This window comes from Pinus tabuliformis, chromosome 2_1 (genome assembly GCF_031772625.1).
Source record: "Pinus tabuliformis cultivar Carrire ecotype Pingquan chromosome 2_1, CPIR1, whole genome shotgun sequence".
In the NCBI taxonomy this organism is placed as follows: Eukaryota; Viridiplantae; Streptophyta; class Pinopsida; order Pinales; family Pinaceae; genus Pinus; species Pinus tabuliformis.
The window spans coordinates 409,497,575-409,569,663 of record NC_142299.1 but is presented as its reverse complement, the minus strand read 5'-3'; the positions used below and the strand labels follow the sequence as shown (position 1 = coordinate 409,569,663).

The following is a 72,089-nucleotide window of genomic DNA, read 5'->3' as shown; positions in this document are numbered from 1 at the left end:
CAAATTCCAATGTGAAGAATTTTTATTGTTTCTGAAAATCGTGATTTATTCTTAAATTTATATTCATGATTTTTTATTATTTTTATTTTTAAAATTTAACAATCGAATATATATTTCTAAAGAGATTCTGTATATTTGTTTTTAGATATATTAGAAATATGCTTATTTTGATATTGCTTAAAACAATTATATATGTCAAGAAGCTAATCTATGATGTATTTAAATTTGTAGTTATAATTTTTATTGTTTTTTAATTTTTAAATTTAATAACTAATTTTATTTTTAAGAGATTTCAGTTTTTCCATTTAATTATTTGCAAATTATTTAAAATGGTTATATATAATTTTATGTATAATTGACATGTGTATTAAATATTTTATTTTTTAATTGATAAGTTGTGTAAAAAATATTTTAAATTGTGATTTAATAGATAAATTAATATACTATTACATTTGAGAATAAAATTTAAATCTCAAGTAATATAAAATACTAAAATAATCACCATGTAAATTCTTACAATGGTCTTTTACAATTGTTAATATAAATCGGTGATATATACAAGAATTTATAATACATATTAGAAATTATAATACATATTAGAATTTTGGCCACAACTAGATGTAAACACTATGTTGTTGAGGGTAAACCCTATGCTGTTGAGGGGGCAATGCAAAATACTAAAATAATCTATGGTAAACCCTGTGCTATTGAGGAGGCAATGCAAAATACTAAAATAATCTATGGTAAACCCTGTGCTATTGACGGGGCAATGCAAAATACTAAAATAATCTGTAGTGTTAGTGCAATTCAAAATGTGTTTCTTTACAATTTCAGAGATAATGTTATCTGAGGAAACATTCGAGATATGTTGCAGATTTTACACCAAAACCTATGAATAATTGGGAGCTGATGTTTGACTCATTTTCATGATGTTTGAAATTTGTTAGGTTGTGATGCAAATTTATATTTAGAAAGATAGCCATCATATTCTTCATGAATTAGTATTATTTTGTTGAGGGTAAACCCTGTGTGGTTGAGGGGGCAATGCAAAATACTAAAATAATCTATAGTTTTAGTGCAATTCAAAATGTTTCTTTACAATTTCAGAGATAATGTTCTCCAAGGAAACATTGGAGATATGTTGCAGATTTTACACCAAAACTTATGAATAATTGGGACCTGGTGTCTGACTCATTTTCATGATGTTTGAAATTTGTTAGGTTGTGATGCAAATTTAGATTTGGAAAGATAGCCATCATATTCTCCATGAATTAATATTATTTTATTTATCTTATATGATGTCATCTACTACCTGTATTTTTTCAAAATCTATCAAATATTTTCTATTGGAACTTGAAAAACCATCTTTGAAGATTAAGAGACAATCTATGTTGGAAAAGTTATAGAATTTGTCAATTCATTATATGTGACAATGCTTTCCTATCGAAGTTGACTCATTTTCATGATGTTTGAAATTTGTTAGGTTGTGATGCAAATTAATATTATTTCATTTATCTTATTGGTGTCATCTACTATCTGTATTTTTTCAAAATCTATCAAATATTTTCTATTGGAACTTGAAAAACCATCTTTGAAGATTAAGAGGCAATCTATGTTGGAAAAGTTATAGAATCTATCAATTTGGCATAATGTAAGTGTTTTCACTTTATATTCTACTTTTAAAAGGCCTTTTATTTTCTAATTTCTATCTTCAATGATTCATTATATGTTACAATGCTTCTCAAATTTATGCCTTACGGTCTTTCCATTGCAACATCTGGTACAATTGCTAGGTATCATCCCTTTAAAATAATTAATTAAATATTTAATGCAAATTTATAAAATACTAACTAATTAATAATTAATTATTCTCCTATAAATTTAAAGTAAACATCTAACCATATACTCTAAAACATTATATAACAAATATAAAAATAAAATTATTTTAAAAAAGTTTCACGAATATAAAATTACTCAAAAAATTCTCACAACTATCTCAAACAAATATTTACATTCTAAAAAATTATACTAACATTCTAAAAAGATTATATTATCGGAAATAAAAACAAAAATATAAAATTATTTTAAAGGTATAATACAATCTTAAAACAATCTCACAAATATAAAACTATCAAAAAAATATTTAGATATAAAATATAGCATATTAAATATAGTAAAAAGGCACAATCGTAATTAAGTTGAATATATACATAAACAGGTAGTCTAACGCGGAGGGGTTACAATTCTAGTCATATTTAGAAAAAATCCGGCCAGGATTTTTGTAAATCCAAGTTATAGTTGTTAAACTTCAAAATTTTAGGTGTCCTAAACGTTTTTGATGGTGCTGAAACCATTTCCACCATCAAAAACACGATTCAAACACTGCCTCTACAAAAAATTTTGAATTTTTTTACCCAGATTCCAGCCACTTTTGACGGCCAGAGCGATTCCTCGACCTCCTTAAACGACTCCTATACATAAATGCTTCAAATTTATCATCCCGTCGAAAACAATTAATAGTATACGAATAGTTGTCCTTTGGGGAGACGGTGGATATTCTTCCGTCAACAGAAGCATATTCAAGTCAAGTAAATGGGATGCAATTCCCGAAATTAATGAGCTCTTGTCAGGGGTAGTGCGGGATGCGGTTAACCCCTTTGGAGATTTGTTGCCCACGATCATGCAATCTAAATTAAAAAAGTTAAAAACTAGATCAATATCTATTAAATATAGGATAAAAAAGGGTGTAATCCTAATTAATGGTCATGACCATACAATATAATGTTGTATAGGAGTAATTTATGATCCCTTTCCAAACAATTAATAGTATCTTAGTAGTTGTTCGTGGAGAGGGCGCAGTGGGGTGTGCGTGTGCGTATCCAATTCAACTGCAACTGCCTACTTATATCATTCCTCAACCCGTGAAGAGTGAAAAACGGGGAGAGGAAGATGCGAAATTAATGGAGGGCGGGATGCAGTTCCTCATCAATGTATATATATATGTGTGTCTCTACAGCCTAACCACAGATAAATCGGCAACTTTGAGAATACAAATCAGAGATATTATTTGTACTGTGAGAATGGAAATGATGAGGCAGCAGATTAAAATCTGTCCAGAGATTGAAATCAAAATTCTGGTTGCCCAACAAAACATATGCAGGCCCCTCAGTTTGATAAACAAGTACTACAACCACCAGGTTGGAAAGGAAGAAAAGCAGTGCTCGTCCGTAAATATTCAGAGAATCAACGCACCGGCGAGCGCAGTGTGGTCGGTTATTCGAAGGTTCGATAAACCTGAAACGTACAAGCCCTTCGTCAGCAGCTGCTCCGTCAAGGGAGATGTCAAGGTGGGATGCGTCAGGGAAGTCAAAGTCGTATCGGGGCTTCCAGCGAAGAACAGCATTGAGCGCCTCGAGATTCTGGACGAGGAGAAGCACATTCTCAGTTTCAGGGTGTTGGGAGGAGGGAAGTGTTTGGACTAATGTTGTGGAATGTTATGTGACAGATATTCCAGAGGGGAATTCTAGAGAAGATACATGCACCTTCATAGATACCATCGTCAGATGCAACCTGCAGTCCTTGTCAAAGTTATTCCCACGGCCCACGTCTCAACAGATTAATAAATAATTGTTTTTATATTATGATCCTAAAGAACAAACTGTATTATTTTTTTTTTTTTTACGGGAAATCTGCACTCTCTGAGATATAATTGTTATGGCAGAAACCATGCCTAATTGCATTCATTCCTAAAGTGGCAGAGGGTAGTTGAAGACATTATTAAGTTGAAAAATGTAAAATTGAAATTGAATAACAATTGTGTTTTTAATTCAAAAACAATTTAAAATTGAATAACAATTTTATTTTTGAATTCAAGCTTTTGTGATTCATAAACAACATTTTATTTATGTTTTATAAAAACGAGTCTGAAACGAATATAACAATATTTTTTTCGCAATGGTCAAAAATCTTTAAAGCATAATCTTCCTTCAATCAATTGAAAATTAAAGACAAAGTAAAGATATAGATGCCTCCATAGATCTTGCAAAATCTTTCGTATTTATGCTACTTTGATTTTCAATAATTCTGCACATGCTCCAATATCTCTACAACATCCTTCGTATCCTACTTTATTAGGATTTAAGGCACGTCAACACACACAACAGGTTAAATTCTGGAATTGGATGTCGAGACATCGAGAACTGAACAAGAAAGTAGATGCTATCCTGATAGAATTGAAACCAACGTTACAAGAAATAGCTTTGTACGCAAGGTTAATCACTTGTTCAAGACCCCATATGTGACGACCTACGGTCATGGTGCAAACGAGCGCGCGCCCGCCTTTGCGAACACGAACTAAGGCATAAAAACAACCATCGTTTATAGGCGAGCCAGGGCGCACATGAGTGATGGGCGAGCCGACTTGTTGTAGGGGTGTTGCACATCGGGTGAAGGCATCGGCTTAACATTAAACGATGGCATTTGAAGGGTCGGCCGGTTGGAAGGTCGCCCGTGGTTGGAGCGTATAAACTTGTGGAGTATGCGCTCATTATCATCATTGCACTTCGCACTCTTCCATCACATAAGAGGTGGAGCGAAGGCGCAGTTTAGAGCCGCAGCAAAGTGTTGGATGCGCCCGCCGAGTCGGGCAAGGGAAGGCACTCGTGCAGCGCGGTTAGGAGCGCGGGTGGAGGGCGTAGCAAGGCGCCCGCCCGCCAGACTTGGTACACGGCCTTCGGTTGTAAGGGGCGCGAGTGTGCACGGGCATGCCCGCCCATTTGGCAAAAGGGTTGTGTGTGGTTGTATTGCGTTTGGGTGTGGGTCGTGCACGGGCACGCCCACCCATTCGGCAAACACTCTTGTATTGTATTTTGGGTGGAACGCTATGGTGTGACCGCCGTGCACTCTTGCACGGGCGGGTGCCCAGCCTTGTTTATGAATGCCGGTGGAGCGTCGCTCCCGGTCATTGTAATATTTCCTCTTATATAATAAAAGAAGATTTCCTCTTGCATATTGTTGGGTTATTATTGTTGTTCATGTATTATTAATGGATTCCGCACATTAATAATGTTAATTCATGGTTATTATGAATTGTTGAAGGCGTAGTTCGTAAAGTTAATCTAACTATGGAAAGATTTGGTAACTTAGGCAGTGCTGCACCCGGCCAATTTAAGGAAAAAAGAATGGAGGGCGTGACAGTTGGTATCAGAGCAGGTTCACAGGGAGTGAAGCCGTTGCTTGATGATGAACGCAGAGAACATACATGTATGCAGGGGAAAGTTATGGAGAAATCATGGATGAACAGTCTGGGTTTCGTGGACTTGATGGTTCATGGAAAGACCATTCAAGCTCTGGTGGACACGGGGGCCACTCATAACATTATGACGACACAGTTGGCAAAAGAGGTTGGACTGACGATCTTCCCATCAAATGTGGAAGTCAAGGCTGTGAACTCTAGAGCTAAAGTGGCGGGTTTGGTACATGAAGTACCTATGCAGATAAAAGACTGGAAGGGTCAGTTGGACTTCACAGTGATGGAGATGAATGACTTTGATATGATACTCGGACATGATTTCTTGAAGGGCAACAAGACTATTCTTGTCCCCTTCTGTGATGAGGTGGTGCTGGTTGGATAGTCACAAACTTGTACTTTGCCCACCCATAGGCAAAGGGGGGGAGTCAAGGTGCAGCATGTTTCGGCACTGAGTTTGGAGAAGGCTATGAAGGAATCAGATATGGAGACATATGCGGTGATGTTCAAGGGAGTCGAAGGTGATAGAGTGGGGACGCCTGTTCCAGCCGAGATTTCCGAGGTGTTGACAAAATATGTAGATTTGATGCCTGATGAGCTACCAAAGAAACTTCTACCAAGGCGTGCAGTGGACCATAGCATTGAGCTTGAGCCAGGAAAGCAACCCCCGGCTAAAGTACCTTATCGATTGTCGGGACCTGAGTTGGAGGAGTTGAAACGACAGTTAAAGGAGTTAACTGATGCAGGTTTCATTAGACCTACAAGGTCCCCTTATGGAGCTCCGGTATTGTTCTAGCGGAAGAAGGATTCGAATGAGCTACGGATGTGCTGTGGTTACCGTGCACTGAACAAGCAGACGGTAAGGAACAGGTGTCCTTTGCCATTGGCTGATGATTGCTTTGACAAGCTTGCGAAAGCCCGAGTGTTTTCCAAGATGGACTTGAGGCATGGGTATTATCAGGTGCGGATAGTTGAAGGAGACGAGAAGAAGACCACGATAGTAACAAGGTATGGTAGCTTTGAGTTCCTTGTTATGCCATTCGGGTTGTGTAATGCTCCTACTACTTTTTTCACTTTGATGAATGATGTCCTACGACCATACTTGGATTCGTTTGTAGTAGTGTACTTGGACGATATAGTGGTGTTCAGTGAGAACATGGAGGATCATAAGAAACACTTGGCGATGGTGTTCGAGGCACTGAGGGAAAATCAGTTGTTCTTGAAGAAGTCTATGTGTGTGTTCGCTCAGACCGAGATTCCGTTCCTTGGGCATATTATTGGTTAAGGGTACATACGGATGGAGCCAAGCAGAGTGAAGGCGATTGAGGACTATGTTGAACCGAAGAATGTCCATGAAATGAGGGTGTTCTTGGGCATGACCAACTACCAACGAAATTTTGTAGAGGGGTACTCCAAGGTGACATCGGCATTGACAGACTTATTGAAGAAAGACAAGAGGTGGAGTTCGACGAAAAAATGTCAAGAGGCATTTGATGACTTGAAGAAGAGGATGGTTATAGCACCGATACTGAAGTTGCTGGACTTCGAGAGACCGTTTCAGGTAGACACTGATGCTTCGGATTTTGCCATAAGAGGGGTTCTTATGCAGGATGGGCATCCGGTGGAATATGAGAGTCAAAAGTTGTAGGATAGAGAACGGAGGTATCCGGTTCATGAGAAGGAGATGACTGCCATCATTCACTGTCTTCATGTATGGAGGCATTACCTGATTGGGAAGCTGTTTGTTGTCAAGACTGACAATGTTGCAGCAAGTTATTTTGCATCACAACTGAAGCTTTCTACGAAGCAAGCTCGTTGGCAGGACTTCTTGGAAGAGTTCGACATGACTATCGAGTATAGACCGGGAAGACACAATGCGGTAGCAGATGCCCTTAGCAGGAAGGGACAACTTGCGGCATTGGAGGGAGAAGACCGGGCAGCTAGGAGTAGGAGTCGAGTTCAGATGTCAGAAGAGATGCAGAATAAGATCAAGGAAAGTGTTGAAACCGATACTTTGGCGCAGAATATAGTGAAGCAGATAAAGGAGGGGAAGACACGAAAGTTCTTTCTACGAGACAGGTTCTTGTTCTTTGGAAACCGACTCTATGTTCCAAAGTCATCTGGACTCAGGAGGCACCTTTTGAAGGAGTGCCACAACTCGCCATGGGCTGGCCACCTAGGGATGCATCGTTCTTTGGCATTGTTGGAGAGAGGATTCTTTTGGGAGAAGATGCGGGAGGATGTAGAGGAGTATGTACATACGTGCATCATTTGTCAGCAGGACAAATCAGATACTCAGAGGCAAGGAGGACTGTTGTAGCCTTTACCGATTCCAGAGAGACCATGGATGAGTGTCGCGATGGACTTCATCACTCAGTTGCCACAGGTTCATGTGTATAATGGGATAATGGTCGTGGTTGATCGTTTTTCCAAGTATGCTGTCTTTGTTCCTACAAAGATACCTTGTGGAGCCGAGCGGACTGCAGAGTTGTTCTTTAAGAACATAGTGAAGTATTGGGGGATGCCATTGAGCATTCTGTCGGATAGAGATCTGCATTTTACAGACAGATTTTGGACCACGTTGTTTAAGTTAGTCGAGATAGAGTTGTTGATGAGTTCGAGTTACCATCCGCAGACAGATGGGCAAACCAAGAGGATCAACGCATTTCTGGAGGACTACTTGCGACATTATGTGATGGCTGATTAGAAGAATTGGCCTGAACTCTTGGATATTTCTCAGTTTAGCTATAATATTCAAAAGAGTTCTACGGCGGGGTATAGTCCATTTGAGTTGGTGAATGGACAAATTCCGGTTGCACCGCATACCGTAGTGACGGGAGGCTTCTTGAGGAGTCCTCATGCAAAGAAGTTCATGAAGGCTTGGGAGGAGACCTTGGAGTTAGCACGGTTGCGCTTGCACGATGCTGCAAGGAGGATGAAAAAGTATGCTGATCGTGGGAGATGGGAGGCACACTTCAGTGTGGGAGATATGGTGTTTCTCAGGATTACCGGGGAGCAGTTTCAGCCAGCCAAGGGGACTGCAAGAAAACTGACACGGAAGTATGAGGGACCATTCCGGGTGAAGAAGAGAGTGGGGGAAGTTGCTTATGAGCTGGAGCTTCCGCACCATATGCACATGAAGCATCCAGTTTTTCATGTGAGTCAGTTGAAGAGATGTAGACTTGATTCAGACCATCCAGAGAGAGCTGAACCGTCGAGAGGGCTAGTCGGGATTGTGGACAAGCCAGGATTGGAGTTGGAGAAGATTTTGAGCTATCGAACTACAGGGATTGATTGCCACGTGAAACGAGAGTATCTTGTCAGATGGAAGAATGCACCGGAGGAGGAAAGCTGGGAATCAGAGGACTCACTTTGGAGATGGAAGAAGAATATTGTGAAGTATGAACGAAAGATACTGAGGCAGTTGGGATTGTCGAGGGCGACAATGATTTCCAGTGGGGGAGGATGTGACGACCTGCGGTCATGGTGCGACCGAGTGCGCGTGCCCGCCTCCGCGAAAACGAACTAAGGCATAAAAACAACCATCGTTTATAGGCGATCCAAGGCGCACATGAGCGATGGGTAAGCCGACTCGTTGTAGGGGTGTCTCACATCGGGTGAAGGCGTCGGCTTAACATTAAACGATGGTGTTTGAAGGCTCGGCCAGCTGGAAGGTCGCCCGCTGTTGGAGCGTATAAACTTGTGGAGTATGCGCTCATTATCATCATCGCACTTCACACTCTTCCATTGCATAAGAGATGGAGCGAAGGCGTAGTTTAGAGCCACAGCAAAGTGTTGGATGCACCCGCCGAGTCGGGCAAGGCAAGTCACTCGTGCAACGTGGTTAGGAGCGCTGGTGGAGGCCGTAGCAAGGCGCCCACCCGCCAGACTTGGTACACGGCCTTCGGTTGTAAGGGGCGCGGGTGTGCACGGGCGCGCCCGCCCTTTTGGCATAAGGGTTGTGTGTGGTTGTATTGCGTTTGGGTGTGGGTCGTGCACGGGCGTGCCCACCCATTCGGCAAACACTCTTGTATTGTATTTTGGGTGGAACACTATGGTGTGACCGCCGTGCACTCTTGCACAGGCGGGTGCCCAGCCTTGTTTATGAACGCCGGTGGAGCGTCGCTCCCGGTCATTGTAATATTTCCTCTAATATAATAAAGGAAGATTTCCTCTTGCATATTGTTGGGTTATTATTGCTGTTCATGTATTATTAATGGATTCCACACATTAATAATGTTAATTCATGGTTATTATGAATTGTTGAAGGCGTAGTTCGTAAAGTTAATCTAACTATGGAAAGAGTTGGTAACTTAGGCGGTGTTGCACCCGGCCAATTTAAGGAAAAAAGAATGGGGGGCGTGACAGTTGGTATCAGAGCAGGTTCACAGGGAGTGAAGCCGTTGCTTGATGATGAATGCAGAGAACAGACATGTATGCAGGGGAAAGTTATGGAGAAATCATGGATGAACAGTTTGGGTTTCGTGGACTTGATGGTTCATGGCAAGACCATTCAAGCTCTGGTGGACATGAAGGCCACTCATAACATTATGACGACACAGTTGGCAAAAGAGGTTGGACTGATGATCTTCCCATCAAATGTGGAAGTCAAGGCTGTGAACTCTAGAGCTAAAGTGGCAGGTTTGTTACATGAAGTACTTGTGCAGATAAAAGACTGGAAGGGTCAGTTGGACTTCACAGTGATGGAGATGAATGACTTTGATATGATACTCGGACATGATTTCTTGAAGGGCAGCAAGACTATTGTTGTCCCCTTCTATGATGAGGTGGTGCTGGTTGGACAGTCACAAACTTGGACTTTGCCCACTCATAGGCAAAGGGGGGGAGTCAAGGTGTAGCATGTTTCGGCACTGAGTTTGGAGAAGGCTATGAAGGAATCAGATATGGAGACATATGCGGTGATGTTCAAGGGAGTCGAAGGTGATGGAGTGGGGACGCCTGTTCCAACCGAGATTTCCGAGGTGTTGACCAAATATGTAGATTTGATGCCTGATGAGCTACCAAAGAAACTTCTACCAAGGCGTGCAGTGGACCATAGCATTGAGCTTGAGCCAGGAAAGCAACCCCCGGCTAAAGCACCTTATCGATTGTCAGGACGTGAGTTGGAGGAGTTGAAACGCCAGTTAAAGGAGTTAACTGATGCAGGTTTCATTAGACCTACAAGGTCCCCTTATGGAGCTTCGGTATTGTTCCAGCGGAAGAAGGATTCGAATGAGCTATGGATGTGCTGTGATTACCGTTCACTGAACAAGCAGACGGTAAGGAACAGGTATCCTTTGCCATTGGCTGATGATTGCTTTGACAAGCTTGCGAAAGCCCAAGTGTTTTCCAAGATGGACTTGAGGCATGGGTATTATCAGGTGCGGATAGTTGAAGGAGACGAGAAGAAGACCGTGATAGTAACAAGGTATGGTAGCTTTGAGTTCCTTGTTATGCCATTCGGGTTGTGTAATGCTCCTACTACGTTTTTCACTTTGATGAATGATGTCCTATGACCATACTTGGATTCGTTTGTAGTAGTGTACTTGGACGATATAGTGGTGTTCAGTGAGAACATGGAGGATCATAAGAAACACTTGGCGATGGTGTTCGAGGCACTGAGGGCAAATCAGTTTTTCTTGAAGAAGTCTATGTGTGTGTTCGCTCAGACCGAGATTCCGTTCCTTGGGCATATTATTGGTTAAGGGTACATATGGATGGAGCCAAGCAGAGTGAAGGCGATTGAGGACTATGTTGAACCGAAGAATGTCCATGAAATGAGGGTGTTCTTGGGCATGACCAACTACCAACGAAAGTTTGTAGAGGGGTACTCCAAGGTGACATCGGCACTGACAGACTTATTGAAGAAAGACAAGAGGTGGAGTTCGACGAAAAAATGTCAAGAGGCATTTGATGACTTGAAGAAGAGGATGGTTATAGCACCGATACTGAAGTTGCTGGACTTCGAGAGACCGTTTGAGGTACACACTGATGCTTCGGATTTTGCCATAGGAGGGGTTCTTATGCAGGATGGGCATCCGGTGGCGTATGAGAGTCGGAAGTTGCAGGATAGAGAACGGAGGTATCCGGTTCATGAGAAGGAGATGACTGCCATCATTCACTGTCTTCATGTATGGAGGCATTACCTGATTGGGAAGCTGTTTGTTGTCAAGACTGACAACGTTGCAGCAAGTTATTTTGCATCACAACTGAAGCTTTTTGCGAAGCAAGCTCGTTGGCAGGACTTCTTGGCAGAGTTCGACATGACTATCGAGTATAGACCGGGAAGACAGAATGCGGTAGCAGATGCCCTTAGCAGGAAGGGACAACTTGCGACATTTGAGGGAGAAGACCAGGCAGCTAGGAGTAGGAGTCGAGTTCAGATGTCAGAAGAGATGCAGAATAAGATCAAGGAAAGTGTTGAAACCGATACTTTGGCGCAGAATATAGTGAAGCAGATAAAGGAGGGGAAGACACGAAAGTTCTTTCTACGAGACGGGTTCTTGTTCTTTGGAAACCGACTCTATGTTCCAGAGTCATCTGGACTCAGGAGGCACCTTTTGAAGGAGTGCCACAACTCGCCATGGGCTGGCCACCTAGGGATGCATCGTTCTTTGGCGTTGTTGGAGAGAGGATTCTTTTGGGAGAAGATGCGGGAGGATGTACATGAGTATGTACATACGCACATCATTTGTCAGCAGCACAAATCAGATACTCAGAGGAAAGGAGGACTGTTGCAGCCTTTACCGCTTCCAGAGAGACCATGGATGAGTGTCGCGATGGACTTCATCACTCAGTTGCCACAGGTTCAGGTGTATAATGGGATAATGGTCGTGGTTGATCGTTTTTCCAAGTATGCTGTCTTTGTTCCTACAAAGATGCCTTGTGGAGCCGAGCGGACTGCGGAGTTGTTCTTTAAGAACATAGTGAAGTATTGGGGGATGCCATTGAGCATTGTGTCGGATAGAGATCTGCATTTTACAGACAGATTTTGGACCACGTTGTTTAAGTTAGTCGGGACAGAGTTGTTGATGAGTTCGAGTTACCATCCTTAGACAGATGGGCAAACCGAGAGGATCAACGCATTTCTGGAGGACTACTTGCGACATTATGTGATGGCTGATCAGAAGAATTGGCCTGAACTCTTGGATATTTCTCAGTTTAGCTATAATATTCAAAAGAGTTCTGCGGCGGGGTATAGTCCATTTGAGTTGGTGAATGGACAAATGCCGGTTGCACCACATACCGTAGTGACGGGAGGCTTCTTGAGGAGTCCTCATGCAAAGAAGTTCATGAAGGCTTGGGAGGAGGCCTTGGAGTTAGCACGGTTGCACTTGCACGGTGCTGCAAGGAGGATGAAAAAGTATGCTGATCTTGGGAGATGGGAGGCACACTTCACTGTGGGAGATATGTTGTTTCTCAGGATTACCGGGGAGCAGTTTCAGCCAGCCAAGGGGACTGCAAGAAAACTGACACGGAAGTATGAGGGACCATTTCGGGTGAAGAAGAGAGTGGGGGAAGTTGCTTATGAGCTGGAGCTTCCGTACCATATGCACATGAAGCATCCAGTTTTTCATGTGAGTCAGTTGAAGAGATGTAGACTTGATTCAGACCATCCAGAGAGAGTTGAACTGTCGAGAGGGCTAGTCGGGATTGTGGACAAGCCAGGATTGGAGTTGGAGAAGATTTTGAGCTATCGAACTACAGGGATTGATTGCCACGTGAAACGGGAGTATCTTGTCAGATGGAAGAATGCACCGGAGGAGGAAAGCTGGGAATCAGAGGACTCACTTTGGAGATGGAAGAAGAATATTGTGAAGTATGAACGAAAGATACTGAGGCAGTTGGGATTGTCAAGGGCGACAACGATTTCCAGCGGGGGAGGATGTGACGACCTGCGGTGATGGTGCGACCGAGTGCGCGTGCCCGCCTCCGCGAAAACGAACTAAGGCATAAAAACAACCATCGTTTATAGGCGATCCAGGGCGCACATGAGCGATGGGCAAGCCAACTCGTTGTAGGGGTGTCGCACATCGGGTGAAGGCGTCGGCTTAACATTAAACGATGGTGTTTGAAGGCTGGGTCGGCTGGAAGGTCGCCCGTGGTTGGAGCGTATAAACTTGTGGAGTATGCACTCATTATCATCATCACACTTCACACTCTTCCATTGCATAAGAGGTGGAGCGAAGGCGCAGTTTAGAGCCACAGCAAAGTGTTGGATGCACCCGCCGAGTCGGGCAAGGCAAGGCACTCGTGCAACGTGGTTAGGAGCGCTGGTGGAGGGCGTAGCAAGGCGCCCGCCTGCCAGACTTGCTACACGGACTTCGGTTGTAAGGGGCGCGGGTGTGCACGGGCGCGCCCACCCATTTGTCAAAAGGGTTGTGTGTGGTTGTATTGCGTTTGGGTGTGGGTCATGCACGGGCGTGCCCACCCATTCGGCAAACACTCTTGTATTGTATTTTGGGTGGAACACTATGGTGTGACTGCCATGCACTCTTGCACGGGCGGGTGCCCAGCCTTGTTTATGAACGCCGGTGGAGCGTCGCTCCCGGTCATTGTAATATTTCCTCTTATATAATAAAGGAAGATTTCCTCTTGCATATTGTTGCGTTATTATTGTTGTTCATGTATTATTAATGGATTCCGCACATTAATAATGTTAATTCATGGTTATTATGAATTGTTGAAGGCGTAGTTCGTAAAGTTAATCTAACTATGGAAAGAGTTGGTAACTTAGGCGGTGCTGCACCCGGCCAATTTAAGGAAAAAAGAATTGGGGGCGTGACAGTTGGTATCAGAGCAGGTTCACAGGGAGTGAAGCTGTTGTTTGATGATGAACGCAGAGAACAGACATGTATGCAGGGGAAAGTTATGGAGAAATCATGGATGAACAGTCTGGGTTTCGCGGACTTGATGGTTCATGGCAAGACCATTCAAGCTCTGGTGGACACGGGGGCCACTCATAACATTATGACGACACAGTTGGCAAAAGAGGTTGGACTGATGATCTTCTCATCAAATGTGGAAGTCAAGGCTGTGAACTCTAGAGCTAAAGTGGCGGGTTTGGTACATGAAGTACTTGTGCAGATAAAAGACTGGAAGGGTCAGTTGGACTTCACAGTGATGGAGATGAATGACTTTGATATGATACTCGGACATGATTTCTTGAAGGGCAACAAGACAATTGTTGTCCCCTTCTGTGATGAGGTGGTGCTGGTTGGACAGTCACAAACTTGGACTTTGCCCACTCATAGGCAAAGGGGGGGAGTCAAGGTGTAGCATGTTTCGGCACTGAGTTTGGAGAAGGCTATGAAGGAATCAGATATGGAGACATATGCGGTGATGTTCAAGGGAGTCAAAGGTGATGGAGTGGGGACGCCTGTTCCAGCCGAGATTTCCAAGGTGTTGACCAAATATGTAGATTTGATGCCTGATGAGCTACCAAAGAAACTTCTACCAAGGCGTGTAGTGGACCATAGCATTGAGCTTGAGCCAGGAAAGCAACCCCCGGCTAAAGCACCTTATCGATTGTCAGGACCTGAGTTGGAGGAGTTGAAACGACAGTTAAAGGAGTTAACTGATGCAGGTTTCATTATACCTACAAGGTCCCCTTATGGAGCTTCGGTATTGTTCCAGCGGAAGAAGGATTCGAATGAGCTACGGATGTGCTGTGATTACCGTGCACTGAACAAGCAGACGGTAAGGAACAGGTATCCTTTGCCATTGGCTGATGATTGCTTTGACAAGCTTGCGAAAGCCCGAGTGTTTTCCAAGATGGACTTGAGGCATGGGTATTATCAGGTGCGGATAGCTGAAGGAGACGAGAGGAAGACCGCGATAGTAACAAGGTATGGTAGCTTTGAGTTCCTTGTTATGCCATTCGGGTTGTGTAATGCTCCTACTACGTTTTTCACTTTGATGAATGATGTCCTACGACCATACTTGGATTCGTTTGTAGTAGTGTACTTGGACGATATAGTGGTGTTCAGTGAGAACATGGAGGATCATAAGAAACACTTGGCGATGGTGTTCGAGGCACTGAGGGAAAATCAGTTGTTCTTGAAGAAGTCTATGTGTGTGTTCGCTCAGACCGAGATTCCGTTCCTTGGGCATATTATTGGTTAAGGTTACATACGGATCGAGCCAAGCAGAGTGAAGGCGATTGAGGACTATGTTGAACCGAAGAATGTCCATGAAATGAGGGTGTTCTTGGGCATGACCAACTACCAACGAAAGTTTGTAGAGGGGTACTCCAAGGTGACATCGGCACTGACAGACTTATTGAAGAAAGACAAGAGGTGGAGTTCGACGAACAAATTTCAAGAGGCATTTGATGACTTGAAGAAGAGGATGGTTATAGCATCGATACTGAAGTTGCTGGACTTCGAGAGACTATTTGAGGTACACACTGATGCTTTGGATTTTTCCATAGGAGGGGTTCTTATGCAGGATGGTCATCCGGTGGCGTATGAGAGTCGGAAGTTGCAGGATAGAGAACGGAGGTATCCAGTTCATGAGAAGGAGATGACTGCCATCATTCACTGTCTTCATGTATGGAGGCATTACCTGATTGGGAAGCTGTTTGTTGTCAATACTGACAACGTTGCAGCAAGTTATTTTGCATCACAACTGAAGCTTTCTGCGAAGCAAGCTCGTTGGCAGGACTTCTTGGCAGAGTTCGACATGACTATCGAGTATAGACCGGGAAGACACAATGCTGTAGCAGATGCCCTTAGAAAGAAGGGACAACTTGCGGCATTGGAGGGAGAAGACCGGGAAGCTAGGAGTAGGAGTCGAGTTCAGATGTCAGAAGAGATGCAGAATAAGATCAAGGAAAGTGTTGAAACCGATACTTTGGCGCAGAATATAGTGAAGCAGATAAACGAGGGGAAGACACGAAAGTTCTTTCTACGAGACGGGTTCTTTTTCTTTGGAAACCAACTCTATGTTCCAGAGTCATCTGGACTCAGGAGGCACCTTTTGAAGCAGTGCCACAACTCGCCATGGGCTGGCCACCTAGGGATGCATCGTTCTTTGGCATTGTTGGAGAGAGGATTCTTTTGGGAGAAGATGCGGGAGGATGTAGAGGAGTATGTGCATACGTGCATCATTTGTCAGCAGGACAAATCGGATACTCAGAGGCAAGGAGGACTGTTGCAGCCTTTACCGATTCCAGAGAGACCATGGATGAGTGTCACGATGGACTTCATCACTCAGTTGCCACAGGTTCAGGTGTATAATGGAATAATGGTCGTGGTTGATCATTTTTCCAAGTATGCTGTCTTTTTTCCTACAAAGATGCCTTGTGGAGCCGAGCGGACTGCGGAGTTGTTCTTTAAGAACATAGTGAAGTATTGGGGGATGCCATTGAGCATTGTGTCGGATAGAGATCTGCGTTTTAAAGACAGATTTTGGACCACGTTGTTTAAGTTAGTCGGGACAGAGTTGTTGATGAGTTCGAGTTACCACCCGCAGACAGATGGGCAAACCGAGAGGATCAACGCATTTCTGGAGGACTACTTGCGACATTATGTGATGGCTGATCAGAAGAATTGGCCTGAACTCTTGGATATTTCTCAGTTTAGCTATAATATTCAAAAGAGTTCTGCGGTGGGGTATAGTCCATTTGAGTTGGTGAATGGACAAATGCCGGTTGCACCGCATACCGTAGTGACGGGAGGCTTCTTGAGGAGTCCTCATGCAAAGAAGTTCATGAAGGCTTGGGAGGAGGCCTTGGAGTTAGCACGGTTGAGCTTGCACGGTGCTGCAAGGAGGATGAAAAAATATGCTGATCGTGGGAGACGGGAGGCACACTTCACTATGGGAGATATGTTGTTTCTCAGGATTACCGGGGAGCAGTTTCAGCCAGCCAAGGGGACTGCAAGAAAACTAACACGGAAGTATGAGGGACCATTCCGGGTGAAGAAGAGAGTGGGGGAGGTTGCTTATGAGCTGGAGCTTCTGCAGCATATGCACATGAAGCATCCAGTTTTTCATGTGAGTCAGTTGAAGAGATGTAGACTTGATTCAGACCATCCAGAGAGAGCTGAACCGTCGAGAGGGCTAGTCGAGATTGTGGACAGGCCAGGATTAGAGTTGGAGAAGATTTTGAGCTATCGAACTACAGGGATTGATTGCCACGTGAAACGGGAGTATCTTGTCAGATGGAAGAATGCACCGGAGGAGGAAAGTTGGGAATCAGAGGACTCACTTTGGAGATGGAAGAAGAATATTGTGAAGTATGAACGGAAGATACTGAGGCAGTTGGGATTTTCGAGGGCGACAATGATTTCGAGTGGGGGAGGATGTGACGACCTGCGGTCATGGTGCGACCGAGTGCGCGCGCCCCCCTCCGCGAAAATGAACTAAGGCATAAAAGCAACCATCGTTTATAGGTGATCCAGGGCGCACATGAGCGATGGGCAAGCCGACTCGTTGTAGGGGTGTCGCACATCGGGTGAAGGCGTCGGCTTAGCATTAAACGATGGCGTTTGAAGGCTCGGCCAGTTGGAAGGTCGCCCGCGGTTGGAGCGTATAAACTTGTGGAGTATGTGCTCATTATCATCATCTCACTTCACACTCTTCCATTGCATAAGAGGTGGAGCGAAGGCGCAGTTTAGAGCCACAGCAAAGTGTTGGATGCACCCGCTGAGTCAGGCAAGGCAAGGCACTCGTGCAGCACGGTTAGGAGGGCGGGTGGAGGGCGTAGCAAGGTGCCCGCCCGCCAGACTTGGTACACGGCCTTCGGTTGTAAGGGGCGTGCCCGCCCATTTGGAAAAAGGGTTGTGTGTTGTTGTATTGCGTTTGGGTGTGGGTCGTGCATAGGCGCGCCCACCTGTTCGGAAAACATTCTTGTATTGTATTTTGGGTGGAACGCTGTGGTGTGACCGCCGTGCGCTCTTGCACGGGCGGGTGCCCAGCCTTGTTTATGAATGCCGGTGGAGCGTCGCTCCTGGTCATTGTAATATTTCCTCTTATATAATAAAAGAAGATTTCCTCTTGCATATTGTTGGGTTACTATTGTTGTTCATGTATTATTAATGTATTCTACACATTAATAATGTTAATTCATGGTTATTATGAATTGTTGAAGGCGTAGTTCGTAAAGTTAATCTAACTATGGAAAGAGTTGGTAACTTAGGCGGTGCCGCACCCGGCCAATTTAAGGAGAAAAGAATTGGGGGCGTGACACCATAGCACCCAAAGAAGATGAAGTATTGTAGCCTGCTTCAAGAAACATTTTTAGTCACCGAATTCAGGGGAAGTTTGAAGGAGCTATTGATTCTTAGCTAGTGTTAAATAAAAGCTGAACATTTTTGTTTTTCTCTGTTCATTTTTTTTGCATCTAATTACGTCGTAAGGCATTACTCCTTGAAAATAACTTTCTAATGTGCAAGGTGTACCTTTCTACACCATTAGATCGTATGTTAGACGATTGAACTGTTGTCATCCATCAGATTATTTTGTTATTTTGAAAATTATGCGGTATTTTGTTAGTCTACAAATTATGTGGTTTTATTATTGTAGTTTTGCCATTCAGTTTCAAGATCCATGTGTTGCTCTCTCTGGCACCTAAGGGTAGAGATAATTCATTGAACTACAATAGGGGAATGGTTGATAATAATTCAGAGCAACAGATACTAGCCAGCATGATGTTTCGGGAGCCTCTCTTGCGATACCTCATCAAAACCTTGGAGTGCTTGTAAGTATACCAACCCTCTTCGTTGATGCTGTCTTTTCTCAGAATTAGTACTGAACTCTTGGCAATTCCATGGCCCAAAATGAAAATTTACTTATCTAAAACAAATACCCAAAATTCTTAAATCCGGAAAACTATTTGAACCCTTGAATGAGCAAATCAATCAAAATTTACCACTAAAACCCTAACAATTGAATGTGGGTTGTATATTCATGTTAGAGTTTGGGAATGAGGTGACTTTATGGAAATTGTACCAGTTAACCGCACACCTTCCCATAGCATTTGGTAGTAAAGTCATAGGGTTTCTTGAAACATTCCATTTCTCATATATCCTCTCAGCATTGCATTCCAATAAAAGAGATTTCTCATTGGAATTTTTTCAAACAGTAAGCGTTCATCTGGCAGACTGTCGCACATGGCATATAGGTTCACGAGTTTCGTACTAAAGAAAATATTAGGCTCAAAGATGCTCGAAAGCATGTGGGTATAGACTAGTTTTCCCTCTGAGAGAGCCTTGTTTCCAGTACATAGTTGTAATAAAGAATTATAGGTAACAGGTTCGAGTTGAATGCCTCAGTGGTCCGAAAAATTCAGGATTCCTATTCCCTCCTTCATTCGCCCTTCTTTGCAAAGCCAGATTATATCTACATTGATTCTCTGCAAGGATGATGTTTCCTGGAGAGAAGTCATGGCAATCGGTATTATGGTTGAGGTTTTAGCATGTTAGTGTCAGTCTTTGCAGCCTTCCTCCAGTGATCAAACATGCTCTTACACAAGTGATTCTAAGATGTCTAGGTCAAATTTTATCATTTTAGTGAGTCTTCAAGTAAAATTTGCTCACTAGGCATTCTGTCTAGGGCTTTGCTTACACTCCTTTCAAAGTTGTCCAGATGTCAGCCTATGACACTATTCAGCTGATTCTACCATCATTCAGAGGGTTGTAATCATCATGTCAGGTTCCAATGGGTCATTTTACACCTTGTTCATGCTTCAGTTGCACCTAGGCAAGGTTCATCTCCCTCTCCTAGGGTTTTGAAACTAATTTCTCTTGGATGGTCAAATCATCGGCAAAACTTGTATCCTGATGTTCATACACCTTCCCCCCGTCCTTAGAGTACCTCATCAAACACTTCCCATCACTGAGATTCCCAAAATTCCTCATTTTCATGCAAACCCTAGTTTCTTGCTACAACCTGGCAGTTTTCTAGGTTGGGCCTGTGTTTTGCCCTTTTTGACCCCTTCCCCTAACTCAATTTCCAAGATTCCACTTTCCCCTACTTCCTAACATCCCTCCCTACTTCCCAAAATTTCCTCAAGAATTTATAAGCTGCCTATCCCCTTCATTTCGCTTCATTTCGACAAATCCCTTGTTCCACACATCGGGATAGGTTTCACTAAAATAATTTTTCTGAGTAATAGAAGATGAATTTGGGAAACCTGAGAGAGGTTTTTGTCCACAACATGCCAAGGAATAAAAACCTCCTTCACTTTTTACACAGGTGTCATGGTTTTAGAGAAATGTCAAAATCACAATTGCCTCAGGAGAATTGATGCACCTCTGAAGTGACCTTGGAAAAATCAAGTTATCTCCTAGCTAAGTTGGCCAAATGACTTTCTTGATGATTCAAATGATAACTAGACACAAAGAGCTTTCCAATGTGTTATCATGAGCTCAATTTGGAGTTGAGAAAGGCATTCAAAAGTTGACTGTAACAGCACTCTCCCTTGAGGCAGCCTCACTGGGCACATTTTGACCAGTCTTGGGAGATTTGATTTTTGACAGGGCAAATGAAATCCAAATTAAACACTTCTAGTTGGGTTGGAAAGTAGACTCAAATATCTTTCCAACGAGCTATTTGGAACCTAATTTGGACACCAGGAAGGCCTCCAAAATTTTCCTGGCAAAGAGCGCGATGCACAAAGAGAGCGCGGCACACTGGGAGAGGTTGTCCAGTGTAAAATTTACACTGGCGCGGCACACATGGACAGCGCGGAGCACAGAGAAAAAATGGCTGAAATTGTGCCAAATCACCTCCAATTTTTTTTTAAACCTATCAGATTGAAAGGTAGGCTCTTTGACATCATTTTTTCATCAAGTTTTATCAATGATATGATGGTTTATACCGATGTTTGAATGCAACCAAATGCATAAAATCAACCATAAGAAATCACCAAGAACCATGATGGCTAGGGTTGCTGAAGTGTGCTGGTAGTGCCAAGGTCCCATTCCACCCATCATCTTCCCCTCACCTACCATTTTTCCTATCCTCCCTTTCTCATTTTTCCTAACATCCCTGCCTAAATTACTACCCAACCCTATCCCCTATCCTTCCACTATTTGGTCAACATGAAACCCTAAACCCTACCCTATAAGAATACCCAAACTCCTCCCATGTGCCTAAAAAAAATTCTCCCTATAACCCCTGTTCCCATTACATCATTCCCTTCCTAATACTCCCTGCTTCATTGTTCCCCTTGGTAACAGATATTACAAAGGCACCCAGCCTCAAACCATCATCAAAGAGCAGCCTAATCACAGTCCATACTGCAGTCATGAAATCACAACATTCATTAGAGAATGAGGAGGAGATCCACAGTGACACAACTTCGGGAGAAAGATGCTAAGATCAAAGAGCTTAGGGACAATGTTTCTAAGGCCAATTTCATTGTTTGATTCCTGGAGCAGGATAATAAGCAATTGAAGGTGATTCAGATGAGCATCAAGAGCAAGTGACAAGGAAGAATCCAAATAGTAGAGGACTCAAAAGGGAACTTCAGCAACAAAGGGAGCAGAGGTCTTCAGTTGACCTAATTGCAGGAGAAATCAATGAAAATAGGGAGTTTTGCCGCGACAAAGGAAATTTCCATTTAAACAATCTTCTTATGAGGGCGAAAAGAGACAAAAAATTTCAAAGACACATGGCTACTCATTGCTACACAAGGAATCAGGTCTCCAAAGTCAAAATCAAGCAGTTGAAGAAAATACTCCAGGAAACCCTAATCAGGCAAAAATAGAGGGTTAAGTTGGATTTTCTTGCTGATGCTTACCTCAGAGCAAACAAGGACAGGGACATGCTCAGGAAACATGAAAGACCACTATTGGGCATGGAACAAGGTTTGCAAGGCACGAAATAAGGAATTTGAAGGCAAACCTAAAGAAGGCATCCAAAAGGCAAAAGAGGCAAAAAGAGCATGATCGACTTCGGATATTGACCAAGGCAATCCTTGGCCCACCATAACACTTAATGAAGAAGCTCCAGACCAAATTTCAAGAAATTTGGAGCACATTTTGAAATTTTGAAATTTTTTGGTCAAAAAACAGGGTTTTTCTCCCTGTGCGTCGCGCACCCCGTGCGGCGCTAAAATTATAGAGCTCCAAATGAGGAATGGCTTGCATATTTGGATTCAGCATCAAAAAATACGTCTACTGGTGTCCAGGCTAGAAATTTTGATAAGTTCTGGGTCTCCTAAAGGTCCAAAAACACCCAAAAATGGCCTCTCTGCCACTTTTTGAACACACAGAAAGCAGTCTTGGGAGAATGAAGTTTTGGAGGCGCAAATGAGCTTCAAATTTAGAAATTCAAATTTGGTTGGAAAGTAGACAAGATAGGCTTTCCAACAAACCCACTTTGGCACATTTTGGACACCTGCAAGTGCCCCAAAATAGGCCCCAAAGTAGCGCAACGCACAGAGAAAAGCGCGCGGCACAGAGGAAATTTTGCCCAGTTTGCTCCCGTTTTGCGAAATTTCGGGTCGCGACTTCTCCAAGTGGGCCCGGTCATCTACTCTTCGGGTTTTTGGCACCATAGGTAGAATTTAAAGTATTTTCTCTCCAGGTGGGCACCTATCCAAGTGGCGAAGAATGCAAAGGGTCACCACACGCCAAATGTCATGCTTGAGAGCGCTGCACCTGTAGCTGATGGTTGGCTCTCCATTTCCATTTCGAAATTATTTGAGTAACTTCCCAACCCCTGGGCGTTCCACCTCTTCTTCACACATTCTATACATTGTATACATTTTTATTTGCAAAGGGTTGGATGGCTTGAAACTTCTGGGAGACTGTGGGAAAGAAACTTGGTTTCTGCATTGTATATTTTTACAGAGAATTAATGAAAGGCAGCGGCTCCGTTTCATGAGATTCTTTTGGTTGTGAGTGTAGCAAGTGTGTCTCTTATGTTTCATATGTACCTTGTTATGTTCCATACTTCATTTCATATTCATTTCTGGTAAAGTTTTTCGAATGAGATTAGGTAGAATTCAATTTTATTGCTCTACCTAGAGGAAAATTTCATGTTAGTGTTCATTCTTCTGTTGAAAAGGATTCATCTCCTATGCCCTTTTCACCTTCTTAATCAATCTATCTATTTCGCCATAATTTAAAACTAAATTTCTATGCTTTCCGCCTACCTTGCCTCATGAAATAATCTGCTCCTTTATGTTAAGTTCTCTGTTCATTGAGGTCCAGTGGTCCCATAACATCCCAGAAACACAGTCATTCATAAAAATCCCTCTTTATGTTCATTTTCGCTTACTAGCCTAAGATAAATTGTTCATTAGAAAGTCATCTTAGTCCTTTTCATTCATCTATTCACTAAGTGTGACTCGGAGAGAGCCCTCTCCTGCTCTTGTAGGGCTAGCTACGAGACTGAGCTTGGTTTGATGTTTCCTTGAATCTCACCTTCCTTCAGCCTAAGACAGATTCAAGCGCTAACATAGTGGCGACCATACTGGGGACAAAATGGTTTGCTTGTAGATTGTCTTGCCCCAGGACATATCTCAAGTTCAGATCTGATATTTGATGGTGAACAACGATCAGACATAAGAAGACGACTGAAATCATTCACCTGGTGACTCCATTCACTGAAGAATCTAAGCAATCAGTGCTTCAAGGTGACTCCACTGCAGAGAGATCAGTATCTTGAGATTTTTAAAACGGAGCAGATTGCAAGAAGATATGCTCCCATGAGCCGAGATCACATTCCAGGATTTCCAAATAAAATTCCGAAGGTAGATTGGTCAAAGAATCTACCTATGTTTAAAGATGATGGTAAGAAAGATGCTGCTTTACATTTAGTTCGATTTCACATGCATATTCGCAAGTTGAAGGTTGATTTTCCTGAAGATTTCTTAATGAAGATATTCATGGCCACTCTTGAAGGTGAAGCCCAATCTTGGTATGAAAATTTTCCTGCTGCTTGTATTTACTGTCTAAAGGATTTTCATGCCTTGTTCATTCAAAGATATAAACACTCTTATCCATCATTGAATCTAGTTAATGACTGTTGCAAACATGCTTCTACTTTTATCGAAAGCCTTGAAAAATACTATGAGGATGATAATTTTATAGATGATGAGATCATGGAAGCCCTATGTGAAAACCCATTTCAGCAGCATGAAGATGATCATGAAAACTTGCAACAGAATCAAGGTTGTAGTACGATGGAAGATGAAGGAATTTTGCATCTTGACGGTCAACAGGAATTACATGAAATGGATCAGCTGTATGAGGAAACATTGTATACACCTTCACTTGAAATCAATGAAGAAAATCATTGTTTGAGCAACAGAAAACAAAAAGTATTATCTCCTCTGTCTGAAGATGAGATTGATCAACTCTTGCACGGTTATGTTCCAGCTCAAGCTAAAGCAGATTTGCAGTGCACACATGGTCAAGAAAGTGTTGGGCAAACTTCTTCCTCTTTTGAAAAGGATGACAGTCCGGTGAACAGCTTTATAGGTCAGCAGGTTAAAGAGTTCCACAAGACTGAAAGCGATGAAAGAGAAAGTGTTATTTTAGATCTATCCATAGAATAAGACAGCATGCAAGGAATTCCAGTTCTAATTCCAGAATGTGATAATGTCAAGTCACCCATTTCAGATTCAGATTCAGATTGTGATGACCAAGAAAACCTTGTACTAAGTCCCATGAAAGAGAACTCTGTTGTTAGAATCATCTGGGATGAAGAAGACAAAGTTACAGACCTAACTACCCTCATCTCATCAGCACAAAGCCTTCATAAAGAGGTCATACAGTCAGTTCATGAACAGCAAGATGAGAATTTTGTTCAAGTAAGTGAAAAAGTTTCTCTGGATGAATTTATGATAGATGACCGAAATGTCATGCTTGAGTTTCATGAAACATCTGAAGTTTCTTTTCTTATGATTAATGAATGTAAAGACAATCTGGCTGTCATATCATATGAAGGTGACCTACAATACATTCAAGTTACCGAAGAGCAGAACCTTTAGGATTGTCTTTCAGACTCTTTCTCATATGTTTCATCTTTTGAAGTGTTCTTTGAAGAGGAAATCCACTCATCTGCTTGTTTGGAATTTTTTGAGGACCAAGAGCATATTTTTTCTAAAGTACATTATGAAGGAAGATCAGAATCAAAAGAAAAGGACATCCTGTTTCTTCAACATGAGGTAAATCTTCATGTTTTTCATGATCCAATGGCAAATTTGTTACAGTCAGCAGTGAAGGTCATAATTGCAGCATTCAGTGACGTAGGAGTTCATGGCCTATTATGTTTTGGGAGGCCCAGTTACCAATATAAATTGGTGACTAGGAGATCTGATCAGAAGAATCAGTCGAGAAGCCATCTTCTTGATTGGTTACATCGACAGTTTGATATAGTTTTATGATATATAGTCTTGTAAGAAATAAAGGTGGTCATGTACTACCACCAAGCTTTAAGTTTTAAGTTCAGTCAAGTTTTTTAGTCATGTCATTTGCATTGAGTCAGTTTGAGTCAAGTTTCATGTAAATAAATTGAGTCGTGTTGGAATAATGGACTCCATAGCCCAATGGACAAAGGCACTGTCTGCTCACCCAAATATCTGTAGTTCTTGGCACCTCCAAGGAGCTACCATCCCCCATTGGAGCCAATGTTAGTGTCAGCCTTTGCAGCCTTCCTCCAGTGATCAAACATGCTCTTACACAAGTGATTCTAAGATGTCAAGGTCAAATTTTATCATTTCAGTGAGTCTTCAAGTAAAATTTGGTCACTAGGCATTCTGTCTAGGGCTTTGCTTACACTCCTTTCAAAGTTGTCCAGATGTCAGTCTATGACACTATTCAACTGAGTCTACCATCATTCAAAGGGTTTTCATCATCATGTCAGGTTCCAATGGGTCATTTTACACCTTGTTCATGCTTCAGTTGCCCTAGGCAAGGTTCATCTCCCTCTCTTAGGGTTTTGAAACTAATTTCTCTTGGATGGTCAAATCATCGGCAAAACTTGTATCCTGATGTTCATACACCTTTCCCCCATCCTTAAAGTACCTCATCAAACACTTCCCATCAATGAGATTCCCAAAATTCCTCATTTTCACGCAAACCCTAGTTTCTTGCTACAACCTGGTAGTTTTCTAGGTTGGGCCTGTGTTTTGCCCTTTTGGACCCCTTCCCCTAACTCAATTTCCGAGATTCCACTTTCCCCTACTTCCTAACATCCCTCCCTACTTCCAAAAATTTCCTCAAGAATTTAAAAGCTCCATATCCCCTTCATTTCACTTCATTTCGACAAATCCCTTGTTCCACACATCGGGATAGGTTTCACTAAAATGATGTTTTTGAGCAATAGAAGATGAATTTTGGAAATCAGAGAGAGGTTTTTGTCCAAAACATGTGAAGGAATAAATACCTCCTTCATTTTTTACACAGGTATCATGGTTTTAGAGAAATGTCAAAATCACTATTGCCTCAGGAGAATTGATGCACCTCTGAAGTGACCTTGGGAAAATCAAGTTTTCTCCTACCGAAGTTGGCCAAATGACTTGCTTGATGAGTCAAATGATAAATAGACACAAAGTTCTTTCCAATGAGCTATCATGAGCTCAATTTGGAGTTGAGAAAGGCATTCAAAAGTTGACTGTAACAACACTCTGCCTTGAGGCAGCTTCACTGGGCACATTTTGACCAGTCTTGGGAGATTTGATTTTTGACAGGGAAAATTAACTCCAAATTAAAAACTTCCAGTTGGGTTGGAAAGTAGACTCAAATCGATTTCCAACGAACTATCCAGAACCTAATTTGGACATCAAGAAGGCCTCCAAACGTTGCCTGGAAAAGAGCGCGACGCACAGAGAGAGCGCAGTGCACTGGGAGAGGTTGTCCAGTGTAAAATTTACACTGGCGCGATGCACATGGAGAGCGCGGCGCACAGAGAAAAAAGGGCTGAAATTTTGCCAAATCACCTCCAATTTTTTTTGAAACCTATCAAATTGAAAGGTAGGCTCTTTGACATCATTTTTCATCAAGTTTTATCAATGATATGATGGTTTATACCGATGTTTGAATGCAACCAAATGCATAAAATAAACCATAAGAAATCACCAAGAACCATGATGGCTAGGGTTGCTGAAGTGTGCTGGTAGTGCCAAGGTCCCATTCCACCCATCATCTTCCCCTCACCTACCATTTTTCCTATCCTCCCTTTCTCATTTTTCCTAATATCCCTGCCTAAATTACTACCCAACCCTCTCCCCTATCCTTCCACTATTTGGTCAACATGAAACCCTAAACCCTACCCTATCAAAATACCCAAACTCCTCCCATGTTTCTAAAAAAAGTTCTCCCTATAACCCCTGTTCCCATTACATCATTCCCTTCCTAATACTCCCTGCTTCATTGTTCCCCTTGGTAACAGATATTACAAAGGCACCCAGCCTCACACCATCATCAAAGAGGAGCCTAATCACAGTCCATACTGCAGTCATGACATCACAGCATTCGTCAGAGTATGAGGAGGAGACCCACAGTGACACAGCTTCGGGAGAAAGATGCTAAGATCAAAGAGCTTAGGGACAATGTTTCTAAGGCCAATTTCATGGTTTGATTCCTCGAGCAGGATAATAAGCAATTGAAGGTGATTCAGATGAACGTCAAGAGCAAGTGACAAGGAAGAATCGAAATACTAGAGGACTCAAAAGGGAACTTCAACAACAAAGGGAGCAGAGGTCTTCAGTTGACCTAATTGCAGGAGAAATCAATGAAAATAGGGAGTTTTGGCGCGACAAAGGAAATTTCCATTTAAACAATCTTCTTAAGAGGGCCAAAAGAGACAACAAATTTCAAAGACACATGGCTACTCATTGCTACACAAGAAATCAGGTCTCCAAAGTCAAAATCAAGCAGCTGAAAAAAATACTCCAGGAAACCCTAATCAGGAAAAAAGAGAGGGTTAAGTCGGATTTGCTTGCTGATGCTTCCCTTAGAGAAAACAAGGACAGGGACATGCTCAGGAAACATGAAAGACCACTATTGGGCACAGAACAAGGTTTGCAAGGCACGAAATAAGGAATTTGAAGGCAAACCTAAAGAAGGCATCAAAAAGGCAAAAGAGGCAAAAAGAGCATGATCAACTCCGGATATTGACTGAGGCAATCCTTGGCCCACCATAAAACTTAATGAAGAAGCTCTAGACCAAATATCAAGAAATTTGGAGCACATTTTGAAATTGTGAAATTTTTTGGTCAAAAAACAGGGTTTTTCTCCCTGTGTGTCACGCACCCCGCGCGACGCTAAAATTCTAGAGCTCCAAATGAGGAATAGCTTGCATATTTGGATTTAGCATCAAAAAATACGTCTACTAGTGTCCGGTCTAGAAATTTTGATAAGTTTTGGGTCTCCTAAAGGTCAAAAAACACCCAAAAATGACCTCTCTGCCACTTTTTGGACACACAGAAAGAAGTCTTGGGAGAATGAAGTTTTGGAGGGGCAAATGAGCTTCAAATTAAGAAATTCAAGTTGGGTTGGAAAGTAGTCAGGACAAGCTTTCTAACAAGCCCACTTGGGCAACATTTTGGACACCTACAAGTGCCCCAAAATAGGCCCCAAAGTAGCGTGACGCACAGAGAAAAGCGCGCGACGCACAAAGGAAATTTTGCCCAGTTTGCTCCTGTTTCGCGAAATTTCGGGTCGCGAATTCTCCAAGTGGGCTTGGTCATCTACTATTCGGTTTTTTGGCACCATAGGTGGAATTTAAAGTATTTTCTCTCCAGGTGGGCACCTATCCAAGTGGCGAAGAATGCAAAGGGTCACCACACGCCAAATGTCATGCTTGAGAGCGCTGCACCTGTAGCTGATGGTTGGCTCTCCATTTCCATTTCAAAATGATTTGAGTAACTTCCCAACCCCTGGGCATTCCACCTCTTCTCCACACATTCTATATATTGTATACATTTTTATTTGCAAAGGGTTGGCTGGCTTGTAACTTCTGGGAGACTGTGGGAAAGAAACTCGGTTTCTTCATTGTATATTTTTACAGAGAATTAATGAAAGGGAGCGGCTCTGTTTCATGAGATTCCTGTGGTTGTGAGTGTAGCAAGTGTGTCTCTTATGTTTCATATGTACCTTGTTATGTTCCATATTTCATTTCATATTCATTTCTATTGAAGTTTTTCGAATGAGATTAGGTAGAATTCAATTTTATTGCTCTACCTAGAGGAAAATTTCATGTTAGTGTTCATTCTTCTGTTGAAAAGGATTCATCTCATATGCCCCTTTCACCTTCTTAATCAATATATCCATTCCGCCATAATCTAAAACTAAATTGCTATGCTTTCCGCCTACCTTAACTCACAAAATAATCTACTCCTTTATGTTAAGTTCTCTTTTCATTGAGGTCCAGTGGTCCCATAACATCCCAGAAACACAGTCATTCATAAAAATTCCTCTTTATGTTCATTTTCGCTTACTAGCCTAAGATAAATTGTTCGTTAGAAAGTCATCTCAGTCCTTTTCGTTCATCTATTCACTGAGTGTGACCCGGAGAGAGCCCTCTCCTACTCTCGTAGGGATAGCTACAAGACTGAGCTTGGTTTGATGTTGCCTTGAATCTCACCTTCCTTTAGCCTAAGGCAGATTCAAGCGGTAACATAGCCTCATTATTTTGATGCTTTCCTCAGAAAAACACAGTATGGTGTTGAGATGGGTCGAATCCATTCATCACGTAAACCATTTGCACGGTTTTGGCTTCTGAGGAAAGCATCCTTACAAAGTCCAGGAATTGTCACGAAAGCGTCCATGGCAAGCTAAACTGAGTAGTGCAAGAACTAGATGCTAAAGAAAATATCAAGCTCAAAGCCACTTGAAAGCATGTGGGTATAGACTTGTTTTCCCTCTGAGAGAGCCTTGTTTCCAGTAAATTGTTGTAATAAAGAGTTATAGGTAACGGGTTCGAGTTGAATGCCTCAGTGGTCTGGAAAACTCAGGATTCCTATTGCCTCCTTCATTTTCCCTTCTCTGCAAAGCGAGATTATCACTGCATTGATTCTCTGCGAGGATGATATTTCCTTGAGAGCACCTATGGTGCTCACTATTATGGTTGAGGCTTTAACACATTATTTCGATGATTTCCTCAGAAAAACACAGTATGGTGTTGATATGGGCTGAAGCCATTCCTCACTTAAATAGTTTGCATGGTTTTGGCTTCTGAGGAAAGCATCCTTGCAAAGTCCAGGAATGGTTGAGAAAGCATCCGTGGCAAGCTGAACTGAGTAGTGCAAGAATGAGCTTATGTCCTTTCATTGGCAACATATTTGTGGCAGGATTAGAATGATTTAGATGGCGGTTGGTCTGGTAATTTTCTTCAAAGACCCGATAATCTTCTTCAAAGACCCTGAGAAGAAAGATCTCAAGTCTAGTTATAAATGTGATTCTTGTATTAGCTTGGCCACTTGATTGCGTTCAAACCCTCGACTCAGCCAACGTCGAGCATAATGTCGAAGCTGGAGCTTTCTCGATCAATAACTGGGTGGGACTCTAGTCTATTTTACCATGAACGCCTGTCACTATCAATCAAGTTTAGCGCCACCCCCTATAATATAATAGAAGGAAAGGGGAAATTAAACAGGCTATTCGTGTTATCCGACATATCCACGGGTAATAGGAGAAAGCACTGACTTTCATTGACAACAGGTAGGTGTAAAACCCCGGGGCTTATCAAATATTTTGGTATTTGCCTATGTTTGTAATAAATGATTTTACACCTCATTTTGTACCATAATGTTAAGCATAATGTTGATGCTCGAGGAGATTGCAAGTCTTTCCCGGTTCAGTTTCAAGAAGTTTGAAGACTGTAAGGTGAAGTTGTAGGGGATGGAGCGGGGGTATTTTTCTATTGACACCTAGATTTTTGAAGTCACGCCCTCGCTCTTCATGGTGGAGCTTAGGAAGATCGGAGGGGATTTGCTGGAATACAGTAATTTCTACAGTCATGATCTAAATCCTGGCCTCAAAGACATCATCTGGACATGGGATGGAAACCGATAATAAATATATATTCATTGTGTATGCTGCATGATGATTGTTCACTTTAAAACTATTTTTGAGTTAAATGAATGGTTGAATCTATTGTTCTATGTTTATTGTAATTATATTCCTGACAGAATTGATAGGATTGAGATCGAGTTGTTTGTCCTTTCATTGTCAATATATTTGTGGCAGGATTAGTAGGATTTAGATGGCGGTTGATCTAGTAATCTTCTTCAAAGACCCTGGGAAGAAAGATCTCAAGTCCAGCTATAACTACAATTCTTGTATTAGCTTGGCCACTTGATTGCAGTCAAACCCCACCCCCTTTTAGCGTTTCCATAATGTGTTTGGAAGCCTCATTTGCTATAGGATTCATCTAATTGCTCCAAGCTCTTAAGATATGATAGAATTCTAAACGCTCAAAGTAAATGGTTCTAACAAATTTTCCATCCACTAGAGATGAGCACATTAAAACTAAGATTAACTTAAAGTTGTTATGTTGTGAATTTTCTTCATGAGTTTGAGGAAATGCTAATGCATTATTCACATAAATAAGGCTGAATATTCTTATGGGCTGATTGTTTACACCATCCTTTAATGGTGGAAAATATTTCAAACAAATGTTTTTTGAACTGGCTTCCTCTTATTTACCTTTAGCACCATTCAATTCAGTGACCTTCCGCTTAGAAGTGGTGAGTAGGGGGTGTATATTCTTCTCCTTAGAAGTGGTGAGTAGGGGGTGTATAGTTCTTTGCAAAATAACCCTGATAATGGGAATGCGAGGACAACTGCCACTATGGAGCTAAAGCCAATTTAAGGACACATCAACTGGATATTTGAAATGGGTGCAGAGTAAGAGTTTGGCTTAGTGCTTAAGGATGAGCACCAAATGGGGTTTATCAAACCTTTTGAGATGAGGAATCATTCATTCTCTCAAGATATAATAGGTTGTAGTCTAAAGAGGTAATTTTTTTCCCTTTTCTTAGGCTGAATTTTCAGTTGATTTTATTTGAAATTTAGTTAGAACTTGGGAAAATTATAGTTGCAAGTTGTTGAATCTATTCATTTCGAAATTTGAAAACAAAATTTAATTAACAATGTTATAAGATTAGTATTTCCTGATTACGTAAAAAAAAACCAAAAAAGTGGCAACATTTGTCTAGCTTCTATAGTCGCTTTCTTCCAAATGATAGCCTTTTGATTTGAAGACCTTGTTTGACTCTCTTTCTCTAGAAGAGGGAGCAGGTTAGCAGGGAAATTTTTCATTCAAAGAAAGGCAATTTCCTGGTGTCGATGGTATTCCTTCGGGGTTTATCGAACTAATTTTGTTCTAATTATAAATGGTCTGCTATATTTTTATGAAGAGGCTATATTTGGCAGTACAAATTTTATAATTTTTTTCTAAAGCCAAATCATAAATTACTATGAATTGCATAGCCATTACGTTGCTTCATGTCATCTTATAAAAATTTTGTATTCTACCAAAGAGGATGTATTGAAATTCTAGGAAGAGGCTATATTTGGTGGCGCTTTGACTAGAGGTCTTAGTCTTACTAAATATATTCCCAAGCCATATGATGGATTAGTTAATGTTTCTAACAAATTTTAAATGTGTAACCCTCGGTGATTATTTTCTGTCAAAGTGGCTTTGTTTTTATGAAATTATTCTTTTAGGAACTCTCATTCCTAGTTAAGAGGAAATGTATTAGGTGAAGAATTTTTATTACAATGTTGCTTTAATATTGATAGATTTTGAATAACATTTTGATATGATTAAATAAGGTTTTTTTTTTTAAATGCTAGGATACAATATACTTAATATTTGGAGAAAATTTTACCATGATCATATTTACTTTAAGGATAGACTTTATTGAATCTAAAATATAAGATTTAAGATTTGAAGAAACTTTATAATAATGATTAGTGTTTTGTTCAAAGATGTTTCTACTCATTTGGAAATTAATGACAAGTTACTAATAATGTTTATCTTCAAAGATCAATCAAACAATGTTGTCTTCTTATTTTAGTGTTTTGTTTCATATGTTGAAGCTCCACATTATGTCTCAAGAGATTTATTTTTAGGGCCCAAGTTTATTCTTACCTAATTAGTAAGAGCTCCTCCCCTACTAATTTAGATAGAAATGGATTACCCTTCTATATATTACGCCTATAATTGTTTATTTAAGAAATTTGATACAAAACTTACTAAATGGTATTAAAAGGTTTTTTAAGTGGCATAAAGATTTCAAGCATGTTTAGAAGTCATATAATCTTTTCATATCAATTGTGCTTCTTGTTGGTTTTTAACAATTTGTCATTTTAAAAATCAACAATTCTCATTATGGTCATTTTGAAAAAATAATAATGAACTATTTTATTTAATATTGGGTTGTTTTGTTTCAATTTTCCAGGTCATGGCCTTTCTCAATAAAGGCTCTCGGATACTTGTTAGATTGGAAAGTTCACTAGGTAAGGTGAAAAAATATCTATTTCTTGGGTCAAATGTCAAAGACCTAAGTCATGCTCACTTTGCAAATGATCCCCCTTCCTCACAAGAAAAAGGAGATTGAGTGTTTAAAAAATGTGATGAAATTCCTAGATATCTTTCATATATCCTTAGGGTCTGAACATTCCATGGACCAAAACTATGTCATATAAACAATGCTAACGAGATTCTAAATTAATTAATGTAAGTTGGTTGTAGATTCAATTTAGGTAGATCTTTAAATTTCTAGGTATCCCTTTCTTTTTAGGCCTCAACAAAAGAGTTGTGGCAAGTTCTAATTCAATGAAATGAGCAAACTATGACAAAATGGATTATGAAGTATATGTTCTCAGTAGTTAGACATCAAATTGTTAGAAAATTATATATTGCGGAGCAATGGAACACATAAAATATTGCAGAAATATAAACACAGAAAACGCACAAAACAAGAGAGACACAGATATACGTGGTTCACCTAGTTTGGGCTACATCCACCCCGAACAGCCAGTCCTTCCTTTCTATTATCCAGCAAAATGAAGAGACACAACCTACATCAAATCCGCTGTAATATCCTCTGTTTTCTCTCACAGTCTCACCTCTCTGTTTCTCGCTCACCAAATACACATCTATCACACAGCCTCAAATACAATACCCTCATACAAAGAGAGGGGTTGCCTTCTAGGGCAAAAAACCCTAAACTAAACATAAGTTCTACCGTCAGATCATCCGCCTAATGAACGGCCCAGATTGACTAGAAATTACTATACTTTTACAAGGCAATTTTACAGCTGTTTTTAGCTTCAGGGGCGCTGCCCCCGAAACCCCCCGCCAGGGGGGGGCTCCCAAAGGTCGCAGCCGCCCCCCCCTGGACCCCCCCTGCAGCGAATATTTTACGGGCGGCGTTGCCGCCCCCATTTCGAACTGGGGTCCTATGTGGCGATACCTTTGAATATAGAAGATAATCAGGCTCCACACCCAACACAAATTTATATGAATGTCCTAGCTTCTACACATGTTTATTATTTCCTATGTTAGTGTTCCTTGGCCTTGATTTATAGTATATTGGAAAAGGTTATGAGATATTTTACAATCTTAAGCCCAATGCATGCCTTGTCATATAAAATCACATTGTCCAAGGTAAATCAGTATGTCAAATAAATTTTGCATCTTTTGGGTGAATTATGTTAGGGCAGGTAGAATCTGTCATGCATAGCTTCTCTTGAAATCTTCAACATGCAACCATAAATAACTATGCTAGAAATACCGTCTATATCAATGACATATGATCACATGATGTGTCACCATTGGCATACCACCCAACAACACTGCATTATGAAAATTGCTAGCAATACTATACTCAATGTATATTCAACACTTTTTGTAAAATTATGTTCGATATGAAGAAATGAATCAGGAAGAAATTCAGTATGTCTTATGAAAATGTCACTAACTATCTAGGTATGTTTTTGCTATGTATGCACCCTAGATACACTAAACAAAAACTGATACACATCAAATATTTTACTAATCCCCTCTGCTTTTGCATTTGTCCATTTTTCTCTATCAAACACATGCTTGTCACAAAAGGCAAGTAATTTCTTATGCTTGCAGTCACACGGTTTTGTATGAGATGATTTGCAATTAGCATTACAATAATCAGTGCAAGAATAGAGTCCATTCGAGAAACAATGGAAACAATTTGCATCTCTCACAACAATTCCCTTCTTGGTGATCATCAGAATGAGCTTTGTGGCAACGCCCACAAACGTGAAGGTTCTTGGTAATCTGGATAGTTGATTTAGGCATCTGTTGATAACCAAAAGCAATGGCAAGCTTCTCGATGTGGCCATAAATTATTTGCTCCTTGTCCTAATCATCTACCTCCTTGACAGAGAGAGACCCTTCTTGTGATTATACCAAACCTTTATCACTATAGTCTCACTGAATTTCTCATTGTTGTACCGAGACAGAGTTTCACCCTTGACAGTGAGACAAACCTCCCATTTTCTATTGCCACTCATGTACTAAACAATCTCATTGCTTAGTTTGGTCATTTAGCAGACATTAATAAACTTATATTATCTTATATACATTTATTACTATGTAAATGCACATATAACATGGGGCATGTACTCTATAAGTGATATTTCTTACCTTATCCATTATCTCAAAAGATTCATATCTCAAGGCTTTGATTTTCTTCTATGGTCTTGTTGACATGGGAAAATGTTTCTTGTCAGCTTCATAGGATTATTGGGCAAAAGGCCCAACTATTGAAATAGCAAGCTCGTTGGTTATGGAGCAACTACCATAATCTAGGATTGATGGGCTAAAAATGAAATGCAACTAATAATGCAATGCAAGTGTGCAATATGAAATGTAGCCTAACTAAATCCTATGTAGAAGTAAAGAATAGGCTGACATGAAATGAAATTAAATACAAATGCTAAAAGAAACAATCCACTCACTGCAACCTATGATGATGAGGATGGTTGGGCGATGCTCGTCATGAAGCTCGTGTAATCGGTGCATCTGGTAGAGTGGGTGTGGACAACTTTCTTGCTTAAAATCATCTAGAATACCTACAAAAAAGAGGTGAGTCATTTTTTTATCTCGTCATTTGGTTTATAGTTTGTGGGAACTTTGAAATTGAACAATTGCATGCTTCCATTGCGGAGGCTCTGAATTTAAGTCTGGAGGAAACTACTAATGCTGATATTAAAATGATGAAATTGACTACATCTCTAGAAAGAAAGAAGCGAGCATTAAATCTTCCTGGAAGAATATGCAGGTATGGTTGAGCGATGCTCGTTGCGAAGCTCGATACAACCTCCATTTAACCAACTCTAATTTTAACTCATCCTCCCTAAATATCTATATCCAAACTTTCTTCCTAGATTCTAGGAAGAAAGAGTTTACATAGTGGATATTGTTTTGCCTCTTAAAGTCCCCTTGCCATGATCTCATGTTTGCCTCTATGGATTCCCTCACCTAGATCTAAATCAGTCGAAGAGGAACAAACATATATGGATTTATATATACATACGAATAACAGGTAGATTGGTTCTAAATGTTATCTAGTAATTTCTATCATATAAATTTTTTACCATCATGTAGGCTCAATATAGTATCATTCAAGGCCAATATACATCGACCTTAAACAAAAGTACCCACATGTTTCCCATGTAAAGTATTAATGTATTAACATGAGGCTTAGGCATCACTGGTGAAGCTACCAACAAAATGGAGATGACACCTTGGATGAATAGTTGATTAATGAGCTACCTCCTAGCTTTCATGATGAGGATTCATTTATAGTTTTTAGGGATCTTTTCCTTCTATAACAAAAATTGAATGGAGGCATGAAATTTGCAATTGAAACTACAAACTTAATTGTGCTTAATGTCAAGCAAGCAAACCTAATGGAAATGACACTGTTAAGATAGGAATAACATAGGTTATTGGAGAAACATTTTTTTGAGATGACACAAATTAAAACAACAAAAGGAGAGGATAAAAAATTTCATGAATCAAGACTCTTAGTATAAAGTTTTCAAACATATTGTGAATGAATTTTTCCTTTACTTTCACAATTGTGAGGAACCAATTGTGCCACTTATTATTGACTTCTTGAATGATATTCTCATGAACAAGGATTATGATGCGAATATCATCATGGTCAAATAACAATTAGAATGGGGAATTTCACGGTTGTGAGGAACCAATTGTGCCACTTATCATTGACTTATTAAATGATATTCTCACGAACAAGGATTGCGATGCCAATATCATCATGATAAAAAACAATTAGAATGGGGAATTCATAAGTGGTGAGAAAGATTCAAGATTTAGATGACATCATCAAAGGGTAAGAGCAATACAATTTTACCCCAACCAATGTACACTCCTTTCTACAATCTGAAATATATTGGTTTTCTTCCAACATTTATTAAACCAAATTTATGAAATGCATTTAAACACATTGAGTCACTATGGAAAGAGAATGATGGGCACTTAGTTGAGAATATGAAAATGATTGAGTTAGATAAAATAAAATGGTCTTAAGAGACAAAAAATAATACCATTCTTTTATAGTTTGGACATTTTACACGAGGGAAATAAGGATAAGAAGCAACAAGGAACTAAATTAACAACATTTACTTTGTTATGAAATGTTTTATTTAAATCATTTACTTATAAAGGTTCTAGAATATTAATGAAGAGCATTTTCATAAATCCTTCACTTTGAACATATCCTGGTTGGAATCTCCCTAAAACATAACATATGATAAAAAAGAAACACCAGTAAAGAAACAAAATTGCATAAAATTTTGACTTCTTTCTTCTATGCTATTGTTTCTTTTTGACTTCTTTCTTCTATGCTATTGTTTCTTATGTCATTGCCTTACGGGGTTTCCTTTGCAACATGTGGTGCAAATGCTAGTTTAATTTAATTTAAAAATATTTTTGTGGTGAGAGGTGTTGTAGCCTAGTATGGAGGTGATGTTTTAATGATGTAAATTTTTGTATGATTCAATTAATAATAAAAAATTAAAAGTAATAAAATTCAATTTGTTATAACGTAATAATGATTATAATAATAAAATTAAGGATAAATTTATAACATATGAATAGTAGCTATAAATGAAGATTCATTTACCATACAAATTAAATAATGATTTTGTAACATATTTAAATTTATTAATAAGCAAATAAAAACTTAATACTTACATTAAAATTACAAAATAACAAGATTTTTAACTATGGATATTCATCCCCGCCTTACTAGGGATATTATTTACTTGTAAATAGACTTTGTTCCAATACTATGGGCTAATACCATGGCTTATCCATACCAAATGCCCAACAACCATAATACATTTCACAATCAAAATATTTTATTTTTTAATAACATTTTTTTAATTAAATCTAAAAGAAAAAAAAAAATCATTAGTTTTGAAATATATCTAAGCCATATATGGTCATTACTACTAAAAATATTTCATCAATATTAAATGGGGGTTTTAATAAAATTAAAAATGAAAATATTTTTTTATATATAGAAATGGTGAAATTTATATAATTGAAATAATATCATTAAAAACCATCATGGATTCATCTAAAGATCTACCAAGTTGTAAGAAAAATCCAATTTATGTAGGAGCAATTTTTTCTTCAATTTTTGCACTCAAAAAAACATTTAAATCTTAAAAAATATGATCCTAAAAAAACATTTGAATCTTTAAAAAATTGGTCCACTTAAAATTAAAATTAAAATTAAAATAAATATATGCTAGTTTTAAAACTAATCAATCATAACTATAAACATTTATCAACCATTTAATTATTACTCAACTACTAATAAAATGCCTTAAATTTATATACCCCTTAAACCACACATACCATACCATATAGGAATTGGTAGTTCAATAAAACCCGTGCAAAATTGTTATTTACACAAAAACATATACAATATTCAAACTTTGGATGGTCATACAATTTTGAGCCACGACCACACATAGCTTGTCATATAGTCTCGGATGGCTGGATAGATCTGTGAGTTTACTTCAGAGGTAAAGATTAAAGAGGTCCACCATTCGCACTCGAAAGCCACAATTCATATCATATTTCGAAGGTTGCTGTTGCAGACTCACTTTCAGAGGTAAAGATTAAAAAGGGGGCCACCATTCGCACCCGAAATTCACAATTCATATTATATTTAGACGGTTGCTGTACAAGTCACCAAGCCTCTTCTTACACAGAAGGCACTTAAAGCGGAGATAACATAGGGCGATGATTGAAATTGGGACTGAAATCGGTATCATAATGGACTGACAAATTGTGCCAATTAGCAGGCACCCTAAGTTCATCTTTCAGTAAATTACAGGTTTTATTAACAAGAGAATAATCCCGCTTTGCGTTGGGTCGAAATGGAACTCCAGAGCTTTGAAAGCCATCGACCAGGTGCAGATGGGCTTCCAGATTGTGACAGCAACTCACACCAGCATTCTCTTTCAGATATGGAGAATCCAAGTGATTGATTCTGAGCTCAGCCCCCACATGAGTAAATGACATCCTCTCCATTGCTTCGGTCAATGCTGTTGAATTTAATATTTCATGGCACTTCTTATGTAGCCATTCATTCATAAAAATCCCTGGCATTTGAGGGATCCAATCATGGGTATTGACAATTCTCAACGTTTTCACGCCGATCTCCTCAAGCCTCTGTTTGAAATCATGGTTTCCAACTCTTGGTCCCCCAAAAGAGAACACTGCTACTGGTGTACTATTTGAGGTTGATGCCAAGTTTTCTCCAATCTGATATGCACTCAAGAGCGCCAAAGCTGCTCCTAGACTGTGCCCTGTAATGGTAATACTCAACTCCTCGCCCTCGTATAATTCTAACAGTCTCTCCACCTCTTCCAGAACCTGTTCAGATGCGCTCTTCATGCTATTATTATGAATGTCACTATGGCTATTGCCCTTAGAAGAAGTATACAGACTTAAAAATCCATTTTCCACCTTCGGGTTAAGATCAGAGTGATGAATATTATCAGAGAGTTTAATTGGTATTAAATCTGTCTTGAGATTTTCAGCCCATTCAAGCGGAGTCATGGTGCCTCTCCATGCAATAACTATATCTCTTCGACCTAATCTTTTGATCTCTTCCAAGTTATCACTCACAGCAACAAATCCCATCCAGTTAGACTTCTCACATTTTAGGCTTTCATTCGATAGTTTCGAAAGCCAGTTGGGAACATGGACATTGGGAGTTGCATGGAGATACTTGGTCACCCTGTAACCAGTGTTCCTCAACCCCACTCTTTCAAGAAATGAATTAACTTCACCACATGGGATGCAGCAGCCACCATAAGAGCTCGATTGGGGATCAGAGTTAAAGGCATCATAAGTTGCCTGCGCAAATTCTCCATACTTCACAATCTCTCTTCTTAGGTTTTCATCAAGGGGATCCAGAAGTTCTCTCCACTCGTTGGCACCATGATATTCCCTCCATTTACCCGCCAGACTCTGCTTAGGAGAAGGATTGGGTCTCCGCAGCTTGCTCATCCAATCATCACAGTTCCAAGAATTGCGTATGTCGTTGGATTTCCTCTGATTTGAAAGCGTGGAGTCTAATATTCTGTTCCTGTTAGGACTTCTAGGACTGGAACCTATGAATGTGGCTCCTAAGCCCCTGTCAATTAGGGATGTGATTTCCAGTCGTTTAGACCAAACCAATCTCCTTTGTGAAGGGTTCTTCACCAGATTTAGAGTGGATGAAGAAGCTCTAGAAGTGCAGTTTGATATATTCTTGAGGCCTGTAGTGGAGTTGTGTATTATGGCGGGTAGGGAAGATGAGGTAGCCTGTTTCAAAGACCCAAGGAGTTCCATATGCTGTTGAAAGGATTGACAAATAGGGAATCTCTTTGGGGGATTGCAATGAAGTGTGAAATTAGGGTAGCCATGCCACTGATTATATATTCCGAGTTCGTGCTCTAACAGCATCTGTCCATTACTCGGATTTTACTCGCTTTTAAATCGTTCACGTGAGGATTCAGTTCGCTTTTGAAAACCTAGCGGCTGAACGCGGTACAGGGAATAGAGTGGCACGCGGTGCCGACCACACCATTGATACTGTGAACATAAGTTTGAGAGGAAGCCTATCTACTCCACATATGTGGACCAACTCTTTTATGAGCTCCATCCTCCGCTCACGATCACTTCCACTACGCTGGCAAACAGTTTGACATACAAATTGAGGTGCCCACCTTATTAGGGTACCTGCTGAATTATTTTTTGACAAACTCACCTTACGAGAGTATCTCCTCAATTGAAGCATCCGTTTTCATTTTTGTTGGTTGCGTGTCCAAATCTAAATGCATTTAAATTTCATGAGGGACACTTTTCTGTCTCATAAACACGGAACTCTCAGTTTGCAGATATAATTTTTTTGATAATTTAAATTTAACTTTTTTTAAAATTAAGTTATGAAGTAGTTTTCAAATGTTAATTTTATATTTACATATATATTTGTATTTAGATAAATCGGCGATTAAGTTGGGCTGGTACTAATCAATTGAGCTACTATGGATACTTATTGATATTTTATTACTTCCACAATATAAATGAAATTTAAAATAAAATTAAACAATAATTTTATTCAATTAAATTATAATAAATTAAAAAATATTATTGTTTTTTTAATTATTAAAATAAAATTATAAAAATTTGGTTTAAATAATATTTTTATTTACAAAAGAGTTGTTATAAAAATTATGAAAAAATATTTTTTTATTATTTTTCTCTATAATTATTAGTCTTTGTTAAAATTAGATTCTTATAATAAATTTGCCTATATGGAGCAATGCGAATTATAATATTTAATTTTGAAAAAAATATTGATTTTTCAATATTATTAAAAATATTATTTTTGAAACATTTGATTGGGCCATAACTTGAAAGTATTATTTCAGCCTTAGCATAATATAATACCATGTGGATAACTATTTGGCATATTTTATGTTATAATTGAAGGATATGGTTGCAATATTGATTCATAATTTTTAGATACTTGTATAGCGATATTTTATTCTTAAGTTTTCCAATTAAGCCATCCAAAAATAAATTATTTGAAAATAGCTTATATTCAAGTAAAAACACATTTATTATAAGTTGTATGGCACTCCTTGATGTGAAGTCACCGGGGTGATATATTGGCCATGATGAAGATGTTTACTATAAGTTACTTCCCACCATAATTTAAGAAAGTATTTCCTTATTCGCTAATGTTCATGGATTTCATGGAAAGTACCCAAAAATTCCTATTGAAATTCAATAGGGGCTTTTGATTTATTAAGGTAATGATAAGTAAATCCATTTCCCACCATATAAATGGAATTATAAAAAAATTAGTTAAATAATTTTTTTATTTACAATTAATTTGTTATAAAAATCATGAAAAAATATTTTCCTTTATAATTATTTTAATAATAAATTTCGTACTCACCACTATCAAAATATATTCTAAACTCTTTGTTACTCAAGTCATTTAAAACTTGACCCTAACTTCTCTAAATAAGAAAAGAAAACAACTTAATAACTCCTTCCTAATCAATAGTTAATCCATCTCTTAAATTAACAAAACTTTCACATAACCCACTCCTTCCACTATCCTACTCCTAACACTAATTTCCCTCATGTATGGAATGTCATGACACATCGTGATATTTAGAAGATTTATTAAAAAAAACATTGAAATTATTTTTAAACCTTGCAATTTTTTAAGTAGATAGCTTTTTTTACATTGAAAAAACTCAAAAGCCAATCAAAATTTATCTCAAAGAAAATATAGTTGATATACTTCATGATTGAATCACTAATTCAACTATCTAGGAGCACACCAAAAGTTTAAATAGATAATTTATTATGACCAAATGAAAATCCTAAAATGAAGAACCTATTATTCTTATTTTATAATTAATTATAAGAATCTCTTAAACCAGAAAAACAACTTAAGCATTTTAATTGAGAAGATAGCTACAAGTCTAGTCATTCTTAGAATTCTATTATTAATTCTTGACATCAAGAAACCCTCTCTTTATTTTTAAATTTTTTTTGTAGTAAATTCTTATTTAGACTTCATTTTTCTAACTAAATTAGATTTCTAATTTTATTTACTCCCTCTTTCTTTTATTTATTGAACTTTCTCTCCTTTTCTTATTTTCACATTATAACTAATTTATTAATTCTTTTAATAATAAAAGTTATATTTTACAGAGAAAATCCATGATATAATTTTTTTAAACATTTATGTTAAGTTAAATAAAATTTATATCTATATATTTTAAAATTAATTAAAAATTATGTCTATATATTATTAAATTTTTGGACAATTAAAGGCTTTCCATATTTTCAAAATAATCTATATAAATTACTAATTATATAAAATTGAAGTTTGCTAATTTTTGTTATATATTATGTAGATTTTGTTTTTATATTTTTCTTTTTAATCATATCTAGTAGTACAATAATATTTAATTAATAATAATTAATTAAAGATCATTTCTGTGATCATTTTTTAATTTGAAGTTTTAGCGTTTCCGGTTTTAAAATCTTATTTCTCTAGTGAAATCCATTTCTAACTCGATCTATAAAATTTGAAAGGATGACGATATATAAAAATCGTGTATTTCATTCTTTTCGTGTGGAGTGCGGCTGAAGTTAAACAAAACTTCTTTCACGTTGATATTCTGTATGAGATTCGTATTGTAAGTACTGAAAGAAGTGGAGAAGGCAATCATTAGCATGCCAAATACACTCATGGCCCTTTAAAGGGTTACGCATATGAGAGATGCACAAATTTATAGGTAATAAATAGGTAATAAATCAATTTTTGTTTCATGGCAAATAATAATATATATATATATATATATATATATATATATATATATATAAGTTTTATTGAATTATGAAATTTTGTTAATTTTTTGTGAATTTTTTATTAAATTAGAAAACACTATAAAGTTTTGGAAAATTTTTTAGAAAATTGGAAAATATTGTAAAATGTTTGTTAATCATTGATAACCATATATAATAATTATAGAAAAATTCATTAAATTTGTAATATACTTGTTTTCCATGTTTTGGAAAAGCAATGTCATGGGTTATGTTTGTTGAGCTTTCTAGTATACAGTGTGATAAATCTCTTTGTATGTTTTAATCATTTTTTCAGGCAAAGGTCTTATTACCACTTAATGGGAAACTAGATGGGCAGGAACCCCCAAAAGTGTGTGACCCTAAACTCCAGAAGTTATTTTGCTTAAACTAGGAGTTGACACATCAAACTAGATGGGCAAGAACCCCCAAAAGTGTGTGACCCTAAACTCCAGAAGTTATTTTGCTCAAACTAGGAGTTGACACATCCAACTTACTTATATTCCATGCAATTCATATTTTAGAGGCTTTCAATGAAAATAAGATATATTATTAGCTATCTCAAAATTGTTAATCTTAATATCAAATTATTTTTTCTTTCTTATACATTGCTTCTCTAATAGCTAGATACTTATCCAATTCCTTGGTTTCAAATAAACCAACAGTTTTAGGATTTGGTGCTTTGTCACCATTTGTAGGTACTTCACCTTCATCTTGGCTCCTAACTATTTTAGTAGCTATCGCACTTTATTCCACAATTCAAAACTCTAATAATGTTTAATCAACAGAGAATTACTTAATAAAGAGAAAAAATGAAAAATAAGATTGACGAAAAAATAAATATGCATTAATTTTATTTATTTTTAATGAAGAAAAAAAAGTCATGAAAATACACAATTTATGAGTTTAAAAATATAACAAATAATTCAAAAAACTACTCTCTCCATATTGTTTACTTGGTAGAAAATGTCACAAATAAAATAGTGCACTAAATATTTTGTTAGCCTCGGCTCATTACATGTGATGCTATTTTAGTGTCGGCATCAAAAGTATAATTACTTTGAAGGAAATCCAGTCTCTTGATAATAAGTCTCCTATGATCAACAGTTTTCTTAGTTATGAAAAGCTCATTTTATTTTCTTAATAACCAATAAACCCTGGCTAAATAAAATACTATAGACATAATAGATTCTAAAAAGGTAAAAATCAAAATGCTTCAATCAAGCCACAATAAGAAAAATCAAAATGCTTCAATCATGCCACAATAAGATGATAAGGTAGCCTGTTTCAAAGACACAAGGAGTTCCATATGCTGTTGAAAGGATTGACAAATAGGGACTCTCTGTGCGGGATTGCAACGAACTGTGAAATTAGGGTAGCCATGCCACTGATTATATATTCCGAGTTCGTGCTCAACAGTAACTGTCCTTTACGCTCATTTTACTCGCTTTTAAATCGTTGGCGTGAGGATTCAGTTCGCTTCTGAAAACCTAGAGGATGAACGCGGTACAGGGAATAGAGTGGCACGCGGTGCCGACCACACCGGTGTGATACTGTGAACATAAGTTTGAGAGGAAGCCTATGTATTCCACATATGTTGACCATCTCTTTTATGAGCTCCATCGTCCGCTCACAATCACTTCCACTACGCTGGCAAACAGTTTGAAGTACAAATTGAGGTGCCCACCTTATGAGGGTACCTCCTCAATTATTTTTTGGCAACTCACCTTACGGGAGTATCTCCTCAATTGAAGCATCTGTTTTCATTTTTGTTGGTTGCGTGTCCAAATCTAAATGAATGCATGTAATTTTCATGAAAGAGACACTTTTCTGTATTCATAAACACCGAACACTCAGTTGGTAGATATAAAATTTTTGATAATTAAAATTTAAATTATTTTAAAATTAAGTTATGAAGTAGTTTTCAAATGTTAAATTTATATTTACATATATATTTATATTTAGAAATCAGCGATTAAATTCGGTTGATACTGATCAATTGAGTTTTATATTTAGAGAAATCAGCGATTAAATTCGGTTGATACTGATCAATTGAGTTGATATTTTATTATGCGAATGAAATTTAAAATAAAATAAAATAATATTTTTATTTAATTAAATTAGGATAAAAATATTATTATTATTTATTATTATTAAAATATAAATAATTTTTATAATTTAAATAATATTTTTATTTACAATTAATATGTTATAAAAATTATGAAAAGTTTTGTTTTTTTTTTTTACTAGTCTTAATCAAAATTGGATTCTAGTAATAAATTTGTCTGTATTAACCAATGCAAATTATAATGTTAAATTTTGAAAAACAAAATATTTTTCAATATTATTAAAAGCATTATTTTTTAAACATTTGATGGGACCATAACTTGAAGGTGTTATTGCAGTCTTAGCATAATATAATGCCATGTGGATAATTGTTTGGCATATTTTATGTCATAATTAAAGGATATGATTGCAATATGTATGCGTGATTTCTAGATAAATTCTTTGAAAATAGTTTATATTCAAGTAAATAACATATTTATTATAATTTGTCCACAGGGTCTTGGTGCTAGCAACCATTAATTCCAATCACCTATATTAAATGCACAGTCTAGTTCCTTCTCGAGAATTCAAGAGGAATTTTCGAGAGTCAGATAACATACTGAAGAAGCCACTGTCACCAACTCCAGAAACCTTTCCACTATGTATAAAAACCATCTTTAGTGATCAAATGAGCAAATTTCTGTGTTTGTGTTCAGTTTTTGTTTTTTGTCTACGTTCTTTGATTTGGTATCAGACCTTAGGTGTGTTGTGAGGAGAGGTGAGCTGTGAGGAGAGGCCGAGTGGTAAATAGCTGGGTGAGGCATTCTTTGTTTTTGGTATCAGAGCGAAGGTACTTTTACGGATGTCTGTTAAGGACAACATTATTCCACATATTAGAGAGTGAAAAACATCCCAGGAGACATGGGACACTCTCAAAAATTTGTATGAGACGAAGACTACAAATCGGATATTGTATTTAAAGAGTAAGTTTCTTTCAATTAAGATGGAAGAAAATGAAAGTGTCGGTAATTTTATTTCTAGAATTAAGGATCTAAAGGATAAATTAGGTGACATTGGTGAAACAATATCTTGTACAGACTTGGTTACTCTAACATTGAATGGAATTCTTGATGATTATCAAATGTTTATCACTGGTCTTTCAACTAGAGAGAAGGCTCCTACTTTTGATGAGTTGGCGGGTATACTTATGTAGGAAGGAGAGTGGAGGAGAAGTCTTAAACAAAAATCTCCCAGTTTAGATTTAGCATTGATGGCTAAAGGGAAGTAGTCCTTCAAAGGAAAATATTGGGAGAAAAATAAAGGCAAAAAACCAAAGGTAAAATCATTTCAAGGTACACCTTTACCAAGGACAAATGCCAAATCAAGTAGAGATGATGTGTGTTATTACTGTGGAAAAGCTGGTCATTTTGCTAAGAATTGAATGAAAAGAAGGTCTGATCAATTTAAACAAAGAAGACATTTAGGAAATTATGTTGATAGGGATGAAGCAATTAGTCATGACTTTAGCAATCTTAAATTGTTTGTGTCCAATGTTGCTTTATCAGCAAAAAATGATGATGATAATGCTTGGTTTATAGATTTTGGTGCATCAATGCACATGTCATGCAAAAGAGTTTGGTTTGATACTTATCATGAGATTAATAATGGTGGTCACATCTATTTAGGAGATAATTGTAGGAATTTACAGGGTAAGTTCCTCAGACAGAACACCAAAGGACACTGCTCACAAAGAGATCACAGATCAATACACCAGTATTCTTGACATGGTTAAAACCCCAAAGAGGGAAAAAGTCCACAATCTGAGCCAACATGGCCACTTTAGGAAATTTATTAATAAAAGAATGAAATTTTACATAAACTTCTCTCATGAACAGTTACCCTACAAATGACCCTTCATGCTCTTTAAATAGAGATAATGGACCAATCGGGTGTGAAGCCACGGATCAAGTGTCGGTAATACCGAGGAGAGAATGAACCGTCGGATCAATACATATCAGGACCATCAGATTGTAAGTTACAAAAGTACCTAGTAAAGAAACACACTTTACCTAACTCTACACTAGGCCAAGTTATACTTAACTATTTCCTATGTGTCAAAATATCCTAACATCCCCCCTTAAGAACAACTTGGGATAGGATTTAAGGATGTAAAAATGTGACACAATACGAGAAGGAAGGAGGCATTAGAGCCTATCCCCCCTTAGTGACAACTTCATAAACTCCAACCACAAATCAAAGTTTAGAAAACTTTGCCTCTATGAGAGCCTTTGTAAAGATGTCTGCAACTTGATCATCTGTTGAACAATATTACACTTCAAGAACATGGTCGTGAGTGAGCTTTCTGATGAAGAGCATGTGCAGTTCAATGTGTTTGCTACGTTGATGTTGGACTGGATCTTTGCATAGTTGAATGGCACTTTGATTATCACATCAAAGTGTAGTCGGATGTTGCTACTGAAAGCCAAACTTTGACAGGATCTGACGAAGCCACAGGGCTTCCTTACTAGCTTCTATGGCACCACGATACTCTGCTGCTGAAGAAAGAGAAATGACACTTTGTTTCTTGCAAGCCCATGTAATAGGTCCTTAACCAAGAGTGAACACATAATGTGCAGTAGACTTATGATCATCAGGGTCACCAGCCCAATTGGAATTAGTGAAACCAACCAATAGAGGAGATGCTTCTGAACTGTAATGAATCCAAAACTGAACTGTACCTCAAACGTAATGAAGTATTCTTTTAGTTGCTTTCCAATGACTTTCATGTGGGTTTTTCATAAACCGAGCAATAAGGCCAACAACAAAGGAAAGGTTAGGATGAGTATGGGTCAAATACAAAAATTTTCCTACAAGTTGACAGTATAAGGTAGCATCAACTTCAGGGTAAGTACAAGTGACTGAAATTTTGGCTCCACACTAAAAGGGAGAAGGGGTTGGCTTACAGTCTTCCATGTGAAAATGGCGTAGAAGATCACAGACATACTTAGACTGGGAAAGGGAAATACCTTCCTTGGATTGCAAGACTTGAAGACCAAGAAAATAATGCAAGTGTCTTAAGTCTGTCATTTCAAACTTATTTTTAAGGCTGGACTTCACATGATTTATAAGGTTGGGATCACTACTAGTAAGGATAAGATCATCAACATAAAGAACAAGAATGATAAGAGACTTTCCCACTTTCTTGGTGTAGACATTATTGTCAAAATGACACCTAGAAAAGCCAGTTTCTAAAAGAAATCTATCCATTTTGGCATACCAAGCCTGAGGGGCTTGCTTGAGACCATAAAGGGATTTCTTAAGCCGGCATACAAGGTTGGAGTCTATTTGTATAAAGCAGTAGGTTGTTCTATATAGATTTCTTCATGCAAGTCCCTATGCAAGAAGGTAGATTTAACATCCATCTGATGGAATTCCCATTTGAAAGAGGGAGCAAGGGAAAGAATAGGGCAAATAGAGTTCATTTTGCCAATAGGGGAGAAGGTTTTAGTATAGTCAATGCCTTCTACTTGTGAAAAACCCCTAGCAACAAGACGAGCTTTATGTTTATCAAATTTTTCATCTGGTCCATACTTGGTTCTGTAAACCCATTTGCATCTAGCAAGTTTTTGTCCCTTTGGTAGAGGAACAACATGCTATGTATCATTTGCCAATAATGAACGATATTCTTCTTTCATAGTTGTGCCCCAATTTGGATGGCCTAAAGCTTCTACAAAGGTTTCAGGATCATAATTTGCTGAAGCTTGAGCCAGTAAAGAAGAGGCTCTATCGAATTGAGAACGTGTATGTCACTGATCGTTAGGATCACCAGCAAGATCACTTGCTGCATCCCGAGTAGCACAGACCCATTTTGGAAGCTGAGGAGCTGAAGGAGGATCCTGAGAAGGTGGGGGAGGATTTTCATCCTCGCTATCATCATCTGAAGAAGATATATTTTCAAAAGTAGAAGGGATAGAGAGAACTGGCACATTTGTCAAACTAGACTCATAAGCCAATATATTTTCAGGAAACTTTACATCTGTTCTAATGATAACATTTTTGTACTTAAGTGGAATAAGTCTATATTCTTTGACATCTGCAATATGGGCCCATGCTTCACTTCTAAAAGCACGAAAGTGACTTACATATAGTTTTATTGAGCTCCATGCTTCTTTTGGAGTGATATTATTTAAAACCTTGGTAGGAGTGTGATTTACTATGTAATTTGCACAATTAATTGCTTATGCCTAGAAATTAAGACTAAGTCCTTTAGATTGAAGCATACAATTATCCATTTCCTTTAAGGTGTGGTTCTTCCTTTAATAATTTGATGTCGAGATTGTTTTTGAACAAAGGCCTTAAAGGCCAAGAACATGTTAAATACTTCACTCTTGAGTTTTAAGAAGTATACCCAAGTGCGTTTAGAGAAAGCATCAATGAAAGTTAAGAAATACTTATAGCCAGAGAATGAAACAACTAGAAGTGGACCACATAAATCACTATGCACAAGCTGTAAAGGGGTTGAGGCATGCCAAGAGGCACGTTTTTCAAAAATATCCTGATGATGTTTTCCGAGTACACATCTAGAACAAACACCATCTCTGCAAGATACCATTGGAAGACTTGTCACCATATTTTCTTTACATAGATTCTGAAGCGAGCGATAGTTTAAGTGACCAAATCGCTCATGCCAAAGTTTGCTCACTTCATCATTATGAGCGAAAAATACCTAGGGAAGATTTGATGAGCCAAAGTTGTTAAACTTATACAACCTTGTAGAATCATCAGCAATGCCAGTAGCTAAAATCTGTCTAGGATCTCTTAGGTCCTTAATTACAACACCGTGAGGTGAAAATTCAATGATTTTACCTTCACCTGAATGAGTTATCTGATATATAGATAGAAGGTTGCAGGATAAGGTTGGAACACATAATACATCATTAAATTGACCATTGTCTATATGAATAGTTCCAGTCCCTACAACACTAAGAGATCTATCATCACCAACATATATATTTTTGGTGTTACAATCATTTAAAGAAGAAAACATGGCTTTGTTTTTGGCCATGTGATAAGAAGCTCCATAATCAATGAGCCACTCATGAGAATGAGAAGAATCAAATACATTTAGTGCATATCCAAACCGAGATGCTTGACAACCACATGCAGAAAGTGTTATTTGTGAAGATGAAGTTGAAGTTGAAGAGTGCTCCAAATGGATGTTTTTTTTCTTCATTTTTCCTTCCAAGGCTTCCATCTTCTTAAAGCATTTGGATTCTAAGTGGCCATCTCGATTACAAACATGGCAATGTCTATTAGTCTTCTTCCCTTTGTTTTTATTTTCCTTATCATTTTGTTGAAATGATTTCTCATTTTGAGACTGAAATTACTTAGGACCCTTGTTTGGTTTAGGACCATTCTTTTTAGGATACAACTTCTTAGGATTATTTGAATTGGGTTGTTGCTGGGAGGCTAAGGCTTTCTTAGAAGAGTTTCCAAGATTAAGAAGACCAAGATGTAAGAGTTTTTCTTGTTCTCTTATTAAAGAATCACAAAAGGCATCAAAGGAAGGGGACTTATAGTCTTTTCCTTGAGAAATGAAGGCTTCTCTTGTAGAATGGAAGGTTGAAACAAGCATAGAGTAGGCTGGTCCCAACTTAGTAAGAATAGATAGATAAGGCTACCATATTCTTTCCTAACCTTAACACCTTCCAAGAGAAGTCTAAGGGTCTTGAACTTGGACAAAAAATATTCAATGGAAGAAAAATTATTGGGGTCCAACGTAAGCAACTCATTTTCAAGTTGATGGGCTCTAATTTCATTTTTAATTCCAAAAACTTTAGTGAGTTGTTTCATTGCTTCATTAGGGGTATCAAGTTCTGCGATATGGAATCTAAGGTCTGGAGAACTAGACACCCTATCAACCCACGTGCTTGATCTTGCCTATTTTCACATTTGGATTCCTTATCTTCATCTTTAGGTTTGATTTCTTGGCCTGAGGATATTCTGTAAAGATCTTTACTTCTATGTAAATCCACAATGTAGGACCACCATTGGAAGTAATTGTTGCTGTCAAGAATAACTTGGCATGGACTTTCCATTTTAATAGAAATTTAAGCTGTAGATGCTAAAAACAAGTGTTCCAATGAAAATATCTCGAAAAAATAGGCTGATTAAAATAAAAAAAACGGCTCTGAAAACGGCTTCCAAATGAAGAAGTCATGGCTTTTTGATTAAAAGTTGTTGAAGATGCTGATGAAGTGCGTGAATGTCCGAAAATGAATGATAATGTTATATTAAAAAAAACCCCACTTTTCTAGAACTTAATCTAATTAGCAACCTTAAAAAAAGACTTTATGTGACTCACTTTTATAAATAAGTGAAAGTCACTTTTACAATGGTACTTTATGAGCTACCCACTAAATTGTAACTTAAATAATAGATAAAAAGACTTTAGAATTATAAGTGACTCACTTTTTCTAATGGGTGAGAACACTTTTACATAAAATAACTTTAAAACATAAGTTACATGTGCTTTTTGAAACGGTAAATCAACAAAAAGAAGGACTTGAACTCAAGACCTCTATTCTCATAAAGTAACTTTGGACCAAGTGAACTAGTTTAAAAGGTTAGTAATTTTTGGAAAAGAAGAAGGGTTTTTTCTTTTTTTATTCACTGAAGCTTTGAGGTGCGTGCTTACTTGAGAAAGCTCTTTTTTTCCTACAAAACAAAAAACACAAAACCCAACATGGACATACAAAAAAAAATAAACCTTACGGCTTGAAGTTAGCTTTAGCCAGAAACTAAATATTTTCCTCAATGTTTATGATTTTCTGAGATCACACTAAGGCGTGGCGGAAAACAAAATACGCATGAGAAAAATCCTTCCTTTATGTTTCTAATTTGCCCATATCGCACAGAGTCGCGGGGCAAAGAGCATACGCAGAAATGAAAGGTATAGACCCGGTAATAAAAAACAAAGAGCTAAATAAACCGAAATAAACAGAGAGAAAATAATTAAAAACTACAAATAAACATTGTATACCTCCAGATGTTAAAAATGGCGTAGCTAGGGCTACTGGAACCATTTTCGTGTCAAACGAAAGGGGTTCCTCACTGGAACAGATTATCCTAACACAATAGAGTAGTCAGAAACAGTAGATCTAGGAAACGATAGTCGGATGCACTTCTACCAACTTCAAATTTGGATCACCAATGGATGCGGCCCTCAAATAGCTCTAATACCATGTAGGAATTTACAGGGTAAGTTCCTCAGACAAAACACCAAAGGACACTGCTAACAAACATATTTTGGCGTGGTTAAAATGCTCAAAGAGGGAAACAGTCCACGGTCTGAGCCAACGCAGCCACTTTAGGCAATTTATTAATAAAAGAATGAAAATTTGCATAAGCTTCTTTCATGAATGGTTACCATACCAATGACCCTCCACGCTCTTTAAATAGATATCATGGACCAATCGGGTGTTAAGCCATGGATCAAGTGTCAGTAATACCAAGGAGAGAATGAACTGTCGGATCACTACATATCATGACTGTCGAATTGTAAGTTACAAAACTACATAGTAAAGAAACAAACTTTACCTAACTCTACACTAGACCAAGTTATACTTAACTATTTCCTATGTGTTGGAATATCCTAACAATAATAGATCACATGAAATTAAAGGATATGGTGATATAAGTGTTATGATGCCTAATGGACAAGAAAAAAAAAATTGAAAATGTGGTGTATGTTCCAGGATTAAAGAAGAACTTAATTTCAGTCTCTACTATTGTAGATCAACATTTAAAAGTTGAATTTGTGAAATCACATTGTTTGGTAAAGTATGTGCAGGACAACTACAAGGTTGTTGCAAAAGGAATAAGAGTTGGAGGATTATACAAGTTGGATGTTATGAAGAATGAGAATCAAGAATTTGCATCAACAGACATGTCAAATATAGAGCTTTGGCATCAAAGGTATGGACACTTAAATCATAATGACCTAATGTTACTACAAAAGAAATTGATGGTAGAAGGTCTTCCAAATATTAATGGTGAACACTTTGAATGTGAAGGTTGTGCACTAGGAAAGCAACATAGGGAAGAATTTCCTATGCATGAAAATAGAAGAAAACATGAAATACTTGAACGAGTGCATACTAATGTATGTGGTCCAATGCAAACTAAGTCACTTGGTGGAGAATATTACTTTCTTATATTTATTGATGATAACACTAGATACACCTGGGTGTACTTTATAAGAAACAAAAGTGATGTGTTTGAATACTTTAAAGAATTCAAGAGTATGGTTGAAAAGAAAACAAGAAAGAGCATTAAAATTCTTCGATCAAATAAAAGTGGTGAGTACACTTCAGGAGCTTTTATCAAATATTGCAAACAAAATGGAATTATGCAACAATTTACAGTACCACATACACCTTAGCAAAATGGAGTAGCTGAGAGAATGAATGGAACATTAGTTGAATGTGCTCGTAGTATGTTAAAAAGTAAAGGACTTTCTAATAGTCTTTGGGCTAAAGCCATGAATACAATTGTATATCTTAAAAAATAAGCCCTACTAAGTATCTTGAGCACAAAACACCATTTGAAGCATTTTATGGTTTTAAACCTAAAGTTAGTCATTTAAGGATATTTGGATGCAAGGCCTTTGCTCATATTCCTAAAGAGGATAGGAGAAAGTTAGATGCCAAAGCCATCAAATGCATTTTTATTGGATATTGTACCGATCAAACGACATATAAAATGTATGATCCAAGTAATACAATGTCTTTGCAAGTAGATATGTTATATTTCATGAGCATGTAGATAAACAAATAAAAGAAGATGAACATAATGTATGGCAGCCTCCTTATGAAAGCTTTAAGGAAGAAGAAGAAGTTGTGGAATCAACTCAAGTTCAAGAACACATGGACATTCCAAAAGACATATCAAGGAGTAGAAGTACACAAAGAAGTGATGAAGGCACTCCACAGAGAAGAAGAAGAGGAGAAGGTACTCCACAATGTAATGAACATCTAAGAAGTCAACACGACAGATTCAAAACCCTATCAAGTATAAATATTATGCTTTAATGTCTTAAGTAATGACTATTTTTGAGCCCTCAAATTATGAACAAGGTAAAAATCATAAAGAACGGATGGAAGCTATGAAAGAAGAATATGAATCTATTATGAAAAATGAAACTTGGGAATTAACAGAATTACCTGAAAATAAAGTCCCTATAGGATCAAAATGGTTGTACAAGACAATATTTAATGCAGATGGTAGCATAGACAAGTATAAGGCAAGATTGGTTGCAAAAGGTTATTCACAAAAAGAAGGTATAGATTATGAAGATACATTTTCCCTGGTTGCAAACATGAATACAATCAGAATAATGATAGCATTGGAAACTAAATATGATTGGAAGCTACATCAATTAGATGTGAAGTCAACTTTTCTAAATGGTGACTTAAAAGAAGAGATTTATCTTGTTCAACCAGAAGGATTTGTAAAGAAGGGACAAGAGCATCTTGTATGCAAGTTGAAAAAGGCCTTATATGGACTAAAACAGGCATCAAGATCTTGGTATGAGAAAATTGACAAATTCTTCTTTCAACAAGGATTTAACAAAAGAAAAAATGATCCTAATTTATATGTCAAGATAGATATAAATGGGTATATAATATTACTCTCTATATATGTTGATGATCTAATAATAATAAGGATTGCTGATAAATTGATTAAAGATATAAAAATGAAGTTATCAAAGGAATTTGAGATGAAGGATCTTGGTCAGATAAACTATTGTCTAGGCCTTGCAGTATGGAGAGATGTTCAAAGGAATTTAATCACACCAAGCAAATATACAAATGAAGTACTAAAGAGATTTCATATGAATGGATGTAAAGTAGTAAGTACTTCATTGGAACAAAATATCAAATTGAGAAGTGAAGATGAAACAAAAGAGGTGAATGGAACATTGTATCAACAATTAGTGGGAAGTCTAAATTATCTCACTACCACTAGACTAGACATTGCTTATGCACTAAGAATACTTAGTCAATTCATGGCTAAGCCTCATGAAAGCCATTGGATAACTGCAAAAAGGGTCCTTCAATATTTAAAGGGAACTATCAATTTTGGTATTGAATATACTAATGCTTGTAATGTTGAATTGACAGGTCATTTTGATTCTGACTAGGCTAGAAATCCAGATGACAGGAAATCAACCACGGGATTCGTCTTCAATATAGGATCGGGAGCTATATCATGGAGTAGTAAGAAATAGGCAACAATTTCCTTGTCATCAATTGAAGTAGAGTATAAAGCATTATGTACTGCCACCTGTGAAGCTATATGGCTCAGAAGAATACTTTAAGATGTTGGTGAAGGTAAACAAGAACCCAGAGTGATCAGATGTGATAATCAAAGCACCATCAAACTGGGGAACAATCTTGTCATGCAAGGTCAAAGCATATAGACACACAATATCATTTTATAAGAGAAAAATTCCAATCACAAGAAATTGCCCTAATATACTGTAATACAAATGAGAATGTAGCTGACATATTAACTAAGCCTCTTGGGAGGGCAAAATTTGAGTTTTATAGAAGTAAGTTATGTGTTGCAGAAAATCAAGATTACGTTGAAAGCCTAGCTGAGACTTAGACCAGCAGGCATGACAATTAAGAGTATGTTTATAGTGTCTTATGTATTGTGCTATAACATATTTTTCATATGGTTGGAATTAAGGGGGAGTGTTAGAAACCATTAATTCCAACCACTTGCATTAAATGCACAGTCTAGTTCCTTCTGGAGAATTCAGGAGGAAGTTTCGAGAGTCAGATAGCTTCCTGAAGAAGCCACCGTCACCGACTCCAGAATCTTCTCCACTGTGTATAAAAAGCATCTTTGGCAATCAAATGAGAAAGTTCCTGAGTGTCTGTATTCAGTTCTGGTTTTGTGTCTGCGTTCTCTGATTCTTGGACAAAGGGTGATAGGGTGTTCTATTAAGGCACTCCTTATGTGAAGTCAGTCATTCAATTATGTGCCCTTATTAGCATGATATATTGCACATGATGAAGAGATAGTCCCACCAAGCTTACAAAAAAAAAAATTGTTTATTATAAGTTACTTCCCACCATAATTCAAGAAAGTATTTGCATAAAAAATGGATAGGAATAAGATGAAATAAATATACCTATGAGAAGTTAGTTCCCACCATATTTATATTTCCTCAACAATTATGTAGGAGTAAAAATATAAATGTGTAGACTTACCAGTGGTTAATATCCACCAAAATTATCCACTTCACATCGCAATTTACTATTTCTTGCCAATGCAAGACTTTATGATTCAATTTGCCTATTGGACAATATTAATTTTGCATTAACCGATGTAACTTATAACTTTTTATGCAATTTTTTACAAAGCATAATTTCTAACTTTAGTGACATGGACTAAGTTGCCCTATATGTATTAGGAATTTCCCAATTCTACCTTTCCTTATTCGCTAATGTTCATGAATTTCATGGAAAGTACCCAAAGATTCCCATTCAACTTGAATAGGGGCTTCTTGTTTTATTGAGGCAATGATATGTAAATCTACTTCCCACCATATAAATGGAATTCTAAAAAAATGATTTAAATAATTTTTTTATTTACAATTAATTTGTTATAAAAAACATGAAAAATTATTTTCCTTTATAATTATTTTAACAATAAATTTCATACCCACAACTATCCAACTAAAATCTATTCTAAACTCTTTCTTACTCAAGTCATTGATCCCACTTCTCTAAATAAGAAAAGGGAGCATCTTAGTAACTCATTCCTAATCAATAGTTAATCCATCTCTTAAATTAACAAAACTTTCACATAACTTTCTTTTTGAAATCAAGAACATCTCCTTCCACTATGCCACTCCTAGCACAAATTTCCCTCATGTATATCCATGGCATGACATCGTCATATTTAGAAGATTTATTAAAGAAAAACATTGAAATTATTTTTAAACCTTGCAATTTTTTTAAGAATATAGCTTTTGTGCAAAATCTTACATTGAAAAAAATAGAAAGTAAAATCCTAGAATCAACAACTAATTATTCCTATTTTATAATTAATTATAAAAAACTATTAAAAATAAAAACAATTTAAACATTTTAATTGAGAAGATAACTACAAGTCCAATCATTGTTAGAATTCTATTATTAATTCTTGACATCAAGGGTCTTTCCCCTTATTTTTAATCTCCTTTCCAGTAAATCCTTATTCAGTCTTCATTTCCCTAACTAAATTAGAATTCTAATCTTATTTACTCTCTCATTCTTTTATTTATTGAATTTTCTCTCCTTTTTATTTTTCCTCATATCTTCTTTTCGCATTATAATTAATTTATTGTTTCTTTTAGTAATATAAATTATATTTTACAAAGAAAATCTATAATATAATATTTTTTGTGAAACACCTGGGTTAAATTTAATTAAAAAATATATCTATATATTTTAAAATTATATGAAATAATAGAATGTATCATATGAAATTTATTTTTAAAATTTATATCTAAAAATTATCTCTATATATCATAAAATTTCTGACCATTAAAGCCTTTCCATATTCAAATAAATTCTATGAAATATTTGTAAGAATAATCTATATAAACTATTAGTTATATAATATTAAAGTTTGTTAATTTTTCTATATATATTGTAGATTTTTTTTATACTTTTCCTTTTAATCCGATTTAATAATATAATAATATTTAATTAATAATACATTATATTTCTACATAATCTTTAAACATATAATTTATTAATTAATTAAAGATAATCTAATAATACAATAATATTTAATTAATAAATTATTATATATTTACATAATCCTTAAAGATATAATGTATTAATTAATTAAAGATAATTTCTGTGATCATTTTTTAATTTGAAGTTTTAGTGTTTCCCGTTTTAAATTCTTATTTCTTAGTAGTCATAATCAGCTAATTTTCTCGAGTTAAATCCATTTCTAACTCGATCTATAAAATTTGAAAGGATGAGGATCAATGTGAGGAGTGTGGCTAAAGTTAAACAAACGTCTTTCACGTTGACATTCTGTATGAGATTCGTATTGTAGGTACTGAAAGAAGTGGAGAAGGCAATGATTACCAGCAGTTTTCTTTAGTCAAAATACACTAATGCCATTTTAAAGGGTTACTCATATGAGAGATGCACAAGTTGGATGCATTTCGATCCTTTCCATGTCATCAATGTGGAACATGGGATGTACGTGCATATTATGTCAACGTGGACTTCATTGATCGGTGGTATGAAACTCGCTGTTGATATTGCGATGCAATTTGGAAGGGTTGGAATGCGCATGGTTTGTGTATATGTATATTAATTTTTTATGATTTTGGTAAGGTGTATGTGTATACTAACTTTTGAGCCGCATACTATACGAGGGCAATATACTCAATCTGATTTGAATTTTGACCGAGTGGGTTTCATCTAACGAATCGTGTAGAAATGGAATAGTTACATCATTTATATTTTTATTTTTAAAAATGACATATTCAACATAAGCATTTATTTAAATTTAATAAAGAAAATTGGTTTTCCTTGGGAAAGAGCAAATTTTAAAAAACTCTCTTAATAAATTAACCTATTGAACTGTGAGAATTTGATAAATTTTTGTGATTTTTTTTATTAAATTATAAAATACTATGAAGTTTTGGAATTTTTTTTACAAAATTAGAAAACATTGTAAAAGTTGGTTAATCATTGATAATATATACAACTATATATAATAATAATAGAAAATTTCATTAAACTGTAATATACTCATTTCCATGTTTTAGAAAAGAAATATCATGGGTTATGTTTGTTGAGTTTTTTAGTATACACTGACAAATCTCTTTGTATGTTTTAATCATTTTTCCCGACAAATGTCTTATTAATACCTAATGGGAAACTAGATGGACAGGCAACCCAAAGTGTGTGACCCTGAAGTGTAGAGGTTATTTTGCTCAAAGCAGGAGTTGACACATCCAACTCACTCATATTCCATGCAATTCATATTCTAGAGGCTTTCACTGAAAATAAGGTATATTATTAGCTATCTCAAAATTGTGAATCTTCATATAATTTTTTTTTCTTTCTTATACATTGCTTCTCTAACACCTAGATACTTATCCAATTCTTTGGTTTCAAATAAACCAATAATTTTAGGATTTAGCGCTTTCTCACTATTTATAGGTATTTCACATCCATCTTGGCTCCTAACTATTTTAGTAGCTATTTCAGTTTATTCTACAATTCAAAACTCTAATAATGTTCAATAAACGAACAATTCTTTAAAAAATAAAATGAAAAATGAAATTGACGAGAAAATAAATATATATTAATTTTTTTTTTAAAGAAAGAAGAAAAAGTCATTAAAAATACACAATTTATGACTTCAAAAATATAACAAATAAATAAAAAAACTAGTCTCTCCATATTCTTCACTAGGTAGAAAATATCGCAAAATAGTAACCATGAAAGGAGTTTGCACTTCATGAAATATAGTTCAATAAATATTTCGTCTTCCTCCACTCACTACATGTGACACTATTCTAGTATTGGCATCAAAAGTATACTTGCTATAGTGATAATAGACCTCCTATGATGAACACTTTTCTTAGTTATGAAAACCTCATTTCCCCTTCTTAATAACCAATAAGCCTTCACAAAAAGAATACAGTATAGACATAATAGATTCTAAAAGGAGAAGAATCAAGATGCTTCAATCATGCAACAATGTGAAAGAAAATAGAAAAATATTTCCATGAACCATTAAATATATTAAAAATAATAATTATTATTATAATGAGAATTGAATCCTCGAAGATTAATGGTAATACCACATATTTCTCAAATAAACATGTCAAAAATGTAAACAAAAGACTTCTTTATTCAACAAAAGTCTTTAGTTTAAAGTTATTCTAATTATTGGCTAAATCATATTTATAATTATATGCTTTAAAATCAACTTATTATCCTATTTTGATATAAAATGATATTTTAACGTCCACGATACTAAAAATAGTTTATGAAACCAATTATACTTGACATAAATAATAATAATGTAAATCAAACACTCTTCTATAACATAATATAACATACAATAAAAACACAAAATAATAATAATAATAATATATTTTATACAACCACTCCTATATTTATACACACGTTCAACTTATATATACATTAAACGACCCATATATATATATATATATATATATATATATATATATATATATATATATATATATATAATTGTTATTTACGGAAAAGACATAAAATATTACAACTTTGAATGGTGACATAATTGTGTGCCACTACCACTATATAGATTGTCATGAGTGTCTTTGAGAGCTAGGTGAGGTAGTGAGGAGTTCATTTTCGTAAAGAAGAAAGGGGGCCACCATTCGCACTCACAAGTCACGGTTCATATTATATTTCAAAGGTTGTTGTAAACCACCCTTTTCCAGCCTCACTTTCAGAGAGAGAAAGATTAAAAGCGGCCTTCATTTTCATCCGAAAGACGTTATTAGCCCCTGCCTTCGGCATAATAGGGGCTATAGCGACAGATAGGTGCTGACGTAGTATTATAAATAAAACACATGTGAAATTGTTATTTACGGAAAACATATAAAATATTACAACTTTGAATGGTGACATAATTGTGTGCCACTACCACTATATAGATTGACATTAGTGTCTCTGAGAGCTAGGTGAGGTAGTGAGGAGTTCACTTTCGTAAAGAAGAAAGGGGGCCACCATTCACACTCGCAAGTCACGATTCATATTATATTTCGAAGGTTGTTGTACAAGCCACCCTTTTCCAGCCTCACTTTCAGAGAGAGAAAGATTAAAAGGGGGTTGTCATTGACACCCAAAAGTTGTTATTAGTCCCTGCCTTCGGCATAACAGGGACTATAGCGATAGATACGTGCTGACATAGTATTAAATGGATGATGAAAGATTAAAAGGGGGTTGTCATTTACACCTGAAAGTCGTTATTAGTCCCTGCCTTTGGCATAACAGGGACTATAGCAATCAATAGGTGCTGACGTAGTATTAAATGAATTTCATCCAGTTATACATTCCATGCTTTAACCAATGTTTAAAAAAAATACTCTGCCAAACTAACTTTTATCCAAACTTTCAGTTTGTACCTCTTATTGCCAGGGAGATAGTATAATTTTGATAAAACTTAGGATAACGAGTTTGAAATTTAAAAAATGCATTACTTTTGAAGCCTTATTGTGAGGTTGTCAACTTTCCACACCCAAAATGAACTTTTATCCAAAGTATGAAAAATCACATGTACCTATTTTTCCCTTTCTATCTAAAAGTTTGAAAAATTTTGAAACTGCAACATACAAATACACAGAAAAACTTTTATGGGAAGTTTGAAAAGTTCGAAAAAACCACATTCACCTTCTACCCAAAGTGTGAAAAGGCATACATACATTGAAATAACTATACCACTTGTGCCATTTGTGTCTCACATAACTATACCATTTTTTTCCACTTCCCACTGTTATAGGCCACCGCTTCACTTTTGTCCACTGGCCACAGCTATAGAGCATCACTTCACCGCCTCTCTTGACAGCTTATTATCTAGGCCATCGCTTCACTTTTGTCCACCTTCCATGGCTATAGACCATTGCTTCACTGCCTCTCTCAACCGCTTACATAATAATTACAGTCGCATCATAATTTTCGATGAGATTTGGACTGTGTTCGAGAGAATGAGGGAATAAATTAATGGCACTAAGAAAAATATATGCATACAAACATTTAAACATCTATACTAAAGAGATGTTCTCAACAATTAAGGGTACTTTCTGGAGTTTGCAATATTATATAATTCTCTGGCAATTAAGATTGTGAGGGCACGAAGAGATATTGAGATAATGGAGGGACAGTTGTGGATTTTTGGTTTTGTAACATTTGCTATATTTGTTATTACAGTAGTCGTTGAAGCTATAATATTTGTATGGTGGAAGCCTCAAAAAATACAAAATCATTTGGAATCACAAGGAATAAGAAGCCCTCCCTACAGAGCATTCCTTGGAAATTCCAAAGAGATGGTGAAAATGGCGCATGAAGCGAGTTTTGGAAATATGGGCTTATCTCACGATATTATCACTCCAGTTCTCCCATTCTACCATCATTGGACAAAGTCCTAAGGTGAAGTATTGTTTCTTCATATATTTCTTATTTTCTAATATATTATAAGATTGAAATTATAGTTGGGAAGGGTCATCTTTAGTGGGTTTTTATTGTTTTTGTATATATAGGTAGCACTTTTCTTATTTGGTTTGGCCCTACAACAAGACCACTATTGCATAATAGACACAATATTACTTTTACTTTTCCTAGCTCGGGCTTTTTATCATGGTTTTAGTTTTTCAAGCTTTCTGTTATGTTGGACTCCATTTCAATATTAAAGCAATACAGACTGAGAAAGGGAAAAATGTGTGCAGGCATATTAATCTAGCTGATGTAAAGCTTGGAACATTGTACATAGAGAATTCCTGAACTATAGTGCATACTTATTGCATGTTTTAAAAGGACATAGTTTCCCTACAGATAAAATCTTTACCTGCAAGCTAGGGCATGGGTTCAACTTTCTAGCCAATATATGGCCAATTTGAAACCAAAACCAACTCTTGATTTGGTTTCTTCGGCTTCTTTGACAATGCTTCTTTCTCATAGCTGAAACCCAATATTGCTTGGATTTGTGTATCTATAACATACACCATTTTTGGTTTTCAAAAAATTGAAATTTAGAACTATCTGGATGGAATTTGACCTTGGGTATCAAAATAATTGAAATTCATAATTATCTTAATGGAATTTGAAAATATAACAATATTTCTATTAAGGTGTAATGCATTTTACCTTCAGCAAAGACAATGAGTACATATATCAGTAAATTAGTACATGAATCAGAGCCATGTACATGAATTAGAGTCTCCTTCACTGGAAGATTATGACAATTGCTCTTCTTTGTTGGATCATTACTCTGCAGCTTCATGTTGTGGTTGGTTAATCAATTTTATCATATTTGATTGATAAGATATATTGCTAAATTGAATCAAAGTTTTCCAAATCTTGAAATTCTCAAAGAAAATACTTAAAGTGCCTTCGACCCTTGCTTATACCTACCTTCTTGATATCGCCCAACTCACAACTTCAACCCTTGCTGCCTACCTGATACTACCTTGCTGACTACTTCGATCTCTCTTGTTTCCTTCGAATTGATATCTATCGGGTTCGGGCAGGGGTTTCCATAGATTGATTCCTCGAGTCGGCCAGTCCCTGGATCACTTGAGTTGCATCCCAGTAGTTTTTCCGCCCAGGAATAGGAGGAAATAACCAAATAATGAGTGTCAGATACACTCGATTAGGAAGGAGACCATCTGGCTATCTATTATTTTAAGGGATGGCACAACAAAACATAAATAGAAATAGAGGTGGGTTGGGTGGTCTGAAGATCTTATGCTTGAGATAGTGATTTTATCAAGTGATAAGAGTGAGAGACTCAGTGACTGAAAGAGATTGAGAGATTACAGTAAGGAGAGGGCCAAGAGTATCTTCTGGAGAAACGTCTCAAGAGGCCGAGATAGCCTCAGCCTAGTGCATGAAGGAGGCGGATTTATGAGCCATAAGACAACCTTAGTGCATGAAAGAGGTGGTTGTACCAACCATAAGACAACCTCAAGCGTTAGGTGATATCATAGTGTGATTCGTCTCAAGCGTTAGGTGATGTCATAGTGCAATTTGTGCAGTGACAATTTTTCCCAAGATCATACTCATAACCTAACTTATATGCATAACCCTTACTTCTCCATGCACAGAGGATCCAACAATCGATAAGAGAAGGCACATTTGCAGAGGGGGCACGTGGGCTTCATGCAAGCCCCCACATGCTTACCCAACATGTTTTTGGTTGATTGATGCCACATGTTTATTTTAATATTTTAGGTAAGTTAAGTGGTTAAATATTTAACTATGAACTTTACACTCTATTAGGGCATTGACATGCAGGTTCAAGTGGATTGCCAATGTATTTGTCTTTGGTTGCATGCATATGAGTGTATTTTAACTACATCCATTACCCTGCAATTCAAATCAATATATGATCACAATGGGGAAGGATGATTGTTCTTTAGATTCTCGGCGCAATATTTATTTATGAGAGAAAACATAGAACAGGACAAGATCGATCATAATTGGATATTCTTTCGAAAAGAAAACATCACCTCCCTTTCTGTGAAAAATAACACAAATTGCTCAGACAACAATATAAAAATGATGGAGTTGGCATTGAGATATTCATTGTGCATGCCATAAACAACTAAAGGCACAAATCTTGTCTACTTAAACTCTTCAGACATGGGTTTACATATATTTTTCTTCTGAAATTCGTACAGTAATTTTAAAAATGATGACTTCAAAAGTTGTTAATGTGAGTTAATTTGAAACTCTGATTACAATGTATACACATCGTACAAATTTGTCTATTCGAGCATCATCACTCAGAGCCAAAGTCAAGTCAGCACTCTGTCTGTCATGAACTTATTACTATTGTAGATTTTGGGATATGACAGAAATTGACCTTTCTACTATGTATCGGATTTTGAGAATGCCCTTTTTCCTGAGTTGGGGAGGAGCACTCAAAATATGAAGTGGATAACATAGATAAAACCTAGTGTAAGTCTTGAAAATGACCAAACCCTACAGTTTTGTCATTATTTCTACATGTTGTATGATAAACTAGTCATGTGTATGAAGTAACAATTTCCCTATAGATTATTGCAATAATATACTCCAAAAGAATATGCAAATATGTGAAGTAACATGAACGATTACCTACAAAAGGAAACGTCGCTTCTCTCTGTGCTCTGGTCATTGTGAAAAAGAGCTGCGAGTGCACTGTGCAAATCATATTGTCTACTTTAAGCTTTGAAGAGGTGGATCTACTAGTCCTCCAACTGCGATGATGTCTCATACACTGAATCTAATTGTTTTTTCTTTTCAAAGTTGTGGAAAACTGATAATAATAAATTTTAAAAGAACTAAAGTTGATATCAAGTTGGTTCTATCATCTAAGTCTGAATTTGTTTCAATGATTAACTAATTAACATGGAATTTAATATTCATCATCATTGAATCAAATTTTGTAAATTATTTTAATGTATCAGTATTCTTGGAATTAAAAAAAAAACAAATACACAATAAAATATTAGGAGTGGCAAGAAAAAAATTTCTCTCGATTATTAGAATTTAATCTTCATCATCATTGAATCAAATTTTGTGAATTATTTTAATGTATCAATATTCTTGGAATTAAAAAAAATAAAAAAAAACAAACACACAATAAAATATTCATGGGTGGTAAGACCTTTCATATAGTGTTTAGGGATTTTATATAGTGTGAGTTATTTATAAAGAGTGGAAAGTCGAGTGATAAAATCTTTTTATTAAAAAGTGCATGGTGAAGAAATTTTGGGTTTTTTTTAAGTTTTGTTTTGGAGTGATTTATGAAAAAGAGTTTTTTTTTAAGAGAATAAAAAAAAGGAAAAGGGTTTTATTGGCAAGAGAATTTAGGGTTATGTAAAAATTTGTCTATCTGTAAAATTAGTTGGTTTTTTGTCAAGCATGATAGTTTTTCAGTGAAGATTGTGCCTTATGGGGGAGCATATTGAAAATCATATTTTTTTTCGGGGTCGATATGGAAGATAGCCTCATGCAATCAGTGAAGTAGCTATAAAAAAGGCATGACAATAGTCATGGGTCGCAAAGCGCAACATAAGCATATTAAGAAAAGAAATCGAAAAGAAGAGGTAAAGATCATTGCCATGGTTAGAGAGGTTTAGAAAGTAGCTGAGGAACTGAGCAGTCTAGTAGAAGAAAAAGAAGAAATCGAGGGTGATTGGTGTATCTTTGATCTGCTACCACCTCCTATGTTTACATGTGAATATTTTGATCATTGGGTTATAAAGATGCTAACTTTTCTTCGAGCTAAAGAGTTAATTGAGTACGATTCCAATAACCCATATGATGCAGTATGGGATGTTTTAGCATTGAATTCTATAAAACAAGCATTGGATGAGAAGTGCTTGTGCAAGGTAGCAAAAGCTACAACTTCCAAGGAAGCATGGAAATTCCTGGAAGCAGAGCTTGGTGCAAGAGGCAGTGACATGCAACATCAGTTTATGTCACAAGAAAAGAAGTCAGCAGCAGATCTAAGAATATATGAGAAAGACCCTGAGAGGAAAGCAGAGCTTGGAGAACCCCACTCAAAAGTGGATGATGGTTGTCAAGACCATAAAATTGAAACCCATTATGCAAGCATGCATATGGATGAAGAAGATGCAGAAAATATTGCAGAGAGAAAAGTTGAAGCCTCTGTGTGTGAAATAGAGAAAAAGAAAATAAATGCTCAAAAAATCCATTGTAACATGGACAAGGGCAATGATGTGTCATAGGTTGTATGGGAAAGTCTTGTCTTTTCAGAATTCCCTTGTTAACTTTAGAACGATAACGATAATTTTGAAAACAATAAAATTGATACCCGGTTGGTTTTGTTATTTCACTCTGAATTTGATTTAATTTCAAATCTAATTTTCTTGCCACATGGATTTAAATATTATGATGGAAAAAAAATACACTCTAAATCTAATTTAAGAATATACCCATATCACACAAATTTAATGGCAAGGTTTCTCCTTTGACATGGCCGACAGGGACTACCGCTGCCTCCAACACTTGTTCATATTATGTTTCGAAGGTTGCCGTACAAGTCACCAAGCCCCTTTTTGGGCAGAAGGCAACTAAAGTGGATATAGCATAGGGCTATGATTGAAATTGGAACTGAAATCGGTATGATAATGAGTTGGCAAATTGTGCCGAGTAGCAGGCACCCTATGTTCATCTTTCAGTAAATTACAGGTTTTATTAACGAGAGCATAATCCCGCTTTGCATTGGGTCGAAACGGAACCCCGGAGCTTTGAAAGCGATCGACCAGGTGCAGATGGGCTTCCAAATTGTGACAACAACTCACACCAGCGTTCTCTTTTAGATATGGAGAATCAAAGTTATTGATTCTTAATAAATGACATTGTCTCCATTGCTTCCATTAATCCTTTTGAATTTGATATTTCATGAGACTTCTTGTGTAGCCATCCATTCATAAAAATTCTTGGCATTTGAGGGATCCAATCATGCGTATTTACTATTCTCAACGTTTTCACGCCTCTGTTTGAAATCATGGTTTCCATGTCTTGGTCCCCCAAAAGAGAACACTGCTACTGGTGTACTATTTGAGTTTGATGCCAAGTTTTCTCCAATCTGGTATGCACTCAAGAGCGCCAAAGCTGCTCCTAGACTGTGCCCTGTAATGGTAATACCCTCGTATAATTCTAACAGTCTCTGCACCTCATCCATAACCTGCTCAGATGCACTCTTCGTGCTATTATTATGATCGTCACCATGGCTGTTTCGCTGAGAAGTATACAGACTTAAAAATCCATTTCCCACCTTCGGGTTAAGATCAGAGTTATGAATATTATCACAGAGTTTAACTGGTTTTAAATCTGTCTTGAGATTTTCAGCCCATTCAAGCGGATTCATGGTGCCTCTCCATGCAATAACTATATCTCTTCGACCTAATCTTTTGATCTCTTCCAAGTTATCACTCACAGCAAAAAATCCCATCCAGTTAGACTTCTCACATTTTAGGGTTTCATTCGATAGTTTCGAAATCCAATTGGGAACATGGACATTGGGAGTTGCATGGAGATATTTGGTTACCCTGTAGCCAGTGTTCCTCAACCCACACTCTTTCAAAGAATGAATTAACTTCCCCACATGGGATGCACCAGCCACCATAAGTGCTCGACTGGGGGTCAGGGATAAAGCATCATAGGTTTCCTACGCAAATTCTCCATACTTCACAATCTCTCTTCTTAGGTTTTCATCAAGGGGATCTAGCAGGTCTCTCCAGTCATTAGCACCATGATATTCCCTCCATTTACCCGCCAGAATCTGCTTAGGAGAAGGATTGGGTTTACGCAGTCTTCTCATCCAATCATCATAGTTCCAAGAATTCCTTATGCCGTTGGATTTCCTCTGATTTGAAAGTGGGGAATCTAATATTTTGTTGCTTCCAAGACTTCTAGGGCTGGAACCTATGAATTTGGCTGATAAGCCCCTGTCAATTAGGGATTTGATTTCCAGTCGTTTAGACCAAACTAATCTCTTTTGTGAAGGGTTCTTTACCAGATTTAGAGTGGATGAAGAGCCTCTAGGAGTGCATTTTGATATATTCTTGAGGCCTGTAGTGGAGTTGTGTGTTATGGCTAGTAAGGAAGATAAGGTAACCTGTTTCAAAGACCCAAGGAATTCCATATGGTGTGAAAGAAATAATGTTGAAAGGATTGAAAAATAGACTCTTTGGGGGATTGCAATGAACTGTGAAATTAGGGCAGCGATGCCCCTTATTATATATTCCCAGTTTGTGTTCTAATAGTTACTGTCCTTTACTCGATTTTATTTCCCTCGTGTGAGGATTATGTTTGCTTTTGAAAAATCAGTGATGAACGCGGTAGAGAAAACTAAGTAGCACGCGGTGCGGACCACACGATTGATACTGTAAACACAAATTTCAGAGGAAGCCTATGATGACCAACTCTTTTATGAGCTCCATCCTTCGCTGACAATCACTTCCACTACGCTCACAAACAGTTTCCAGAGGGTATCTCTTATTTTTAAGCATGTAGAAACTCACGTTCATCATGGGCAACATTTGTATTCAGCTGCGTCTCCAATTCTAAATGCATTTATTTTCATTAAAGAGACTCTTTTCTATATTCATTAAAAATCAAATGCTTTATAAATATAAATTTTTTAATAAATGAAATTTAAAATTCTTGAAAATTAAGTTTTGAAGTAGTTTTTAAATGTTAAACTTATATTTACATATATATTTGTATTTAGAAAAATTGGCAGTTAAGTTCGGCTGTTAATGAGCACTTGAGCAACTCAGGGAATTTATTGATATTTTATTGCTATTCACATATAAATGGAATTAAGAATAATAATTGGGAATTTATTGATATTTTATTACTATTAAAATATAAATGGAATTAAGAATAATAATTTAAATAATATATTTGTTTAATTAAATTATGATAAAAAAAGTTATGGTTTTATTTTGTTATAATACAAATAGAATTATAATATAAATGGAATTATAAAAGCAACATTTAAGTAATATTTTTATTTAAAATTAATTCATTATAAAAATAATGAAAAGTTATAGTTTTAATATTTTTATTTATAAGTACTTTAATATTAAATTTTGTTATACACCTAATTTGCTAATGGTTGGTGGAATGTGAACAGGGGTCCAAAAGACTTATTGGTATGTAAAGACCAAGTGACACAAGGAAATTTATAAATGTACATTATTGTGAATAATAAATGCAATGAATGTTTATCTCACCTGTTGTCTTCTCCAAGTGTGTGTCTAGCCTGGTATGAGAAATGTAGCCACTTCTTTCTGTGGCTTATCTCTGCATGTCAGTTCTGGCCTTTGCTCATCAGAATTGTTGTCATACATAGTCTGCTTGTTTTGTGGTCTTCCTGGTACTAAGAGCTTTGTTATTATGCGCGCTACCTTTATGATTTGACTGTATCTTCACAGATTTGTTAAGTGCACTCTATTTCGGCCGTAATTCTCCCTGAACACTTCAGCTCCATCCAACTCTGCCATCCCTGTCAAGCAGAAACACCTCTGAGAACATAACCCTTTCTGATTTTCAGGCATGCGGTGTCGCACTGACTCCAAAGAATCTTCTCACAGAGAAAAGGAAAAAATATGATGTTTTTCCTTAAAAAGCCATTAGGTCGAGATCATGCAACAGAGAATAAAAAATTGACCTGCAACTGCACAAACATCACATTTATGTGAGAAGGCCTCTTTGCATGCCCGAATGGTGCGCGCCTGTCCATTATTCGATGGCCATGAACAATTTCAGTGATTTTTATAGCTCCTGTTAAATGTGCTCAAGAAGCTGTGGTGAATGGGCATCCCTTCTAAAAAAACCCACGTCCAGGTTCTCCATAACCTCAACGAGCAGCTCGAGACCGAGGACGTCTTTTACAAGAAGAGAACTAAAATTTGTAAAAGAAAAGGGAATTTATGTGGGAGAAAGTTATAAGCCTTCAAGCTCTAATGTGCAATTTCCTTCGGCAACCTGTGGAAGAGGATAAAGTTGAGGACGACGATGAAAGAAATGGAGGACTTGAACCTCAATGAATAGCTTTCAACTTAATTATGAATGTGGTTCTTGATGGTTTTTCCTTCAAAGTTTACACTATGCCCATGGAGAAGTTCGAGTACGCGGAATTGTTGCAGTGTTGAATGCTAGCCCTGAACTATGGTTCCTCACTGACTTGTAAAGCCGAACTGCGAACACCATTGAAGTAGTCTTCGCATATGCGTTGAATTGATTTATCAGAGTTGTGGAACATTCGTTGAATCATCATTTAAATATTTAAAGACATTGGTACATATTAGATGTCGTGTGGCTCATTCTCTACGTTTGACAGTGCGTCTGTGCATTATTTAAAAGGACCGCTCTTGATATGTGCACCTCATAATGTTCCTTCTCTCCATTGAAACAATGTATGGTAACATAATATCATAAGTTTTGAAGACTGTATAAGCTGGTTCATTGGCCTTTTAACATGGGTGGTGTCTTTTGTTCATCACGGTGCGTTGATTAAGGTATTTGTTTCAGTCAACTATGTCGTATTGAATGTGTTGCGATGTGTTGCAAACCTGAAGCTGTCGTTCCAT

At 37.1% G+C, this 72,089-nt stretch overlaps 3 pseudogenes; 1 reads left to right on the top strand and 2 right to left on the bottom strand.

Moving 5' to 3' along the window:
* Positions 1–3,080: 3,080 nt before the first annotated feature.
* LOC149200645 (abscisic acid receptor PYL8 pseudogene) lies at positions 3,081–3,482 on the top strand (annotated as a pseudogene).
* Positions 3,483–39,460: 35,978 nt separating this feature from the next.
* On the bottom strand, positions 39,461–41,083 carry LOC149200644 (phospholipase A(1) DAD1, chloroplastic pseudogene; annotated as a pseudogene).
* Positions 41,084–68,446: 27,363 nt separating this feature from the next.
* Positions 68,447–69,115, bottom strand: LOC149200643 (phospholipase A1-Igamma1, chloroplastic pseudogene; annotated as a pseudogene).
* Positions 69,116–72,089: the final 2,974 nt, after the last annotated feature.